Genomic DNA, 72,089 nt, shown 5'->3' on the forward strand with positions numbered 1-72,089 from the left:
TGTTCAAAGGCAAAAAAGACCCTTCGAAGGTGGTCATTCCAGACCTTCGTACAATTGCTTGATCCCTACAACTTTCCAATTGGATAACCGTTCGGATTTATACTTTGGAACTATTGTAGTTCCTGGTATGCCCGCAACTCACCTATCTTTCTATACTTAGAAAGGACCACGGTTTTCATGAGCCGAACACATACATTGGCCTTTTGTCTTTTACTGTTATAACCGCATTGATGGCTGGGTTTTTATGATTATCAATAGAATGCTAGATATTGTTAATCCTACACATCCCTGAATGTCATGATAGTTGATTCAATGCATGCACTCATATGCAACCATGCTTGGTGTAGGATTTGTCAGTGTCAGTTGACAGATTAGTTGGTCACTTGGTTAGTTATTGTTACATATATGTTTTAAGGACATGTTCGGAATGATTTATAATAAAACTTCTCAATTCTTAACTAAAATATTGGCTAGGTCTGTCGTGCATAGAAAGTTGTCATTTATGAGGAAGAAAAAGAAGCCTATGAAATTATGGAATACCTTGAGTTCCTATTGGAGATTATTCGTGTTCTTTGTGAACAAGCTTGTACGTATTTTAACATTAAAAGAAGAATTTTTGTTTAAAATGTGTAGTTGTTTACATGTTTGTCATTGCTTGGTCCACCTACAAAATCTAAAAGAAGACGAAGCGTATGATAGGTTAGAATGTTAAAAGCCAATTTATAACACATCAACTAGCACAAAATTCAGTTCTTTTAGAACTCATTGCATCTCAACCCAAGCCATAGTTTTAGGAGTTTTTCGGATTGATCAGATTTTTTAGAAATTTAATAACCTATTATTAATTAGAAAGTTATAAAAAAGAAAATGTTAAAATATATATGCATTAAATTTTCGGATTGATCAGATTTTTCAGAAATTTAATAACCTATTATTAAAAAAGAAAATGTTAAAATATATGTGCATTAAATATTGAAATAATATTACTCAAATTTGTAGTATTCAATAATATTTGTTTGCACCAGAATTTGGAAATGATTTGATGTAAAATTTAATTAATTCGTGTTAAGCATTAATCACAAATAAACATGAATTCCAAATCTTAGAACTTCATGATTTTCACATTATCTATAATGTATAAATAAATAGTTAGATATACATACCTCGATCCGTAATTGTAAAACTCGTAGAGATCAAGGCAAGCATCGAGATTCTTTCTGCGGAACAAACAACACACTAAACTGCAATAGCCAAAGCGTGGAAACCGATTTCTCTCTATTGGCCTTTTGTACACATAAATATTATACGTGTTATTTTCATTAGTGTACATAACTGATGGAAATATGCACTTTTATAAAGGTAGAGAGATGACCAGTTTTCCTTTTAGTAACTTTAATTCCACTTTCCATCAAAGTAAGGGATAAATTAGAAAATACTTCTCCAATAATTAATTACCAAAAAGGTAATTTATAAATTAACCAACAAATATAGTATTAATCTGATATCTATTTTATTTAACACCAAATAATAGAAGTAAATCACGTGTCCAAATCATGTGGGCCACAAATATAAGAAAATATCTTACAGTCTCCCACTTAGCCCATATGATAACTTCTGTAGTGGTTTAGTAAAATAGTCATTAGTGTGTACCATAAATCAGATTGACTCATTAAGTTAGTCATCATAAATACCATGGTAAATAAACTACTAATGCAAGTCATGGCGGTTATATGTCCCTAAATGACATAGTTCCTTCCATGTACCACAACACTAGTAACCTATTCAACATAGTCTATAAATGAGAAGTATCAATAATGATCTAACAATAATGTCTTTTTCAAGACTATTCCTATTACCATTTATTAAAGCAATACGTACATATACATTAATTAATAGAAAATATCATAAACACATTTAATGAGCGCAAAATGTCAAATATATATAAGCACTGTTAAACAATCCACAATTAAAAAATAATCAACATTGACTACATTCAAGACCCATTCTTTCCACATGTTCAATAAATGTCTTGGGTGGTAGACCATTTGTTAATAGATTGCAATCATAAGTTATGTGCTTATATGTTCGATAGACATTCGTTCTTTCTAAATATCTTCTTTAATGATAAAGTATTTCAACTTTATAATACATATCATTTTAATACAAGAAGATCAACAATTGCAGCATAATTTTTCAGTAATCTGAAAAAATGGTACCCATGACTTCATATCCTAAAATAAATTCTGCAACCATAAATTGTAACCTTAAAGCAAGTTACAAATTAAAAATTCATAATAGACAAAGTAATAATAAATTACTTTACACTTTTTCATAATATTGTTCCTCTAGCTAAAAGGAACAAATAATCAATTGTGAATTAATAATTATCCATATATTCATAAAAATATCTTCCTAATTGTGAGCATATAATCTTTTATACATCTTTTATATATGCATAAGGAATATTTTTCGTTTCTTTACCTTCTAGCTAACTCATTCTTTAGGATTACATTAGGCTGAATTTATCCCCTTTTATGTATGGAACAATACTAGTTGAACAATGTTCCATACCAAATATTTCTAAAACTCTTTCAATATATACATTCTGAGACAATCCTAAAAATTCACATGATCTATCATGGAATATTTCTATTCCTATCACGTAGGATGCCTCATCCATGTCTTTCATTTCAAACTTCTTAGAGATAGCTTTTAATTTGATATAATAAACTAAGATCACTACTAACAAATAAAATATCATCAATATATATAGAATCAAAAATATAAACTTACTCCCACTAACCTTATAGTATATACACTGATCAACAGTATTTTTCTTAAAACCAAAAGAAATAATGGTATCATTGAACTTAAAACACCTTATCTGAAAGCTTGTTTAAGTTCATATATCTTAATTTTATAGACCATATATTCTTTACCCTCTAATGTGAAGCCTTCAGGTTATTCCATATGGACTTCCTCTTATAAACTCACACTCATAAAAGTTGTATTCACATTTATTTAATGTAACTCTAAATCTTAATAAGCAACTAATGACATGATATTTTAAAAGATTCCTTCTTAGATACTGGAGAGAAGGTTTCTTTGTAATCTCTTCATTCATGGCACTAATACATTTAGTAAAATCATTACTGTTAATGGCTTGTGAATATGTAACCGGATCTTTATATATCTCAATATCAAAATCAGATTCTTGCAGATATACCATAGTCATCCTGAATAACAAATCTTTTTTTTGAGATCGTCTTAATGTTATTCCTTGTGGTTCTTTTACAATCTATTCATCGAGTTGTTGATCATTCAACTATTCTTCGTTGTTATACAGTTCAACAACTGAAGGAATAATTATTTCCTTAGAAGTTATGGGTAAAGAAATTTGTACCATAACTTCTTGAATGATCACATATTTATTTTTATCACTCCCACTGATTTCACTATTCTCTATGAATCTAACATTTTCGGTTTCAACAATTCTCGTACTATGTTTAGGACAGTAAAACATGTACCCTTTAGATTATGGATAACATGAAATTACTTAACATACTCTTAACCATATCCATAAGAGTACGATTACGTTTTTTAGCTACACGTTTCTGTTGTGTCATGACTGGCATAATGTATTGAGCACAAATGTTATGCATTTCAAGGAGTTTAGCAAACGGTTAGAATATTAACTCGTTTCATCATACTTTCCATAATATTCACCACCTCTATATGACCTTATGATTTTCACTTTTCTATCTAGTTGTTTTTCAACCTCATTTATGTACCCATTGCTTGAGATTTTTCATACAACAAATGGATATATCCATAACGTGAAAAAATCAACTATAAAGGCGATAAAATACTTTTCTCCACCAAAAGATGGAACATCAGAAGGTCTACAAATGTCTGTATGAATAATTTCAAAAAACTCTGTATTTCTTGTGACTCATTTATTTATGTGTTTATTTTGTTTACCCTTAATATAATCTACACAAACACCAAAATCAGTAAAATTTAGATACAGAAGAATCACATCCTTTACTAATTTTCTTAACCTTTCACTGAATATTATCCAGTCTTTTATGCCATAAGATAAATGAATTTTCATTAATTGAGTTACGCTTAATTCTAACATTATGATGCAAGGTCAAAAGAGTTTAATAAATAAACAATCAAGTTTGAATATACTAAAATCATCAACAATAATACTACAACTCACAAATTAGAATTTATTGGATAAACATTATTATCAAACTTAAAGGAAAAATCATTAACACAAAGTTTTGAAATAAAATCAAATTAAGAGAAATTGAAGAAATATAAAGAGTTTAAAACAATTTAAATAAAATCCATTGTCTAAGACTAACCAAAATGTCTCAATGGTTTCAACAAATTTTTTTCCCAATTCTCATAAATTAGAAATTCTCATTTGAATTTGTGGTTTAAGCCATAAAAAATCCTTGCATCTATCAAAAACATAAATATTAGTACTTAAGTCAACCTATCATGTATTAGAAAGAATTTCAATAAGTAATTCGAAATATACAAAAGCCAAAAGCTTACCATTCTTTTTTAAATCATTCTTTATATTTCATATAAACTTTCTAAAAGTGTTCAATACATTAATGACACTTTTTCATTATTACATTCCTTTCTTTTAGTAGATTGACCTAAATTTTTTAATTTTGGGTGTTGCTTATTTAATGCTTTTTCAGGCTTATTCCTAAAATTTATTTATAGCTTCTTGAGTAATCAGATGACCATAATGATTACCTTGCTACTTAAGCATTGTCTCCTCCTAAATTAACATAATGGTCAATTCTTTCACTTTTCACTTGTCTTAATAGTATTAATTCGAAATGACCCATACTGAGTAGACAAAAAATTAAAAATAAATTGAATTAGAAAATTCTTATCCACAATCACCCCTAAGGTTCTTAATTTTGTAACAGCATTAGTCATCTCAAAATTATGTTCATACATGGTACGAGTACCAACAAAAATGCGTAGTAGTGATATCAATTAATAATTTTTGTTTTAGATATTTATCTACAATACAAAAATATTCTAATAGTCAAATATTCCTTAGCACTATCACTATGAGGAACAATTATTCACAAAACCATAATACTTAATCTGTTCAATCTCTCCCAAGCTTTATGGAGAATCCTTTCTTCTTCACTGTCTTTAATAGTAATAACAGTAGGTTTCTCAATTTAAAATGTTAAATCAAGATTTAGCACCTCTAAATTTTGAACTTAACTTACTCATTCAATTATGAGAAGTTAGTCCTATTGTGATACCCCCCGGATCTCCGGATGCGGGTTGGCCAGGCCCACGCCCGATTACCCGAGGATATCAAACCAATTAGCAGTAAACAAACACAGAATACAATTAAGAAAACAGGAATAAATAAATTACGGAAAAGAAACTATAATGATAATCCAAAAACTGAAACCTCAGAATAAAATTTTATTGATAAATAAAACTATTCTGTTACAACTGATCCTTCACGAATACAGATCGTTCTCAAAATTATACAACTCGGGAATCCATCTAGTGGACCCCTAAAATATCCCACAGAACTCAAATGATTGGAAAAAAAAAAAAAAACCAAAGTCTAAAACATGAAACAAAATCTTACAGCATCGGTGGAGTGAATGCCTGTATCTGCTCAGCACGATCCAGCTCTAAGACTGGAACTAACGAACACCTGTAAAAATAAGAGTGGGTCAGGCCCACATGCAAATTCTTCTCTAACTGCAATCCAAACAGTGACCCGATACTCAGATACACCCTAAATATCTCAACAATAGCTATCTAGTCCATACATATATATATATATCCACACTAAGGGACATTCACTGAACTACAGTAGGAAGCTCAACCTGAATAGAAGGTAACATGCGAAAACGCACCCAAAGGTGGATATGAGTACCTAGACCTAACAGGGTACACCTCAACATACTATAGCCAGTTACGCATCCACTGCATATACGCACCTTAACCAACGAGTCTGAGACTCAAGCTCATCTCATGGTACCATAACCATATATTTAAAATCCATTCATATCCATCCATAAGAAATCTAATAAGTCGTTTAGCTTATTCAGCCGCACAGACTTATATAAGAGATCCAGTAAGTCGTTCAGCTTATTCAACTACACAGACTTAAATATAAGGAGAATTATGTTTTTATAATTCGTACCTTTATTCCAAAATAGGTAGGACTGAGTATTTTGAATCAGTCTGTCCCTAGTATGACACCGTCCCATACCGGTGCATACAATCTACAAAATCCATATAATTGATAAAACAGATAAAACTGTTCACCAATTAAAATCCATAAGGTAGGAATTAGCGTTTTGAGCTAAACCATACCTAGTATGCCACCGTCCCATACCAGTGCATACAATCCTCCATATCCATATAAATTACAACATATAAAAACTAAGCACGTAATTTATAGTCCAAAACCAAATATCCATATCCTTGCAGAAAAGTGTTTTAAGTTTTAGCAATTTAAAATCCAAAACCATGTAAATTACAACATATAAATACATGTTAGTAATTTACAATCCGAAATCATTCCAAACAATTGCAGAAGAATATTTATTATTTCAGCAATTTAAATCCAAAAGTTAAACCATGTATTATTTAATGGTTCATCAACAAGCATCCAAAGCATGAATAAATTAGTTTTAATAAATCAACTATTCTATCATGCATTCAAATAAGATTTAAAATCATAATATTATCCAAGAATTTGCTAAAAATTAATTCTAGCAATTCAGTTCCTTTTATCCATCAATAGCAAGCTAGGTTGCATACTTGTATATTGTTTTGTTGTTTAAGCACCCAGCCACAAACTATGCTACGAGTCCAATTTATTAATTAAAAGACTCCCTCATGCATCTAAAATTTAATTTAAAACATATATAACACCTTAAATAGTCAAATTAAAATTAAACAATTTATTTCCTTCCAGCCGTTAACCGTACGCAAAATTGTTAATTAGCGCACTGTTAATTCCATTATTACAATGAGGGTAGTTTATGCAATTTAAGATCTTAATTACATGTTAAATTAATTATTTAAACCCCTATTAAAGTTCTAGAATTTTTCAAGAACCCCAAGTGCCTAAACAGTAGCAAAAAGTTCGTAAAAACATTAACTGAATGTGCAAAATGAAGGGAGCCTGCTCTAATCCTCTTTTAAAGGTAGAGCCTGCTCTACTTCCTCTAGAGCAGGCTCTACTCATGGGGGAGGCGGCTCCTCCCTCCATGGAGCCGTCTCTTTTCCCCTATGAGCCTCAGTTCAGTTACTTCTCCGTTTCCGACCGTTCTGCTTCTTCTCCGGCCTTTTTCCACCATTCAATTGATTTCAAAAACTGATCCTAAAGGTCTTATTAATACCAAAGATCATCCCAATGATTTGAAAACAACAATTAAAATCAACTACAGAAATTAAATTCGCTAGCGAATTAACATGTGTTAAGAACAAAACTAAAACTATTTTTCAACAACAATTCTACTGAACTTAGGAGCCTTATCAAATTTAATTAATTCAAGGTCTTAATAACACCCCAAATCAACCTTCTAATCCTTCTGTGAAACCCCAGAATCAACAGAAACATTCCCATGCTCCAAAGTAACAAACAGTTCGTAGAAAAGTTTACAGAACATTCACTATTGAAGAGAGCCTGCTCTAAGTTTTAAAGAGAATGCTCTTTTGAGCCTAGAGCCGGCTCTATAGGTCTTAGAGCCGGCTCTTTAAGTATGGGAGCCGGCTCCCACATCCATGGAGCCGGCTCCCACATCCATGGAGCCGGCTCTCACCTCCTTTGAGAGCCTCCGTCCCCGTTTTGCTCCGTTTCAGCCTATCTGCTCTACCTCCGGTCATTCCAGTTCCTCTGTTTCTCTTAAATACTGAACTTACTAGTCTTATAAATACCTAGTATCATTCCAACGGCCTATCTACAGTAGTTGGAAACAATTACAGAGGCTAAAATTGCAACTAACTTAACATACTTTAAGAACAGAATGCTGAACCGAAAACATGCATAAATTTTGTTTTACAGAATTGATATCAACACCTACAGATCATTGATATAACATGTACTAAACATATAATTTCCAATTAACGTTCAATTAAACCCTAGAGACTATCTAGGTGCACAGAACACCAACCAAAGGGAAGGAGAAAGAGAAGAACTTGCCTGCAGTTTTGGTCTCAAAACTTTGTCGTCGTCTTCCTAATTTTCCTGCAAACACTGACCACCTTCAAGCCTCCCATGGTTTTGTTTTAATCCACCATAACTCTCCCTTGGTCCTCTCTAATTTCCTCCTTGACAATCCTTACAATGCTCTGTTCTTCTACCCTCTGTTTTGACAGAACAACTTGACATGTATGCTATGTGATATATCGTAAACCCTAAGCTTAAAACATAATGGTATATTTATAAGCTTAATACCAAAACCTTAATCCTTGTCATAATAGAGACAGAACCCTAAACTTAATCATAGTCGGCTCATAATAAAGCCTACGATTAAATTCTATGTCGGCTACACCAGATGACGTTCCAAAACTTGTAAGTAAAAATAACTTAATATATTTAAAAACTCACGTAGTTTAATTCACATAAGAATTCCAATAAGACAATAAATGCAAACAAACAATTTCAATTAAATCACTATAATGCAATTAATGCAAATAATTCAAATAAATCAAATAATAAACACAAATAAATAATTTGACACATAAACACTTAGCCACAAAATAAATAAATAAAATAAAAAAAAGATGCACATAAAATAACATTTAAATTCCAATTTTTATCCCTTTTAAATTAGGGGTATTACACCTATTGACAATCAACACAGATGTAGAATGCGAATCAAGAGATGCAATAAAACAAACATAATAAGATAAATGCTCACAACAATAATATTTTGAGTTAACAACACGTATATATAGATAACTTAAAATATAAATGCAATGTATTACTATAGTACCCTTTTGGGTGGCAGCTATAAAATACTAATAATGATACTTACATGTATTTATATGTATACCTTCATTGGTGATGCATTATTTAATTAAATAGATAAGTTACCTTTGGATATCCTATATTTACCCAATTAAAAAATACGTACAATCCCTTAATGTTCATTTAATCACTTGAAAATCAATTCCCTTTAAGGAATTATTTATCATAATTAAATAAACTCAATATTCATGAATATCATAAGAAATTAGAAGCATCATAATTCATGAAATATTGCAATTATGTCTACTACTAAAATTAATATCCATCAATCGTTATGGTTGGGCAATTTGGTAGCTACCAACCTTTTCATAATATGAATATTAAATTAGATAGTAACAAATTTATGATTAATTATGTCTACTACAAAAATTAATATTCATCAATCATTATGATTGGGCCACTTTGGTAGCTTCACATAATATGAATATTAAATTAGGCAGTGATTAAGTCATCATTAAATTATTCATTTAACATTATACACACATGCTCATACTGATCGATCTAAGTTTAGATAGGTTTGATCCCAGAAACTTAATAGTCCGAAAATTCAATAAAAATATCCTTTTACTTTAGATATATTATAAAACATATTATTTTTATTTTCGGACTCGGATGCTATAATTGAATCAATTTAAAATTGATTTTCTATAATGTATGTATGTATGGGTACAAAATAGTTATTTATTATATCTAACAAAAAATTAAATTAAATTTCTAAACTCACGTATCATTCCAGAAATTGAAATTTGTAACAAAATAAATCAATATACTTATTTTTTTTATTTTTTATTTTTGTACCAGTAACTCCATTGATTTTCGGATAATAAAAATAAAAATAATAAAATATATAATCTTTAAATCAAAAGCCATTATATAAACATGTTGCCAAAAATCAATAATAAAGGTCAATATTCATTAACATGTATTTTGCAAATCATTGATTTCAGATCTATATACTATTTTGTGCATTATTAAAATCAATGATTAGCACTGCCATTGAAACCTTTTACAATTTCATATATCTATCCAAATCATGCACGAAGATCAAGAAAGAAGCTTTTGCATCTTTTTTATATTTTTTTAAAGCATGAAATCTGTGGCAGCAGCTATAACACCCATTAATTCCCAAACAATCCCATAGACCAGTCAAAACACATGCTCTGTAAATATGTTGATTCCAAAAGGAAATTAAATTATGCAAATATTTAATTTTACTTTATTTACACATTATTTATATATAAGAAAATAATGAGTTCCTAAACCATAAGCTCTGATACCACATGTAAACTTTAATTAATTCCTGTTAAGCATTAATCACAAATAAACATGAATCCCAAATCTTAGAACTTCATGATTTTCACATTATCTATACTGTATAAATAAATAGTTAGATATACATACCCCGATCCGTAATTGTAAAACTCGTAGAAATCAAGGCAAACGTCGAGATCCTTTCTACGGAACGAACGACATGCTAAACTGCAATAGCCAAAGTGTGAAAACCGATTTTTCTCTCTTGGCCTTTTGCACACATAAATATTATACGTGAAGTTTTTATTAGCGTACATAACTGATGGGAATATGCACTTTTATAAAGGCAGAGAGATGACCAATTTTCCTTTTAGTAACTTTAATTCCACTTTCCATCAAAGTAAGGAATAAATAGGAAAACATTTCTCTAATAATTAATTATCAAAAAGGTAATTTATAAGTTGACCAACTAATATAATATTAATATGATATCTATTTTATTTAACCACCAAATAATAGAAGTAAATCACGTGTCCAAATCATGTGGGCCATAAATATAAGAAAATATCTTACATTCCAAACTTTATATTGTTTAGAAATTTAATTTAATATCATTTATTATAAATTTACTTTAAACTTTTAAGCAACTGTATCACAATTTAAGTTCATAAATATCAATAATATTATGCCACCAAAGATTAAATCATAAAAACTTAACCTTGTTTTAAATAAATAACCGTTAGCCTTACAAATATAAATTTATATGTGTGTGTGTGTGTGTGTGTGTGTGTGTTACCCCCTTAATTTCGGAACACAGGTTGATCAAATCCGCACAAATAATCAAAAAATATCAAAACAATAAAAGTATTTCAAACAAGCACAGATTACAAAATGAAATAAAGAATAAATAATAATTAACAAACAATTCACACAAGCATAAATACGCATAAATGAAATAAACAATTCAATCAAAGTATTCGACAAAGTAAAATGCCATATCAATTCAATAAATATAATCACAAAATATAATCTAATTAAAATAAGAGAATTAATCTAAGCACCCAATTAAATAAAAACAAATCATTTAAAAATACAATAAAAGCAATTAAACCCAATTAAATCAAAAAAATCATTTAAAAATAAAATAAAACTAATTAATCCCAATTAAATTATTTAAAAATAAAATAAAAGTAATTAATCCCAATTAATAAATCCTTTAAAATATCGGGGTATTACATTCTTCCCCCTAACAAAAGGAATTCCATCCTCGGAATCCACGAATTCATGAAATGAAAACTTTGATTATTTAATTTCAAATTTCAATATTCCCATTATCCGTGTGGAAATTAACCCATCCACACATACTCATGATTAGCATGTATATCTCGTAATTTATTAAGAATATATTGAGCTAATCTATGCTCGTTACATTTATTTACAACCTAACCTCGCCAACTGTGATACCCCCTTAATTTCGGAACACGGGTTGATCAAATCCACACACAAAACTAGGGAATATCAAAACAATTAAACTATTTCAAACAAACACAGATTAAAAAATGAAATAAACAATAAATAATACACTGAAGAAAACTAATAAATAATAATTAACAAACAATTCACAGAAACATAAATACACACAAATCAAATAAACAACTCAATCAAAGTATTCGACAAAGCAAAACACCATATCAATTTAACAAATATAATCACAAAATATAATCTAATTAAAATAAGACAATTAATCTAAGCACTTAATTAAATAAAAACAAATCATTTAAAAATACAATTAAAGCTATTAAACCCAATTAAATCAAATAAATCATTTAAAAAGAAAATAAAACTAATTAATCCCAATTTAATCATTTAAAAATAAAATAAAAGTAATTAATCCCAATTAATAAATCTTTTAAAATATCGGGGTATTACAATATATATATATATATATATATATATATATATATATATATATATATATATATATATATACCCTATAAAAGTGTATTCAATTTATAATATTTATATACATTTTAAAACACTTAATTTAATATAAAAAATATTATGACGTGACTTTTCAACTTTGCAATTTACGTTATACACTTTTTAATTCCTACAAGTTGCACTGTATAGGATTTCAACCTTTTTTATATTATTTACCAATGCATTCTTACACATACAGATTAAACTAAAAATATTAAGCATAACATAGGTTTTGTTTTTGGAGATAATTGCATTTTGTTTAAGTTATTGATATAAAGAAAAATAAAGTAAAATAAGGGTTACCAAAAAATCCTCTTTCGATTTTAACTCACCCAATCAAAAAGTCTATACATTTTAAAACACTTAACTAATTAGTTAAAAAATATTATTACGTGACTTTTCAAGTTTTCAATTTACATTGTTTTTTACAGGTTTCTAATTTTCGCTATTATACAACTTTTGATTCTTAAACGTTGTACCTTTTAGGATTTTAACGCTTTTTGATATTTCACGCCAATACACTTTAACACCTTTAGCTAGATTTTTAATATGATTTGTTTTTTTGGAAAGTTACCTACTTAACTACTAGCACATCTTTGCAAAGCAAAAAATAAAAATAAAATACACACACTCTCTAGATAATATTCTATATTATATATTTTGATTATCAAGTTGTCTTCTTTTTTTCTTTTAAATTCACACACTTATTCATATTAAACACCTTTTTTTTCATGATCAAAGAGTTTCTGTGCGGTTAAAAAATATCACCTCTCTATTTATTTTTTTTAATAAAGAATAATAATTCATGCCAATACACTTTTACACCTTTAGATAGATTTTTAATATGAAAAATAATTTTTTTGAAAAGTTACCTTAACTACTGGCACCTGTTTGTAAAGCGGAAAAAAAACACACACACTCTCTATCTCCATACACCTGTTCTATTTTATATATTTTGCCTATCAGGTTGTTTTCTTTTAGAAAAGAATTTCTTTTAAATTCACACATTTATTCCTATTAAACAACTTTTTTTTCATAAAGATTTTCTGTCCAATTAAAATATATCACCTCTCTATTTATAATTTTTTTTAATTTTTATTAAAAAAATACGTGAAATATTTCAATTACCTAATTTACTCTTTGTATACTGAAATATGAATGGTTATTTAGGAAAAAATAAATATGAATGGTTATGAAGAAAGTTAATAGTAAAAAACTTTTTATAGTTGAACAGACCTATCATTTCATGAATAGGTGTGTTGTAGCCTATAAATAAAATAGTAGTCCAATAAAAACAATATATGTTTTACACGTTCCTCTTTGTTTCTTTTCTAATCTTTCTTCTTTTGTCCATCCAATATACTATATCATGATATATATATATATATATATATATCTTGAATTTATGATCAACATGTAAATGAAAGAGTTGATAAATGTTATTCAACGTCACAATTGTCCTCAGTCTCCTGACTCTCCAAGAGGCCAGAAATAAGTTTCTTACTGTCTCATTCTAATATCCTTTTATTAATTGATATTTTACTGGATTATTATTATTTTATAATGTTTTATTTATACTATTTATATTATGTTATAACAAAGTGTTTTGGCCTCTTTATATCTTATTTGTGTATATAATGTGTTTATTTTTTCATGTTGATTTTCTGTCTATTTCTGTATTCCTTTCTTGTTTAATTCTCTAGGAAATGTTGTTCTTTCATATACGTTCTCTATTTTGCGTAATTCTTTCCAAAGTATTTATGATTCTGTTATATAATGTCTTTATATTTGGAAGAGATTTTTGGAAGTATGTTTGTTGGAGATTTAGGATAAGAATGCTGAGGCATTTAGAAAAACTTATTAAAAGTGTTTATTTAGAGTGTTGGGAAAAGATATTGGATAAAAAGAAAAGTGTTTTAAAAGTGAAACATGGAGTTTTATTTTTCATTATACTAATTGAAATAAATAAGTGCATCTTATACCTTTTATGAATTTAGAATCACTTTTAATAGCAAACACTTTTAGAGAAACGAGATGGTTGATAGTTATAGATTCTATGTATGAATAAATCGTAATACTTACTCTATATAATGTCTTTCATTTATTTTTAACCTTTCATTTATCTTTCATATATATATATATTTTTTTTTTTTTACATAAATCTACTACCCTCTTACATACGTACTCTCGATGAATTTTAATGGTTTGAAAAATAAATTTCAATTTTGTTTGAACAACTTTATAGGTCTCTATATACATAATATGTTATCATGTATATTGTATTCTATTCAGTCATATATTAAAAAAACAAAATACATATACGACATATAGGTATAATTATTAAATTTTTATTGCAAGTAATGTTTGGTCATGATGTAGTGTTTATAAACGTTATTGTTATATTCTAATACATCATATGATTTTATATAATAAATTTCTTGTAGAGTTGCTTCAATAATTTTTTTCATTGATTTGCGAAATAAAATTATATTCTTTGATTGTTCGATAATAAATACCGCAAGAATATTGGGGTTTCCATAAAATTTTGCATAAAGAGATTTTGAAGATGATGAAAAGTATGAAGAGGATTGAATTAGTGAGTTTTAAATCCTTATTTATCTTTGAGATTAATAGTTAAATAGTACTCGAACGAATGATTGAATGATAACTTAAAATTTTGAATAAACCAAATTAATATACTACTTTTATTCAATTATTTTAATTCCATTATAGATTTTTCTACTATTTTATTATATCTCAAAATATGATTAAGTTATAATCACGTGCATCGCAAAACATTCAGATTATGATTTTTCTACTTTTATTCATATATATATATATACACATTCAGATTACTTAGGTTGTTCAGGTTAGCAAAACATTTATCCGAATCCTGTGTCAAATGAATCCGAACTCTAAAATTTAAACCAAATTCCAATTCCATGATCTCAAATATCTTATATATGCTCCTAAATTTGTTGAAGGAGTTATTAGGGTTAGGCCCACCAAAATTCCACCCCTAGGGTACAACACCAATATAAACCTGTCTTCAACATCTAGGAGGGTAGCGTTTACAAATTGTTTAAAAGACAAAAAAGTAATTACATTAAATAAGAGAATTTTTTTGTTGTTATTATTAACTTGTAATTAATTTCCTTGATAGTTGTTTTATTTATTTATTTTTTTTGGGGGGGGGGGGGGGGGGGGGGTGGGATTATTCTAAGCGTTTATCCTTTGGGAACTAACTTTTAATTATTTTTAGTGGCACAAAATAATACTTTTGATGATAAAAATGTTGGCAATCCAATTTTTATTTTTATTTTTTTGGAAACAAATATTAGTTATGAAAAATAATTTTTTTATGAAATAGCATTGTAAATATTATATCTCCAAACATGCCATATTTCAACATTCATCATGTTTTTCTCCACAAGATACATTTCATTATAACTTAAAAACACTGTACATTCAACGCCCCGCTACCCATCTCATTGTCCCCCCCTCCCCCTCCCCATAGGGCCTCCTCAACCTTAACATCGATGTTGCCTATTCAAACTACACCCACTCAGCTAGTGGTGGTCTTATTCTTCAATGTTGCCTTCTCAAACTGCACCCACTTTGCTAGTGGTGGTCTTATTCTTCATTCTATAGGAAGGGCCATTAAAGCAACTTTAATCTTCTCAGAGTTTATTTTCAACTCTGAAGTTGCAGAAGCATTTGCCCTTGGAAAAGCTCTCTCCCTTCTCATTCGTTAAAATGTTTTCAAGTGCACTCCCTCTAACTGTTTGTCCAAAGTACTCAAGGCATTGACTCTATTATTAACAACCATCCAGGCTTCTCACTATCTTGGGTTCCTAGAGGTTGTAACTCCATAGCCCATGAAATTGGCAAATGGGCTTTGCTTTCCAGATGAGGTGACTTTCAATGGTCTATATGGCCTAGCTAGCTTGTCTTAGACCTTGATGCTGAATCCCCTCCCATCTTTTTCTTAGTCTCTATTATCTATTGCCACAAAATGTAACGAAAAAGCTTAAAGAAATATTATTCAAACTACAACTATTGGCATGTTAAACTAAAGCCTAAATTACACTTACGTCCCTGTCTAATTAGGATTTATCACACTTACTACCTTTGTGTTTTAAATAATTGCAGTTATCTCCCTTCTAGTTACATGTATGCAACAAACTTACTCTTGTTGTCAGTTTCACTAACGGGCAGAGATGGTTAACGTTGATGTGACAAGTTTTTTGTCTTTATATTTCAAGTATGCCTTTCAAATTGTTTTAAAAATACTTTTATCCAATGCTTGTTATGTAACTCCTAACTAAAGAAAATTAGATTAACATAAATATTATGTTGTGAGTTTGGGGGGTATAATTGTCTTCTCACACAAGTATTAGACAAAAATGACTTCATAGTAATTTTAAGGACATATTTGTCATATGAAGATACAAAAAACTTGCCACATCAGCATTTATCATCTCTAGCCATTAGTGAAATTGACGGCTCGATTTGTTACATAGAGGATATATGTAACTAGAATGGATGCAACTATAATTATTCAAAACATAAGGGAGGTAAGTGTAATAAATCCTAACTAGAGGGAATGTAAGTATAACAAATCCTAAATTATAATTGTTGGTCCTAACTTTAATTTAATTCATGGTTTGCCTTTACAATACAAAATTTTACTCACAGGTTCATTCTTGATATGTATTACATGTTTTGGTGTGCTTAAGTCAATTCTGGCATCTTTAAGGGCAGTATGGTAATTTATAGTGTGTGTGAACTCATTTAAATTTCATTAAGGAAGGTACATTGTATTATAGATCATTGTTACAAGTTCATCATTTCACTTTTATGGTTTACAATGACATCTGTCCATTAGGGGCAATTCTATCATTTTGTATATGAGTAGTGCACATGCTTGACACGTATGAAGTGGTCCTTGTGAGAGAATTCCATAACAGTTGCACAATTCTTTGGCAACAAGTTTCATTCTATATCACAGACCCTATATATATATGTATTCTATTATACATTGCACTATAAGACAAAAAAGACTGAGTTGTCAAGGGTAAAGTGGTCATTTCACTCGAGACTCAAAGAAGAATGACAAAAAGGCAATGATTGGTGAATTGTAGCACAATTCTATCATCTTTTAGGACTACACCAGCACACATTGTCCTACTATATATATACTATTATAGTAGATTGTGTGTGAGTGCATCTTGTAAGTTTTTGAGAGCTACATTGTGTGAAACACTAAGGACTCAAAGAAGAATGAGCATTTCTGAGTTTTAAATCCATTGAGTGAGCTTCAATTCATCTCAGAAATCAGTATTGTGAGTGTGTTTGTATGTAGATCATGTATAAGACCTTGTAAAGGTGGTTTTCTGGAGCAAGATGGTGGTTCAGAGGGTCAATTCTAATTTGAGACATCTCCAGGGCTCCTAAAAAGCTGAGACAAGTTTGGTTTGACATTATACATTTGCAGAAATTGGGTTTTTATTCATACATTCACTGCAGTAGCATTTGATATCTCATAACTCAGTATTTGTATGTTTTCTGGTGCATAACTTCTAATATAAGTACTATATGCTGATATCTTGTTGTGACTACTATGATTATCATTTGAGCAACTTTATTTTGTTGATTTGAGGCTGAGTTTTGAACTATGCTATGGTCATTTATGGATTTGGACTTTCAAACCTAGTCAGTTTATGTTTTCAGCAGAAACCAAGCCTTGTTGTGTATTGAAATTGTTATACCTTGATATACTCATTATGTTTTATCATTTGAGCAAATGTATTTTGGTTAAATAAGGTTGTGGGAATCAAGTTTGGGTCTGTATTGAAGCTGCATTCTATTTTGAGTACCCATACCTCAAATTCTGCAGAATTACTTAAGTACTTTTATACTGGTTTTATCTTATAGCTGTGTATAGATTTGTCAATGGATTAGATTCTGATCTGAATCCAATCTGATTAACCGGATATGGATTGAACAAAAAATTCGATAACCCGATAATGATCAAAATCCTTTAATTTAACACATCGGATATGGGTTAGGTTGATCCGATCTGATTAAAATAACATATAATTATATTTATATTATATTATATTATATATATATATATATATATATATATATATATATATATAATATACTAACGTCCAAGATGTAAATCGTGTAATGAAGAAAAAAAAAATTAATGATAATGACATATGTAGAATAACAAGGTGATCTCCTCCACATAGTATTATTCCCCTTATGTCTATTAAAGACACAAGAAGAAAATTCTAGAAGCATATATCACCGTAGTTCTGTATCATTCCATACTTAAGAGGAACAAAGGTGAATGAGGAGTCATCGATTGACGGCATGTAGGGGAAAAAAGAAGCAATGATCGACTGTGTAACGACCCGAACCCGGGGGTCTGAATCGTCACACGGGTCCTTGCTCGGACCCAAGGTTCACTAGGGGCAAAATCATCATTCTACATTATTTGATGCCTTGGAAGCCATTTTAGTGCCATATTGATTTGTTATGATGACATTTGAATAAATGAGACCCATTACCATACTTAAAATTCAACTCGGAAGTCTAAAGGTCACAAGGGTAAAATGGTCAAATAACATGACTGTGGCAAAACTGACCTAAGTGAAGTACCTAATTGGTTTACACAGGTCATACAAAACATAAGGTAACCTCCCATGGAGTTCTATTCCCAAAAAGGAATGGTTTAGAAACAAATCGACACTTCCTAACATATAAAAAACATGACTAATCTTCACTAAAATGAACATAACTCTTTTTATGTTTAGAATCTTGGGGTGAAACTTGCACCATTGGAAAGATCGTTTTGACGTGGTCATTTTAGACACACGAATGACCCAATTCAGAGTTAAAACGAATAAGATATCACTGTTTGAAGTCAGAGTAAGAATGCTGAGGCTGAGTCAGGCACTGCGAGCACTAGAGAATAGGGCTGCGAGCGCTCGGTATTAGCCCCAAGCACACTGCCCGAAATATGGAGCGCTCGGCCCCTGTCCTTGGAGCACTCTGAAGGTGCCAGAATGCCCTAAAAACCCTGTTTAGGGTGCTTAAGACCTTGTGGACCACCTCGGCATCAACTATGGCCACAAACTAAGTCTAAAACTCATCCCAAACACCCTATGGACATGATTAAAAGGGTGAACATGATAACTCTCATTAATGTGTGTAAAAATAAGATGAAAGCAACACATACCTTTAAATAGAGGTGGTCTTTTGGCCTCAATACATTATATTACATTGCCTTGAAATCACTTATACATACATGATACACAAGTAGCTCGTTTGATTATAACTACCAAGGAAATGAAGTGCAATATAGGAATTGAAGTCCCTAAAACATACATTAAATTCTATAAACAACAAAAGTACATCTAAGTCCACAATGAGTTAAGGTGAGTCTCCAACTCAAAAAGCCTTCCCAAGCTACTCATGTCCTAAAAAATAGTTATATAAGAGGGGTGAACACAACCACTCAGTAGAGTATACCTAAGGTATGGTTCTTAAAGCCCCGTGAATAAACAAATACAAAAAAGGGAGGCAAGGGAAGAGGACATGTATTAAGGGGGAATTAAAGAAATCAACAATACATGGCATTAGCAACAACATTTAAGTATCAGCGTGTAATACCCCTAATTTTAAAAGGATAGTCTCGGCATTTTATTTATTATTTTATTGTATTTTTGGGTGATTATTTGGTTTAATTGTTTTTATTTATTATTTGATTTAATTGTTTAACTATGTGACATATGTTTAAATTGAATTAAGTAAGTTATTTTTATTATTTAATTGGAATTAATTATTTAAGTGTTTTTAATTGTTTAATTGGGTTATTTAATTGGAATTAATCGGTTAAGTGTATTTAATTATTTAAATGGATTTTAATTATGTTTTTTTTTAAGTAATTGGATTTTAAATTATTTAATTGATTTAATTATTGACTATTCTTAAGTTACAGTTAACTTTGGTTTGCAATTCACGTACAGGTAATCTGCAGTATGGTAACATAGATAGTTTCATGGGCCGACTAGGATTAGAATTAGGGCTCTGTCTCTAATTAAACAAGGATTAGGGTTTAGGGTTTTTTTTACGCCTATATATACATAGTTATAATCTGTATTAAGGGTTGGAAAAACCCTACTCACGTAACATTGATGCAGAGAGTTACAGAGTGAGGCTTTGAGAGAGCAGTGCAGGTTTGTGAGGTTTCCAACCGAGTCTTCAAGATTAGGCTTTGGAGAAGGGAGGAACAGAAGTTATAGGAAGCTAGACAATATTGCAGTGGTCGTCGGAAAGCTTAGAACAACGACGACAAGGTTTTGTTTACAAAACTGTACAGGCAAGTTTTTTTCTTCCTCCTTCCCTCTGGCTTGTGTTCTGTGCACCTAGACAGCCTCTAGAAGATTAATTGGCCATTAACTGAACCATGCAGGATTTGTATATGTCTATTTGATCGTCTTTTAACTGTGAAAACTTATCTGCAAAACCCTTCTGTGATGTATGTTGTGTTAGTTTTTGTTTTGGCTTAAAACGTCTCACTGTTTTAATTTTGTTTTGAATCCTACTGAAACCAACCAAAGTTTGAATGGATAATAGATGTAACTTAAGACCTATAAGTATAAATTAGAGGAAGAACAGTAGGGTTCGAATGGCCGAGGACAGAGCAAATAGGCTAAAACAGAGTGAACGGAGGCTGAAAGATCACAGGGGGAGAGAGAGCCGGCTCTGGAATGCCAAGAGCCGGCTCCCACCTGTTAGATCCGGCTCCAAGGTGGTGTTAGAGCCCGCTCTATGCCACTTGAGCCTGCTCCATTTTTCTAGAGCAGGCTCTTTCTTTGTTTTGTGCGTATAGTGACTTTTCAGTGACTGTTTGGGCATTTTGGGTTATTGAACAATTTTAGAAATTTAATGGGTTTTTAAATAATTAGTTTAATATATAACTAAGGTCTTGAATTGCATAAATTTACCCCTTAGTTTTAATAAAATTAATAGTACGCTATTTGACAACTTTGCGTGTAGTTAACGGCTGGAAGGAGATTTACTGACTAATTTTAATCTGACGGTTTAGGGTGCTATAAAATGATTCTAAATTTATTTTAAATGCACGGTGAAGTCTTTTAAATTGATAAATTGGACTTGTGGCATAGTGTGTGGCTCTGTGCCAAAAGATACAACAGAATATAAGTATATGACTTAGTACACTGTTACCAGATGGAAGGAACTAAATCGCTTAGATTAATTTAGTGATTTATTGGACTATAATATTATTATAGAACTTATTTTAAATACATGATAGGGTCATTGTTTTATTAAATTTGAACTATGCATGTTTTGAATGTTAATTGTTAGAATATTTAATTCTTCGATGCAATTACATGGATTAATACTGGATTTTAATTGCTAGTTTGTTAATCTTCTTTCTACAATTATTTGGATATTAGTTTTGGATTGTAAATTACTGAACTGTTATATATATGATGTAATTTACAAGGATATGGAGGATTGTATGCTCCGGTATAGGACGGTGACATACTGGGGACGGTTTAGCTCAAAACGCCTAAACCTAACCTAACCGATTAAAGGAATAGATTTATAAATATTGAATCCTAATGTTGGTTTAAGGCATATCAACTGTAACTAAGTTGAGTGGCTTCCGGGATTAATGGATGGTAGTTAAGTCATATCAACTGAATAAGTTGAGTGACTAACTAGTTGGTTTATTGTACGTCAGTTTAATAAATAGTTAAACTACATACCCTGGTTTTGGACGAACTTTATATATATGTTTATGGTACCACGAGTTGAGCTTGAGTCTCAGACTCGTTGGTTAGGGTGCGTATATTTAGTGGATACGTAACTGGTTATAATAGGTTGAGGTGTACCCTGTTAGGTCTAGGTACTCATGCCCACCTTTGGGTGCGTATTCGCATGTTGCCTTCTATTCAGGTTGAGATCCCTATTATAGACCAGTGAATGTCCCTTAGTGTGGATATATTTATATGTATGGACTAGATAGATATTGTGAGGTGTCTACGGTGTATCTGCGTATCGGGTCACTGTATGGATTGCAGTTAGATTAGAACTTGCTCGTGGGTCTGACCCACTCCTTTATTATTCTTTTCAGGTACAGGACGGTTCCAGCCTTAGAGCTTGATCGTGCTTGTCGAGGACAGTCTCACATTCATCTGATTACGTAGGACTTCTCTCGATGTTTCTAGCATTATCTATTTTCAGTTTCAGTTTCCCTTGAACTTTTGGTAGGGGTCCACTAGTGGATTCCCAAGTTGTAACCTTGAAGTTTTGGAGGATTGGAGTTTTATTATTCAGTTATACATGGAGGGTTTTATAATTAATATTTCTTTCAGCTTTATTCTATCTTTATTATTTTATTTTGTCATCTGTGTTCGCTTTAAAATACTTAAATTGTTTGATATTCCCTCAGGTTTAGGCCTGGGCCTGATCAACCCATGTCTCAGATCCGAGGGGTATCACAGTTGGTATCAGAGCACTCCAGGTTCAAGTGTCTCTGGGACGTTTGGTATTAAGACTTCCGCGTAGCATTTTCTTTTGAATAGAGCTTATGTTTAGGATTCGTTGAATTCTTTTACGGTTCATTTAAACTCGTTCTGATATCTGTCTTTCTATGTTAACAACATGGTTAACACTGGAAGATGACAGAACATGAACAGTGGACAGAGGAGAGCGACACGTAGACAGCAGGAACATCTACAACGTCGGCAAATGGAGCAAGAGTAGTAAATACCAAGGTTTCAGGAGGAGCAGGAGGAAGTTCAACAGGCTCTCAATGACCTTGTTGCTAGGGCCATAGAGGCTGGGGTAACAACTGCACTCCGGAACCAACCACAGGTTCAGCAGACACATGTACCAGCATCAATGGTTCAGACGGATTCTTGGGGAAAGGCTAGGAGCTCTTTCACAAAAGGGAGTCCATCTGTGTTCTCAGGCTCCACCGATGCGACAGCAACTCACCAGTGGAAACAGGACATTGAGCGTCATATTCGTTTGGTTCAGTGCACGGAGGTGCAGAAGCAGATGCTTGCTACCTTCAAGCTGGTTGGGGATACACTACAGTGGTGGGAGTCAGTTACCACCCCATAAGAGAGGATAACATTGACTTATAATGAGCTCAGTACTCGCTTTGACGAGAAATATTTTCCCTATGCAGTCAGGGCAGCTATGAAGACCGAGTTTCTAAATCTGCAGCAGGGGAACATGACAGTGGCGGAGTATGAGTGGCAGTTCACGCGCTTATCACTTTTTGCTCCGGAGGAGGTGGATATAGAGGAAAAGAAGCGAAATAGTTTTGTCAAAGGACTGATGTGGTCTATTAAGCGAGCTATTATAAGGAGTCCAGCTTATACTACATAAGCTCAGGTGGTAGACGCCGCTCTATAGCAGTATCAGTTGACCGTGGACATCAGACAGGCTAGAGGTGAGAAGCAGGGTGACAAAGACTCTGCTAATCAGTCAAGGGAAAAAGGGAATGGCAATGGATACCGGCAGAATGACAAGGGCAAGTTCCAGGGACAACAGCCCTGGAAGAAGCACAAGGGTGGTTCAGATGCTCACAGGAATGGGGCACCTATTTAGGGGCAGCCGAATGGGGGACCACAGGCAGGACAGGGTCAACCATGGGTTAATCGACGGAGGAGGCCATTTGGTACTTTCTAGGGTAGTTGCTACACTTGTGGGGAGTATGGTCATACCTCGAGGCAGTGCCCTAATGCAGGACAGGGATAGGGACAGGGACAGTATGTGCAGCAGGGACAGAGGGTGCCAATACCTTTACCAGCTCCACAGGTTCCACGGATTCAGGGACAGACATATCTGGCTTTACCGGCATCGCCGCAGACTCAGGGACAGGTACCACAGTAGTTGCACTATAGCAGGGTGTATAACCCCATACCACAGGATGTTCAGGCACCTCAGACTGTTGAGGGTAAGTTTCGTATTCATGGTTTACATGGATGTGTTTTATTTGATACGGGTGTTAAACACTCATTTGTAACTAGGACTTTTGTTGCTTTATCGGGGATGAGGACGAGGGTATGTACATGACCTCAGGGTATTTCTACACCATTGGGCGATACAGCCATTATACATGAGAGTGATGGGCCTGTGACACTAGATATTGGTAGACTCAGATTTCTAGCCAATCTACTGGTCCTCGACATGCACACTTATGATGTGATACTTAGGATGGATTGGTTATCTCACTACCATGCCCAAGTTAATTACTTCGACAGGTCTATTGTGTTCACTATACCTGGTCAGGATATGTATGTTGTAGCTATGCCACGTTCTAATAGGGGCAGTAGCACTTATTTGTTCCATGTGGAGAAGGAACCGGAGAAGGAGATTAATGTGTCATTGGATCGCATACCGATTGTACAGGACTTTCTGGATGTATTTCAGGAGATTCCAGAGTTACCACCTAGTCGCGAGATCGAATTTGTGATAGACTTAGCTCCAGGAACTGCGCCTATTGCTAGGGCACCTTATAGGATGGCACCAGTGGAGATGTACGAGCTGAGGGATCAGATTCAACAGCTACTCAGCCAGGGTTTCATTCGCAAGAGTATTTCACCCTGGGGAGCACCAATGTTATTTGTGAATAAGAAAGATGGTTCGCTCCGCTTGTGTATAGATTACAGGGAGTTGAAAAAGGTTACGATTCGTAACAAGTATCCTTTGCCCAGGATTGATGACTTGTTTGATCAGTTAGAGGGAGCCACATACTTCTCCAAGATTAATCAGTATTCTGGGTATCATCAGCTGAGGGTTAGAGAGCAAGATGTTCCTAAGACAGCATTTCTCACTAGATATGGTTCTTATGAGTTTTGTGTCATGCCGTTTGGGACGACTAACGCACTAACAGTGTTCATGGACTTAATGAACAGAGTCTTCCGGGCTTATTTGGATCAGTTTGTTATTGTCTTTATTAATGACATCTTAATTTATTCTCGGTAGGAGGACGATCATGCTAGGCATCTACGGATAGTGTTGCAGATGCTTCGTGAGCACCAGTTGCATGCCAAGTTTGAGAAGTGTGAATTTTGGCAGCGAGAAGTGAAGTTTCTGGGTCACGTGGTGTCAGAAGGGGGGATAGCGGTTGATCCAGCCAAGGTTTCAACTGTGGTAGAGTGGGGACAACCTACTTCACCTACCGAGATTCAGAGTTTTCTCGGTTTGGCAGGATATTATCGTCGGTTCATCCAGGGGTTCTCCAAGATAGCAGGACCACTCACTCATCTGACCAAGAAGGGTGTACAGTTCGTGTGGGATGAGCACTGTCAGCGAGCTTTTGATGAGCTGAAAAGGAAATTGACTTCTGCACCGGTTCTAGCTACTCCACAGAGCGGGATAGAGTATCTTGTTTACACGGATGCTTCGTTGTAGGGTCTTGGATGTGTTTTGATACAGGAGGAGCGACCGATTTCTTATGGATCTCGGAAGTTTAAGCCTCATGAGCTTAATTATCCAACGCATGATTTGGAGTTGGCAGCTGTGGTCTTTGCTTTACGTATTTGGAGGCACTATCTGTTGGGTGAGTCCTTCAGGTTATTTAGTGATTACAAAAGTCTGCAGTACTTGTTCAATCAGCGGGAGCTGAATATGAGACAGCACAGGTAGTTGGAGTTTGTGTAAGACTATCATTTTTCTATACAGTACCATTCAGGGAAAGCGAATATGGTGGCAGATGCACTCAGTCGCCGACCTGTTGGTAGTCTTTCTGCTCTATTCACTACTAACTGGAATGCGTTGAAGAAGGTAGATGAATTTTCTGATGCGTTCATGGCTTGTATGGTAGTTACACCTTCTATCATTCACAAAGTTTTGAAGGCATAACTTGCGGATCAGCAGTGCATTGACAAAGTTGCAGAGATGACCTCCGGAGAGGTTCCATTTTACTATGTTGAGGCTGATGGAGGTTTGAGGTACAAGTGACGATTAGTGGTACCTTCTGCGGATGATTTGAGAAAGGATGTGATGACTGAGACTCATCACTCTGAGTTCTCTGTTCATCCATGAGGCGATAAGATGTATCAGGACATGAAGTAGGAGTTTTGGTGGGCAGGTATGAAGAGGGACAATGCTCTTTTTGTTTCTCAGTGTAGTACTTGTCAGATGGTTAAGATTGATCATCAGAGGCCACCAGGGGCTCTACATCCACTACCGATTCCGGAGTGGAAATGGGAGAGCATATCTATGGATTTTGTGGAGGGATTGCCGAATTATTTCAAGGGTCATAACTCCATTTGGGTTATTGTGGATAGGTTGACCAAATCAGCGTATTTCTTACCTATTTGTACTGACTATACCTCGGAGCAGTTGGTAAGGCTTTACATTTCTAAGATTGTGAAGCTGCATGGCATTCCATTGTCTATTATATCAGATAGGGATTCGAGCTTTGTGTGTGGCTTTTGGAAGAGTTTTCAGTAGGCTTTGGGTACGGAATTGCACCTTAGCACTGCCTATCATCCTCAGACTGATGGACAGACTGAGAGGGTTAATCAGATCATGGAAGACATGCTACGATCGTGTGTTCTTGACTTCAAGGGACACTGGAAGGATTATTTGCCACTTGTGGAGTTTACTTATAACAATAGTTTCCAAAAGACTATTGGGATGGCACCTTTTGAGGCGTTACACGGCCTACCGTGTCGATCGCCCGTTTGTTGGATAAAGGTTGGCGAGATCAAATTCTTGGGTCCTGAGTTCATCAAGGATACTTCTGAGAAGATAGCTCTTATTCGAGATCGCATGCGTACTGCCCAAAGTAGGCAGAAGAGCTATGCTGATCGTCGCAGTCGGGCATTGGAGTTTCAGGTTGGGGATCAGGTTCTACTCAAAGTGTCTCCTATAAAGGGAGTTATGCACTTTGGGAAGAAAGGGAAGTTGGCACCATGGTTTGTGGGTCCATTTATGATTACGGACCGAGTTGGCGATGTCACTTATCGGTTGGCATTTCTGGATAATTTGGATCGCGTGCACAACGTGTTTCATATTTCCATGTTGCGGAAATTTTTGCGAGATGAAGATCGGTATCAGCATATCGATGTTGGGGAGATTGAGTTGCAGCCGGATGCAACTTATTTGGGGCCACCATGTCGTATTGTCGACCGTCGGGATCAAATCCTTCGCAATAAGGTTATCCCTTTAGTTCGTGTGCAGTAGAGTCATCACAATGAGGCTGAGTCCACTTGGGAACGGGAGGATGTCATTCGCACGCAGTTTCCTAAAATATTGGAAGAAAGTAAGAGCGAATTCCGAGGACGGAATTCCTTTTGTTATGGGGGAAGAATGTAATACCCCTAATTTTAAAAGGATAGTCTCGGCATTTTATTTATTATTTTATTGTATTTTTGGGTGATTATTTGGTTTAATTGTTTTTATTTATTATTTGATTTAATTGTTTAACTATGTGACATATGTTTAAATTGAATTAGGTAAGTTATTTTTATTATTTAATTGGAATTAATTGTTTAAGTGTTTTTAATTGTTTAATTGGGTTATTTAATTAGAATTAATCGGTTAAGTGTATTTAATTGGATTTTAATTATGTTTTTTTAAGTAATTGGATTTTAAATTATTTAATTGATTTAATTATTGACTATTCTTAAGTTACAGTTAACTTTGGTTTGCAATTCACGTACAGGTAATCCGCAGTATGGTAACATAGATAGTTTCATGGGCCGACTAGGATTAGAATTAGGGCTCTGTCTCTAATTAAACAAGGATTAGGGTTTAGGGTTTTTTTTACGCCTATATATACATAGTTATAATCTGTATTAAGGGTTGGAAAAACCCTACTCACGTAACATAGATGCAGAGAGTTACAGAGTGAGTCTTTGAGAGAGCAGAGCAAGTTTGTGAGGTTTCCAACCGAGGCTTCAAGATTAGGCTTAGGAGAAGGGAGGAACAGAAGTTATAGAAGGCTAGACAATATTGCAGTGGTCGTCGGAAAGCTTAGAACAACGGCGACAAGGTTTTGTTTACAAAACTGTACATGCAAGTTCTTTTCTTCCTCCTTCCCTCTGGCTTGTGTTCTGTGCACCTAGACAGCCTCTAGGAGATTAATTGGCCATTAACTAAACCATGCAGGATTTGTATATGTCTATTTGATCGTCTTTTAACTGTGAAAACTTATCTGCAAAACCCTTCTGTGATGTATGTTGTGTTAGTTTTTGTTTTGGCTTAAAACGTCTCACTGTTTTAATTTTGTTTTGAATCCTACTAAAACCAACCAAGGTTTGAATGGATAATAGATGTAACTTAAGACCTGTAAGTATAAATTAGAGGAAGAACAGTAGGGTTCGAATGGCTGAGGACAGAGCAGATAGGTTGAAACGGAGTGAACGGAGGCTGAAAGCTCACAGGGGCAGAGAGAGCCGGCTCTGGAATGCCAAGAGCCGGCTCTGCGATACCCCTCGGATCCGAGACACGGGTTGATTAGGCCCAGGCCCAAACCCGAGGGAAATATCAAACAATTAATATATAACCGAACACAGAATACAAGATGAAATAAATAATAACAATAAGCTGGAAGAATACTAATTGAAATCCTCAAAATATAATATTAATGAAATCTGTTAAATCCAAACTCTGAAACTCCACAAGTTACAACTCAGGAATCTATCTAGTGGACCCCTTATTATTAAAAATCCTAATTGAAACTAAAATAACTGAAATAGAAACTTAAAGTAAGCATAAAAAAAATTCCTACGTAGTCGGAGGAATGAATGTCTGTATCTGATCTGCACGTCCAAGCTCTAACCCTGGAAATGACGAACACCTGAAAAATAAGAGAGTGGGTCAGGCCCACATGCAAGTCCTATTCTACTACGATCCAAACAGTAATCCGATACGCAGATACATCCTAGGAAGACTCAACAATATCTAGAGTAGTCCATATGTATATATATAGTACACACTATAGGACACTCACTAGTCCAATAGGTCTGTCTCAGCCTGAGTAGAGATACCATGCAAATCGCACAATAATGTGGTCATGTGTACCTAGACCTACCAGGGAACAACACCTATGTCCAGTTATCCATCCTAGGCGATATACGCGCCCTAACCATGGTCCTGAGATTCAAACTCATATCATGGCACCATATAATAAATATATAAAGTCCGTACTCCTCCTAATACAAAATACCATCCATCTGTGTAGTGGCCTAGTATATGTATAATCATCCGTCCTGAAACCATATTAAGTCATCCAACTACTTTGTTGACCTGACACAAGTAGGTAATGGACCTAACCTATATGGTTAATCCATTCCTTAATCTAAAGTAGGTAGGACGTAGTGTTTGAACTAGTCCGTACCTAGTATGTCACCGTCCCATACCGGTACATACAATCCTCCAGTTAATCATGTTGATAAAAACGGTAATAGCTACTTATCAACCCTACTCCAGAATTAGCATAATTATATTCTAACAAGTATATGACAAAATTATGCATATAACATTTAGAATTCTTATTCCAGTCTTTGATATAACTGAAATAATATTCACACATTTAACGCCTCGACAACAGTATCGTATTTGATGAAATCAAACAGTAGAAATAAATATCAATTACGTCGATCTAAGCATATTTTTTTTTTCCAGATAAATAACTATATGCTTATAACACAACTGAGACATGATTAACCATATTAATTTATGCAAAGAAACCAAACTCGTTTAGAAAACAGTAAGAAGTTTCAAGTTATTATCCAACCTTCCACATACAGGTATTATTGTTTAACCCTTTAACTTTTCATATTTCAACATACCAGTGATTAACATGCTTCTTAGAAATATTTATATGTCTATAACAGGTATATACACCATTCACAATAACTGAAAACCCTTAAACCAATCCCTACTGGCCCGAAATCAACCTAGAACACGAAAAATCACAAAACAAGGGGAGGAGCCGGCTCCACAACAAGTGGAGCCGCCTCTCCCCTTGGTGGAGCCGGCTCCACCCTTTATTGGAGCCGGCTCTACCCTTGTGGAGCCGGCTCCACCCCTTTGTGGAGCCGCCTCTCCTCCGTTGAGAGACGTATCCCCTATTCTATGCATTTTTTCGCCTTCGACGAAGTGTAGAAACTCTGTACAGTTTTTATAGCTTATTTAGGAGTTCAATTGCAAACCTAGAATCCATTAAGATCATGCATTCAATCCCAAATACATAAAGTTAAACAAAATTAAAACTCAAGCAAACAGTTTATTATTAAGCAGAGCAACGTCCTACTCATAACAGAATTATGCAACGACTTAACAGTCGATTCAACGTGCTTCCAAGATTAATATTACTTCAACTTAATCTGTTTTAGTGCTTAATTAATCCCTGGAGTCCACTAGGCATGCACAGAACACGAATTAAAGGGAAGGAGAATAAAATAGTGACTTGCCTTTGAGTTTCAGATTTGAAACTCTAAACTGCCGTATCCTGAATTTTCCGACGAGGTCTCCGACTGTTGTTCCACCTTCGTCACTCTAGGTTTAGTCTTAGTTGAAACCCACAACCCCAACTTCCTTCCTCTCTGTAACTCTCTCAAGTTCTCCTCTCTGCTTCTCCCAAATCCACAACTATTACTCTCTATATGTTCTCTTTGTTTCACAGTGACTATGAGAACTAGGTTTGTGTTTCTAACCCTAAACCAACGTAGAATATGCATATATATAGACTTTTAAATACTAAACCCTAATCCTTATACAACTCGGCCCATTGAACAACCTAGGTTTAAACAGTACTGGCTACATGAACTTACGTAAATTTATACCCACAAGAAATATAATAACAATGACTTAAATAAAGAAATAAAAAAAAAAACATTTAACAACCAATTAATTAACAACCAATTAAATAATTAAAATAATTAAATAATTAATAATTAATCAAATAATTAAAATTTAATCAAATAATTACAATTAATTAAAATACATGCAAGTTAATCAACACAATAATAAAACAATTAATCCAATAAAAAGACCATGAAATCAAAAATAAAAATACCAAAAATATCCTTTTAAAATTAGGGGTATTACAGGCTCCCACTTGTTAGAGCCGGCTCCAAGGTGGTGTTAAAGCCAGCTCTATGCCACTTGAGCTTGCTCCATTTTTCTAGAGCAGGCTCTTTATTTGTTTTGTGCGTACAGTGACTGTTTGGGCATTTTGGGTTATTGAACAGTTTTAGAAATTTAATGGGTTTTTAAATAATTAGTTTAACATGTAACTAAGGTCTTGAATTGCATAAATTTACCCCTTAGTTTTAATAAAATTAATAGTACGTTATTTGACAACTTTGCGTGCAGTTAACGTCTGGAAGGAGATTTACTGACTAATTTTAATCTGACGGTTTAGGGTGCTATAAAATGATTCTAAATTTATTTAAAATGCACGGTGAAGTCTTTTAAATTGATAAATTAGACTTGTGGCATAGTGTGTGGCTCTGTGCCAAAAGATACAACAGAATATAAGTATATGACTTAGTACACTGTTACCGGATGGAAGGAACTAAATCGCTTAGTTTAGCGATTTATTGGACTATAATATTATTATAGAACTTATTTTAAATACATGATAGGGTCATTGTTTTATTAAATTTGAACTATGCATGTTTTGAATGTTAATTGTTAGAATATTTAATTCTTCGATGCAATTACATGGATTAATACTGGATTTTAATTGCCAGTTTGTTAATCTTCTTTCTACAATTATTTGGATATTAGTTTTGGATTGTAAATTACTGAACTGTTATATATATGATGTAATTTACAAGGATATAGAGGATTGTATGCTCCGGTATGGGACGGTGACATACTGGGAACGGTTTAGCTCAAAACGCCTAAACCTAACCTAACCGATTAAAGGAATGGATTTATAAATATTAAATCCTAATGTTGGTTTAAGGCATATCAACTGTAACTAAGTTGAGTGGCTTCCGGGATTAATGGATGGTAGTTAAGTCATATCAACTGAATAAGTTGAGTAACTAACTAGTTGGTTTATTGTACGTCAGTTTAATAAATAGTTGAACTACATACCCTGGTTTTGGACGGACTTTATATATATGTTTATGGTACCACGAGTTGAGCTTGAGTCTTAGACTCGTTGGTTAGGGTGCGTATATGTAGTGGATGCGTAGCTGGTTATAATTGGTTGAGGTGTACCCTGTTAGGTCTAGGTACTCATGCCCACCTTTGGGTGCGTATTCGCATGTTGCCTTCTATTCAGGTTGAGATCCCTATTATAGACCAGTGAATGTCCCTTAGTGTGGATATATTTATATGTATGGACTAGATAGATATTGTGAGGTGTCTACGGTGTATCTGCGTATCGGGTCACTGTATGGATTGCAGTTAGATTAGAACTTGCTCGTGGGTCTGACCCACTCCTTTATTATTCTTTTTAGGTACAGGACGATTCCAGCCTTAGAGCTTGATCGTGCTTGTCGAGGACAGTCTCACATTCATTTGATTACGTAGGACTTCTCTCGATGTTTCTAGCATTATCTATTTTCAGTTTCAGTTTCAGTTGAGCTTTTGGTAGGGGTCCACTAGTGGATTCCCAAGTTGTAACCTTGAAGTTTTGGAGGATTGGAGTTTTATTATTCAGTTATACATGGAGGGTTTTATAATTAATATTTCTTTCAGCTTTATTCTATTTTTATTATTTCATTTTGTCATCTGTATTCGCTTTAAAATACTTAAATTGTTTGATTTCCCATCGGGTTTGGGCCTGGGCCTGATCAACCCGTGTCTCAGATCCGAGGGGTATCACACAGCGTAACCACATATACACACACAAGTCCATAACAAAACTAATAATACAATCAATGTTTATGCTATGAATCTACTCCAAACCAATCCCATGATCTCATCCTACACACAATAGGACTACACAAATCCACACTAGCGACCTCTAACTCTAAATGACACAAGTCTACCGTTTGTCCACCATTTGGAACACTAACTAGCTATCCCTGGCGTAAGACCACCGCTCATCCAACCATTTGGGGCCTAACTACCGAAATCTCGGAAGTAATACCACTGCTTGTTTTCCGTCCATCACAACTTCACTTACTTGAAATCTCATCATTCTCACATTTCATCCTATATAACACATTATCTACCTAATACATGCATAATGAATGCTAGCATGTATGCTCTATTTGTTAACTTAACAATGAACAATGTTTTAGCTAACATCATGAATTTAGGATATAATCAAATACTCACATAACCATATTATATATACATGCATTTATAACACAATTTTAACATTTGGCTTCACATAGTCATTTTGCCAACGCTAAGCATAATTATAAGTAATAGTGCAATTATCATAAGTAAGCATGCTAGCAAGTTATCCAAATAATCACTTTAGCGTATAAATTGGTACAAATTCATCATGCTAAGCATTCTAACAAATCTCTCCACATAGATGACATGTAATAAACATTATTAAGCACCACATAAAGCATGGAGATAACATGAATTTTCATATATTCAATCAAATTTCTACAACAAGAATATATAGCATGCTATATCATGAAATCAATACATAAATACTCACAAAAACTCCAAGACTCTATGAATTAGACACCCCTATCTCTTGAATGCACAAATCCTAACTTTGACTCCTTGTGAAACTCCTCCAAAATGCAAGTTATGGCTACTAAAATAAAGAGGAGGAGAAAGAGACCAGCTTTTCCTCTTGAAGCAACCCCAAAAGCCTCTACCCTTGCCTTGGTCGAAATCTCAAAGTGCTCCAATAGCCCCCAAAATCATCTCATCTTGTAGATCAAGAGATGTTCTATAACTTTTCTAACAACCCCTCTTCCGAATCCAACCTCTAGGAATTCGTAAAATCCCAAGGTGGTCAACTCTCTAATTTCTTTCTATGAGTGTGTAAAGGAAAAGGAAAGGAACAACTTTTCCTTCATGGGTACACTCAAAATTATGGGTTAAGGGCCTCAAATCTAAGCCTTTTCAACCTTATACACAGAGGTTGATAAATGGTTAGATATATAGAGAGAAAGTGTACGTGAGAAAAAGATGATGAATAGTCCCAAAGTTTGCCAAACATTTCATATATATAGTCCCACACAACTTTCTTCTACTTACGCCACTTAACCCCAAATTTCTATAGCAATTACTCCCTTTCTCCAAGAAACTTTTATGGAATTACACTAAGGTAACAACCCACCGGAAATAAAACAATAATGCCCTCTAACGGCCTTTCATTTAACCCCTGGCCATTTCTGCGTAATCGGGTGATCCCAAACCCACATGGGACCTCCCAATCCAAAAATCTAAAAATGACCACAATGAACTCAAACTAAACCCGAAGAAACACCCCACACAACTTCCGAAAACATCGTGGCATGCATCCCTGTGCACGACTAAAATAAAAAGAAAAATGGTTGAAAAATACCGAAAAATTCAGGACGTCACAGACTGCTAAACCCTTGTGGAGTAGTTTCTTGATACTTATGCTCTTTCCTTTTTCTTCTATTTTCCCTTTTTTTTTTTCTTTTTTTTTTCTTCTTTATCACAAGCCCTAATTTTTCATCTTTTAAAGTAAAAATATTTCAGATTTTTCAAATTTTCTTCTTCCTCTTTCTCTTTTTCTCGATAATGGAGATTTTAGTTATGTAACAAGTCCTTTGTTATAGAACTCATTTCAAGCTCTCTCTCTCTCTTTAACCCTAAATTTGATCCCGTTTGTTTTACCTTTACATGTAAGATATTAAACATATTTTCAGTAGGAGAAACCCTATCATGCTGAGGTTTTGTGTTTAATTTGTCTTAGTACTAATAGTGAGAGAATTATTTGGATCAATTTGCTTGATTTGTGGTTATGTAAATTGCAAGGGTACCGCTTCTAATCAGATTGGACATCCGATAAGGTGATTATCAGATATGGATTGCCTAGGTAAAAATCCGTCGGATTATTGGATTGGACTGCTCATTGTGCTTATCAGATTCGGATCGGGTCGACCATGATCCGGTCCGAATCCGATCCGTTGACAGGTCTAGCAGTATATACTCTTTAATATCTTGTAATAGTTATTAGAAGATATGTATCCATATTTTATCATGTATTTGAAGAGTTGTGAGAGCTATATTGGTCCAAGCAAGGGTGCTTAGGATAGGGGAAGTGCTATGTGCACAAAGGTGAGTTAGAGTGTGTGCAGAGTGTGAAACAACTGTATGTGTATCAACTTGCATACAACGAGTGGATGATTTTGGGTAAAGCTCACAAGTTTTTTTTTTAATCTCAATTGAGGGGTATTTTTCTTGTAAAAACTTGGAGTCTTTGTGGTTGTGAATTTCATCAAACACTTATCACAGATTAAGGTTTCATGAAATGGTTTAATCTGTGAATGGTTTAAGATTGCTATGGTCTTTATATCATATTATGAAAAGTGTCTAAGCATTCAAAAAGAGGAAGAACCAAGTCTTGGTTCATCAATAATAACTTTGCAGGAAAAGATGATAAGTGGAATGGACTGTCTTGGGCCGACTTAATTAATGGGCTGCCCAAACACACCTAACAATTGAAATCCGAATATAATCCGCTCAAACAATCCCTAATAATGGTATCTCTGGTGTAACAAATTGTGATCGGGTAGAGACGCCATGTAACGTTTAATAACAAAAAAATTTAAAAATTGAATGAAAATTAGAAAAAAAATAAAAAAATTTTTACCAAATTTGATTAATTTATTTATATTTGAAAAAAGAAAAAAAAATCACAAAATATAATCTCCAATGAAATCCATGGCTGGGATTTTGATGAATCGGATCCTTTCAAATTTATCCGAGCTCCACATGGAAGGCCACCCCAGTAAGGACTTAAGAGGGAGCAAGGGTTCAAGGCCCACAGAGAGAGAGCCCCAATCAATCGCTTTAAAACACTAAGGCCGATAAGGAAGTGTTATTTGGTGTTTTGAGCCCACACATCACATGTTCTTTCCTTCCAAAAAAAACGCCAAATTGTTTCTTTGCTTTTTTTTTTTAAGTAGATGATGATGTGTTTTTATTTTTATTTTTTTTGGTTAAAAGTAGATGATGATGTTGTTGTTGTTGCTGTTGGTATGCTATTGGGTTGAGATTTTTACGGTCAACAACAAAATCCAGAGATAATGAACCCCTCCGTAATCCCTATACGGTATACCTATCTATTTAAGTGGGTAAAGTAAAGCTGAAGCCTAAAATTAAAGCCAAGCAGAGTGTTTACTAGTTACCACCTCTAAACGAGCCCTCTCTAAAAAAGAAAAAAAAAAAAAAAAAAAAACCATTTCATTTCTTTTCAATCTTATTTCAGCAATTGAGGTTTGTTTCTCTTTCCTAGCAACTATCTGCAGCACAGGTATTTGATTTTTCCTCCCTCTCTCTCTCTCTTTCTAAAAGTTGCCATTTTCTCTCTCTTGTTTTACTTGGGTTCAGTTCTTCATGTTCTAGGGTTGATATTCTTCTGTATCTTTGCTCCACCTGTCTGTGGCTCATCGTAGAGGACTCTAATTGTCTATTTTATTGCCTTTGCTTTCTCGATTTTATTTTTCTTTGTCAGACACTTTTTGTTCCTGTGTGTGTTATTTCGGCTTCCGTCAATTGATCTTTTGCAAGAAATAAATAAATAAAAATTGATCTTTTACACTTCAACTTTATGCAACCCACATTTGTTAGATTCTTAATTTCTGTGGCTAATTTGCGTAATTATACTGCGTCGAAGTTTATCTGTCTCAAGTTAATCATTTGTAAATTGATTTAAGTGCAACTTACCTTGATTATTTATTTCTTTTATTTAATTATTTCTGAGTATTTTCCTATTTCTCTGATAAACAGGTATTGGAACAATAATTTTAAATACAATTTGGTATATAGTAAATTGGGTGCCTCAATCTGTTAACGGTAATCCGTTTGCCTTTGTTTTCTATTTGGATTTGCTCTGATGGCGACCTGTATGTCGCCTTCTTATACATTGTCTGATACTCGGACCCCAATGGCGGTACTAACTGTTCTTGGAGGGAGAGTGTCAATGGAAAGTCACTTGGGGAGAGTATGCTCCCTCAAAGTGTTGGACGAGAAGAATGGATTTTGGGGTTCTGGCCAAAAGATTGCTTCAAATTTGCTTCACGTTAGATGTTCGGCAAACTCTCACAGTGTCAACCAATATCACAGTAAAGACCCATTTCTGAATCTACACCCTGAAATTTCCATGCTTAGAGGTGAGGGAAACACCACATTGACTAATCCAAGAAAGGATACTTCAAGTGGGATTGCTACTGAGGACTTGAGAGATTCCTCAAGATCAAGCAACTACAATGAAGCGAAAATCAAAGTCATTGGTGTTGGAGGTGGCGGGTCAAATGCAGTTAATCGAATGATAGAGAGTTCAATGAAGGGTGTGGAGTTCTGGATTGTTAACACTGATGTTCAAGCCATGAGAATGTCGCCTGTTATTACCGATCACAGGTTGCAAATTGGTCAAGAACTAACCAGAGGACTGGGTGCTGGGGGGAACCCAGATATTGGCATGAATGCTGCCAAGGAAAGCAGAGAGGCGATAGAAGAGGCAGTTTATGGTGCAGACATGGTCTTTGTGACTGTAAGTTTAGCTTCTGTTCATCCAATGAAATTTCCAGCATAAATTGGTTTGTATAGTAATATTATAAATTTTGTAAAGAATGTGTGGATCTGAAACTGTCTTCTTTATGTTAGGCTGGTTTCTGGTCCTTTTCTTGTGAAAGTTTTAACTTAGCATTAACAATAAAAGAAACTGCTTACAACAGGAAATGATCTCAGCTATATGCCCTGCCCCCCCTCCCCACATATATATATAGCAGATAAATGTTACAGTCATCAAATGACTTACCTTCTCTTGGTGACCACTGATAAAACTGAATCTACTTCCATATTCAAAGTTCATACTATGCAGATGAGTAATGGGTTTGATTAGATTGATGGACCTATGTTTATTATGTGTACTCTTTAGCTGTTTACCATATTAGCTTGCTGGAGTAATTCATGTGTTTCCTCCTCTACAATTTGGTCTATAATTGTTGATTAGTTTGTTAATCTGCAGTCTTCTTTATATCGTTCTTCACTCTCAATGGCTACAAGTAGTGGATTACTACAGTTGCTATAAACTTGAAGAATCTGGATCCTCTGACATTCAATGTGATCATTATAATTGTTCTGTTTACTACGGTCTTGTTTATTCTTTTGTTGGCGGTGCTTCCATAATGTCATAGCATATTGGGTCGAGGCTTCTTCCTTCCATAATCAATTCTGGAATTTCTAGTTATGCTGGTGTTTGGTTGATTCTAATGACAGTCAGCTTCGTGAATTCATGATTTTTCATCATTTTAAAAAGTATTTGAAACTTAAATTTAGTGAATTATGGGTAGGTTCAATTCAAATTCCGTGTGGTAATTATGCATTTCTAGTTGATTAGGTGAAGGTGCTGGCAGCTGAAATTTACAGAATCTACTAGCTGCAAGTTCCTGACTTTAGATGGTAATCAGTGCTGTTGCTGATGTGCAGGATAAGTTACCAGATTTTCTTTTGTACTTGCAGTGAAACTATTATTATTATTTTTTCACGAGACACTTGTTTATTATTTTAAATTAGTATTCTGATATTGTTCATAAGTATCAAGATAAACAGTCCGCGTTCATTCATTGACATGGTATGGAGTTTCTGCTAAGAAGGGATAATCTAGTGCTTGGCCTGTCGATATTTTAGAATTTGCATGTGTCTAGTATGTTAGGACCCACTGCTCCACATGCCACACACTTGATGCTCAAAATAAAAAACAACAATACTGGATTTATATCTTGTTCATGAGCTTGCAAATAAACAATGAACTTTCACTGGGTAAAATCTAATAGATCTACAAATTTATGTGGTATGAAATCAGCAAACCGCCTGATGGTTTTGTTTAAATGGTAACTTTGTAGTACAAAGCATGGCAAGCTTTCATCTTTCTATTGCATCTCTAGTTTTTGTTCCATACTTTTAACTGGTACTTTAAAAGATGATGTGCAGGCTGGAATGGGTGGAGGAACTGGCACTGGTGGTGCCCCTGTAATTGCAGGGGTTGCGAAATCAATGGGTATCTTGACTGTTGGTATTGTCACAACTCCTTTCTCTTTCGAAGGACGTAGGAGGGCAGTCCAAGCCCAGGAAGGAATTGCAGCTTTGAGAGACAACGTTGACACACTTATTGTCATTCCAAATGACAAACTATTGACTGCAGTTTCTCCTTCTACCCCAGTAACAGAAGCATTCAACCTAGCTGATGATATTCTTCGACAAGGCGTTCGCGGGATCTCTGATATAATTACAGTACGGAATGCCTAGTAACTTGTCATTAGAACTATCATTATTATCTCTGACATCATGTTAATTGAAAGTAAAGGAACCTCAAACTTGTGAAGTGTTTGTAATTTTCATTTCTTTTAGGTTTTTCCTAGGTAGGCTGTAGGTAGTAGGTGCATAAAGCATACCTATGTTGTATCACTTTTTATCCTCCTGTAGATAAGGTAATTATTTACTTATACTTTATAGATAATTATAACGAGAGGGTTAACATCTATACCTTTAGTTTACGGTTAGAGTCCTTCTGGACCCAAAGGGTTGATCAGTTATACTAAAAGCTATTGCTCCATGTAAAACAGGGAAGAAAAACTCATCATTTAACCCCACTATATGGGTGGTTTAGAACCTTGAACCTTGATTGTCGATGCTACAGCATATCTGTGAATACCTCTACAATTTTGAAAATGGCTGTGTGTATCTAAAGTAAATTTTGTTTGCATATGCAATCATCAGATTCATCCATTTTTTTTGGGTATGCGAATTCACTGAATTTCCTTTCTTCAAAAAGGTGTGATCTTTATGAGTAACTTTTTTTTTCATTTATCTAATATGAGTTGACTGCAGATTCCTGGACTGGTGAATGTCGATTTTGCTGATGTGCGAGCTATTATGGCAAATGCTGGGTCTTCATTAATGGGGATAGGAACTGCAACTGGTAATTTTAAGAAGCTATCTTGGTTGAAAAATACTGTGTATGTCTGAATGTGTGAAGTCTAGTTGACAATAGCTGATGTGCTGGATGGTTCTCTTTTCTTTTCCTATGTGTCTTAGTGTCTAGCTGGAGTAGCATCTTTATAAACTGAAAGATAATTATTCTTTCTCAATCTGCTTTCTGGTGGGTTTCTACAAGAAAATGTCAGCTTTATGTGGAACTTTTCATGGGGTGTAGTTTCTCAACAGCCTTGTTTTCTATAATCATCTGTCATCACTAATTTGTTGCCACCAGTTGGCCCTAAAATAATTTGATGGAGCAATAGCCAGATGGCTTGGTTATTGCAATAGTTTACGACAAGTGGATGTAGAAGAGGTAACCCATTTAATGTACAGTGTCCTTCCATGAATATATCCTCTGTGGACTTGTACTTTTCTGACCTCAATTTGACTTGATTTGTCATGTGGCATTACTATATATGCCAGAAACCAAAAAAAAAAAAAAAAAACTTGGATTTTTATTTATTTTTTAATATTTGATGAATCCTATATATCATGGCAGATCTAGAAGGAATCAATTTAATTACACCCCTGGCATATTATGGTTTGTGATGATCTCCCATAGTGTCATTTCCTGAAGGCATCCTCTTCATTAAGCTAATTGGCTAGCTACTAATCATTGCAATCTGATCAAGTGCTGATGCTTCCAATATGAGTTATATAATGCACTTCTTGCTGTGTAGGGAAAACCAGGGCAAGAGATGCTGCACTGAATGCAATTCAATCACCTTTATTAGATATTGGCATTGAGAGGGCTACTGGAATTGTGTGGAACATAACTGGTGGTAGTGATTTAACTTTGTTCGAGGTAGCACTCTCTGTCTCTGTGATGTGTGTTTTACATATTATTTTCCTATTTACCTCATCTTCACTTGGGCATTTGCTAAATGTAACCTATGTGTTTTAAATTATGAGGCAATTAAGAGGCAACTGCTAAGATATTCCAAAGAACCTTGCAGTCTACAGCCTGCTCAGCCATAATTTTTGTGGAAAATCTTTACCAACAAAGAAAGCTTGCATCTTAAAAAAGTTCCATCCACCTTGTTACCTTGAGGATTTTTCAGTATTAGTGCCGTTTCTCACATTAATAAAAGAAAAGGATAAATTCCTTATATCCTCTTCTCTTGCCATGTTTGCTTATCAAGACAGCAGTGATGACAATTTTTTTTCCCGATGAATGGGTGATGACATTTATTTTGCATCCACAAGCATGTTTCTGTATCTTTTTTCATTTTCCTCCCTATGCTTATTCGTACTTCTTTTTCACCTATAATCAGTATTATTTTGAAGGCTGTTACGAGGCATGTATGGGCCCCATCATCAATATTGCTTCACCATAACCTGCTATTGTGAGGTCCAATTTGCAGGTTGTATCTTAATGCAGTCAGTCACTTAAAAGTAATGTGACAAACAATTATTTATTTGGATTAAACTATCTTATCAGCTTCTTGTGCTGTGAAGCCTGTGATGGAATACCAAAATTGCCTTACTAGATACTTTTTTTTCTTTTTGAGAAATACTTATTGGATATCTAATAATACTCATTTATAGGCGGATTATGATCATGTTATTTTGTAGTCAAGTCTATCGTGTGGTCACTCTCACTGTGTGCTCATTGAATTGAGAAATGCTTCCTCATAACCTCTCGATCCAATGGCTGAGGATGCAAGATCGCATGAGAGTGTCCTTAAGATCACATGAGGATGCTTCCTCATAACCTCTCGATCCAATATCTGCTCCTTGATGTCTCTTCTCAATCTACTTTGTTTTTGTATGGGATTTTTACAGGTAAATGCTGCGGCAGAGGTTATCTATGACCTCGTAGATCCTAGTGCCAATTTAATATTTGGAGCAGTCATAGATCCAACGCTCAGCGGTCAGGTAAGTTACTACTGATTCAAACATGAACTTTATCTGTAATAATTACTGCAATAAATCAAGCGTTAGATTGAGTGGGATATCCACCACCTCCAAAAGGAATGCGGCTGATCTAAACAAGAAGGTATTAGGAGAGAATTGTTTTAGTGAAATGGTATTTCATTGATACTGAGAATGATGCACACGTACACTAATTATAGGCTATACAAGGCATTAAAAAAGGAACAGAATAACTATACAACTAATATTCCTTATTTACAGAGTTGACTAGGCATATATTTAAACATTACAACTAATTTTCCTTATTTACAGAGTTGACTAGGCCTATATTTAAACATAAAATACAGCTAGGCAATCCCTAGAGATCAGCAATAAATCTCAGCCAAATATTCTCCTTTCCAACACTCCCCCTCAAGCTAGTTTGAAGATATCTTCCATAGCCAGCTTGCCTGTCAATTTCTCAAATAGTTTCTTGGACAAACACTTGGTAAGAACATCGGCAATCTGTTCATCAGTTGGTATATAGGTCATACAAATCTGTCCGTTCTCTATTTTATCCTTGATGAAGTGTTTGTCTACCTTAACATGCTTGGTTCTATCATGAAGAGCAGGATTATGTGCTATTGAGATTGCTGCTTTGTTATCACAGTATGCCTTTATCGGAGAGGGACTTGAGACCTTCAGTTCGTCTAAGATTCTCTTAACCCACAACACCTCACAAATTCCGTGGGCAACTGATCTAAATTCGGCTTCAGCACTGCTTTTTGCCACCACATTTTGCTTTTTACTACACAAAGTAGCAAGGATTCCTCCAACAAAAGTGCAGTAGCCATACTCCCAGCCCAGTCTGCATCTGTATATACTTCAATTTGTAGGTGACCGTGCTTTTCAAACAGTAGGCCCTTCCTTGGTGATCCCTTTAAGTACCTTAGGATTCTGTACACAGCCTCGAAGTGTTCAGGACCTGGTGAGTGCATAAATTGACTTACCATGCTCACTGCAAAAGCTATATTTGGGCGAGTATGCGATAGATAAATTAGTCTACCAACCAGCCTCTGAAATTGTTCCCTGTTCTTCACATCTTCGGGTTTAACAAATTGGAGCTTCAAATTAGGTTCAGTTGGTGTCTCTGCCTTGCAACCGAGTAGTCCTGTCTCTCTAAGAAGATCCAACACATATTTTCGTTGAGACACGGAGATTCCCTTTTAGACTTGGCAAATAGGGCTGCAATCGAGCCGAGCTGTTCGCGAACTATTCGGGCTCGGCTCGTGAATTACTCGGCTTGATTCATAAACGAGCCGAGCCTGAACATCAATAGGCTCAATTCGTTTGTTCATGAACCGTTTACGAATTGAGCTCGATAATGCGTTCGCGAACATACTCGATTATAATATATATATATATATATATATATATATATATATATATATTAATATATATATATACATACCCAATTATAATATATACAAAAGTTGGGGTCAGATTGTAATTGTATGTAACACATTTATATGTAGATATATATTTATGTTGGGGTCATATTGTAATTGTATATAAAGTTTGTGGTTATTATGTAAATACACCTTTCTTGTCTTTGTATATAAACCCTTTTATGTAATGTTTAGGGTTAATAGAATATCTATCCGCCTCCATCTCAATCTGTTCTCTCTCTCTCATCATTGACCACAGTGACTAGGCGCCTCCATCTCAGCCTCCATCTCAATCTGTTCTCTCTCTCTCTCATCATTGACAAGTGACCACCCACAAGGCAACAATATCTCTGCCTCCATCTTAATCTGTTCTCTCTCTCTCATCATTAACCAGTGACCACCAACGAGGCAACGATCCCCAACCATCAACGAAGAACGGTCGTCGGGATCTCACTCCCTCATCTACCCTCTCTTTTACCTCCGGCATCCCTTCCGTCTACCACTAGTGGCTTCACTGCCTTCGTCCATCACCACTCAACCCTCCTCTCTCCTCTTCTTTCTCTCTTTATATATATATATATATATATATATATATACCAACCTCCACTGGTGCTAACATCGGCCTTCTCTTTTCCGGCCGTTCTATCTCTCGCCGTCTCTGTCTTTTTCGGTGACCAAGGCGATTCATTGTCGGTCATCATCGTTGTGCTGATCCGATTTCTGGCACTGAGAGTTGTCGCCCACGAGCTATCGAGCTCCGGCTTGAAACTCGTCAAACATAGCCCGAGCCGAGCTCGAACTAAATTTTCTAGGCTTGACTCGAGCTTGAGCCGAGCTCGAGCGCACCATTAATCGGCTCGACTCGGCTCGTTTACAGCCCTACTGGCAAACTCCATTCCAAGAAAATACTCTAAGGCTCCCAAGTCGTTAATCTCAAAGTCATCAGCAAGAACTCTCTTGAGTCTTTTGAGTTCAACATGATCATCACCTGTTAATATTATATCTTCAACATAAACAATCAAAATAGCAATCTTTCGTTCTTTTGAGTGCTTATAGAACATAGTGTGATCTGCCTGACTTTGTGTATATCCGTTGCCCTTTACAGTTTTCCAAATCGCTCAAACCATGCTCTGGGAGATTGTTTGAGGCCATACAGGGATTTTCTTAGTCTACACACTTTCCTTTCACCAAGACGTTCTTCAAACCTCGGTGGTAGGCTCATAAAGACTTCCTCTTCCAAATCCCCGTTTAAGAATGCGTTTTTTACATCTAGCTGTTGTAATGGCCAATCAAAACTAACTGTTAAGGATAGTAAGACACGGATTGAATTAATCTTTACGACCGGAGCAAAAGTCTACTGGTAATGAATACCGTGTGTCTGTGTAAATCCTTTTGCCACTAAACGTGCCTTGTACCTTTTATTACTTCCATCAGCTCTACACTTAACTGTAAACACCCATTTGCATCCTACCGTTTTCTTCTCCCTGGGTAAGTTAACTATCTCCCAATTCTTATTCTTTTTCAGAGCATTCATCTCTTCCAAAACTGCCAATTTCCAATCCGGATTATCTAAAGCTTCCTGAATGGTTCTCAGGATAAATAGGTGGGAGATTTTTGAGGTAAAAGCTTTATGAGACTTAGAAAGCTTACGGTAAGACACATATTTAGCAATAGGATGTTCTGTACAGGTTCGGACTCCCTTTCTAAGTGCTATAGGTACATCAAGATCAAAAGCAGTAGGAGTGGAATTTGACAAAGAAGGATTACAGTTACCTGGAGTAGTAGATGGACTATCGCTCGGAGACAGTGGTTGGTCTTGTGCTAGAGTTGTAGGCAAGTCTTTATTTTTTTAATGAGTACTCCTAGTGTAAACACGGAGCATTGAGTCTTGATTATTAGAGGTGGAAGGATCAAGAACAGGTACGGGAAAGAAGGTATTAGGCAGAGGAACAGCTAAGGTATTAGGTAGAGGAACAACTGTTTCCCAAAACTGAGCTTCATTATTCACTATCTCCCCTTGAAGATAGTTTTGTCCAAAGTAAGGCTGACTTTACACAAATGATACATCCAGACTCAAAAATGTTTTTTGTTTTAGGATTATGACACTTGTATCCCCTTTTATTTGGCGCATAACCGATAAACACACATTTTTCTGCCCTTGATCCAGTTTGGATCGAAGCCTACCAGGTATGTGAACAAACACAGTGCACCCAAAAATTTTCAAGGGTAAGTCGGAGAAAAGTCAACATTCAAGGAAGAAGTTTTTGAAACACTCTAAAAGTGTAATATATTTTAAAATACAAGTAGGCATTCTATTTATCAAATATGATGCTGTCAAAATAGCATCTCCCCATATATATTTTGGTACTTGCATTGAGAACATAATGGCATGTACAACTTCAAGTAAATGTCTGTTTTTTCTCTCGGCAATACCATTTTGTTGAGGAGTATCACTACAAGTAGATTGATGTTGAATCCCCTTTTCCTTCAAAAAATTTTCCAAAAATTGATTGAAATACTTAGTTTCATTATCAGAATGAAGTATTCTTATTTTTGTTTGAAATTGGTTTTCAACCATATTATAAAAAAAATTTAACAAATTTTCAACTTCAGATTTATCATTCATCAAATATACCCAACATAGCCTAGTGTGATCATCTATGAAAGTTACAAACCATTTTTTTCCAGAAGATGTGGTAATTTTCAAAGGACACCAAACGTCACTACGAATTAAGTAAAATGGTTTTGAGGCACAATATGGTTTTGAATTGTACATAGTACGATGGCTCTTTGATAAATGACAACTTGACATTGAAAAGATGAACAATCCACGCTTTTAAATAAATCAGGAAATAGATACTTCAAATAAGAAAAACTAGGATGTCCTAGTCTAAGATGCCAAATCATTATTTGTTCACAGACACAGAGAGAACTAATACTAGTACCAAAACCTTGAGCTTGTTTATTACGGAGGAAGTTGTCATCAAAATAGTAAAGACTGTCCACCATTCTAGCACTGCCAATCATCATCCTCGTGCTTTGGTCCTGAAAATCACAGTAAGAGTCAAAAAAGGTAACACGACAATTAGAATCTTTAGAGAGTACTCACAGATAAGAGATTACAGGCAAGATTAGGGACATGAAGGACAGATTTTAGGGTGATTTTTTCAAAAATTTTGATAGAGCCTTTTCCTGCAATAGATGAAAATTTTCCATCTGCAATTCTAACATTTTTATTACCAGAACAAAGCGAATAAGAACGAAATACAAGAGAGATTTGTCATGTGATTAGAAGCACCCGAATCAATGATCCAAGGTGTAGGACTAGAATGACAAGAGAAAGCACTAGAGTTGCTACCTGTTTGAGCCAGAGAAATATAAGGAATACCAGACTCTGGATCGGATTTCAGCAGCTTCAGAAGATGATCCATCTGCTCTTTACTGAAGGGACCAGGATCAGCCTCATTTGCACGATCAGATTGGTCAACAGGCTTGCTGCTCTTCCAGTGGGCGGGTTTGCCATGAATCTTCCAGCATGTCTCACCTGTATGATGGGGTTTGTTGCAGAAATCACACCATATCCAAGGCTTGTTCTCGGCTCTGCGCTGGTTATTGGAAGTTCTGCTCGCATTTGCATCAGCTGCGATTAGGGCAGAGTGTTCAATCGATGCCCTAGCCCCCTTTTTTCCGAGCATAACACTACGGCGGCTTTCCTCCCTCCGAACTTCAGCAAATACCTCTCCAAGTGAAGGAAGAGGGCCACAACCAATGATCCTTCCCCTTACTTCATCAAATTCTACGTTCAGGCCAACGAGAAATTTGTAGATGCGATCGTTTTCCACTGTCTTCTTGTGGTGATCGCAATCATTTGGAGATTTCCATTCATAATCATTGAAAATATCCAAATCCTGCCACACCCTTTTCAACATATTGAAGTATTTGGTGACGTTATCTCCCTTTTGTCGAATTTCTCCGAGTTGTAGTTGCAGTTGCAGTTCGTACACTTGGGATTGATTGCCAAGGTCAGAATACATTTGGTGAATATTATCCCAGAGTTCCTTGGCAGTTGGATAGCACATATAGTTAGAGGCGATGTCTTCATCCATGGAATTAACAAGCCAGGCCATAACCATGGAATTTTCTGCATCCCAAGTGGCACAAGTCGTATCCTTCAAATCAGGTACCTTTGTATCACCAGTCAGGTACCCAATCTTTCCTCTCCCTCGAATATACATACGCACTGATTGAGACCAGCGCAAAAAATTGTCTCCATTAAGACGTATAGTGGTTACCTGAACAGAGTGCGAATCAAAATTGGGACCACGGTTTTCAGTAGGCTTTGAAGAGACTTCAAACATCATGAGAAGCTAGGGTTTCGATTTGAGGAAAAAGAAAAAAAATGTGGAGTTTACCAAGGAATAAGTCCTGGTAATTTTTTTTTTTAATCGAAATGCAGAAAAGAGTTAGAAATAAAGTTCTTGCTCTGATACCATCTAAACAACAAGGAATTAGGAGAGAATTGTTTTAGTGAAATGGTATTTCATTGATACTGAAAATGATATACACGTACACTAATTATAGGCTATACAAGGCATTAAAAAAGGAACATAATAACTATACAACTAATATTCCTTATTTACAGAGTTGACTAGGCCTATATTTAAACATAAAATACAGCTAGGCAATCCCTAGAGATTAGCAATAAATCTCAGCCGAATATTCTCCTTTCCAACAGGATTCTAGTCCTAGTTGTTTAAAAGTGTGTTTGTATGTATGTGTTTTCTATCCACAAAAAGAAATAAATAAATAATAAAATTGTTATACTATGAAGCATTGACATGGATCACATATACAAATATGACACGGCATGTACATTCTGAAACAACAAATTCTACAAAACTAGATACCATACGGCAAGGACACAAGTGTTTACATATTTCATGTATATATATAATAAAAATAATTATTTGTCATAAGACACACACACACACATATATAGTAGAAATATAAAAAAGAAGAGAAAGGAGAGAATCGTGTAAAGGCTTGAAAGAGATAATCACTCATTCACAACTCTAGTATTTATAGATAAAAAAGAACACATGCTCATATTACAAAAAAGAAAATAAAATCAAATCTAAATTAAAGAAAGGAAATAAAATCAAATCTAAATCAAAAATATTCTATGGCATATTCTATAGCATAATCAAATCTCTGCTAATATGGTAAATCATTCCATAAATTGTGGTTATCATGTTTGCTAACACTCCCCCTCAAGTTGGTGCGTGGATATTTGAAACGCCCAACAATGCATTCTCAAACATAATCTTGCTGACGCTCTTTGTAAGAATGTCTGCAAGCTGCTGAGAGGTTGTGACAAATGGAGTGCAAATTTGACCAGAGATGATCTTCTCTCGAATAAAGTGACGGTCCACCTCTATATACTTAGTCTTGTCATGCTGAATGGGATTTGCTACCATGCTAATGGCAGTGTCGCAGTAGAGTGAGAATGGAAGTGACACTAGAAGGCACAAGTCTATCATCAAGCTTTTCAGCCATAACGACTCACATACCCCAAGAGCCATAGTCCTATACTCTGCCTCTGCATTAGATCAAGAGACAACATCCTGCTTCTTACTGTGCCAAGTAATCAAGTTACTACCAATAGTGGTACAATAGCCCGAAGTTAACCTCCTATCTAAAACTGATCATGCATAATCAGCATCTGTCCAAGCCTCAACACGTAAGTGACCATGATTGGCAAACAAAATACCACGGCCCGGACACCCTTTCAAGTAACAAAGGATCCGAATAGTTGCATCAAGGTGAGGGGTACGAGGAGAGTGCATGAATTGACTCACAACACTTGCAGCATAAGCAAAGTTAGTTCAAGTCATGGATAAATATATGAACTTCCCCACAAGTCGTTGATACTGACCAATAACTCCCCCTCAGAATCAACCAACCAATGATTCTGCTCAATCGGAGTATTAGCAGGACGAGCGCCAAGCTGACCAGAAGTAGAAAGCAAGTCAAGAACATACTTGCGTTGAGAGATGAAAATGCCAGCCTTGAAGCGAGCCACCTCAATGCCCCAAAAGTACCAAAGGGGACCAAGATCCTTAATTTCAAACTGACGACCAAGATAGCTCTTACCCTCTGCAATTCCGGTAGTATCATCTCCCGTAAAAACAATATCATCAACATACATAATGAGAGCAACTATCTTACCTCCTGAATGACGTAAGAACAAGGTATGATCTGCTGCACTTTGATGGAAACCAAACTTGAGCATGGCAGTGCCAAAGCGATCAGACCATGCTCGAGGAGACTACTTGTGGCCATACTGGGAACGACGAAGACGAAGACGACAGACCATACCAGAATGAGCAGGAGAATGAAAGCCCGGAGGGAGAACCATGTAAACCTCCTCCTGCAAATCACCATTGAGAAAGGCATTCTTGACATCTAATTGAAATAGAGGCTAAGATCGAATTGCAGCAACGGAAAATAATACACGGATGGTATTTATCTTGGCAACAGGGGCAAAAGTCTCCTGATAATCTATGCCATAAGTCTGAGAATAACCCTTGGCAACCAACTGGGCCTTGTAACGAGCAACTAACCCATCTGGATTATTCTTAACTGTAAACACCCAATGACAATCCACAGCCTTTCGTCCAATAGGAAGTGGAACCATGTCCCAAGTTTGATTTTTTTCAAGTGCTTGTAGTTCTTTTGTCATAGCATCATGCCATTGAGGTTGTGCTAGTGCATCTGCAACACTAGAATGAAGAGGAACCGAGACAATAGAAACAAGAAACTCCGATAGGAGGGTGAGAGAGCACATCAGAAACAAAATTAGCAATAGGGTATGCACAAGAATGTTTACCCTTTCGAAAAGCAAAGCAAAATAATAGCTTGAGAAGGCGGAGCTGGTGCGGAAGGAATAGGGCAGTCGATCGTGGGAGTAGAAGCTTGTACCTATTGTCTCCGACTATAAACCCGTGGAAAAGGAACAATTGCCCTTGCTGCTGGAGGCGTATTACGAGGAGAAATCATAGAAGACGAAACAGGTAAAGGTAGAGGTGTTGAAGACGGAAGGTGATCATCAATTATATTCAATGGGAATTATTCACTTTGAGAACCAATTGAACCACTATAGTATGATAAATGCTCAAAGAAAGAAACATCCATGGATATAAACCGCCGACGATTGAGAGGATGGTAACACCTATAACCTTTTTGAGAGTGCAAATAGCCAAAAAAACACACGCTTTAAAGCCTTGGGGTCAAGCTTTGTACGACTCTGGCCCAACTGCTAAACAAAGCGCACACACCCGAAGACTAGCAGAGGAATAAAAAAAAAAAATGAATTGGGATGTAAAATTGAGAGTTGGGTTGCAAAGTTAAGAACCCTAGAAGGAGTCCTATTAATGATGTAAACAGCTGTAAGAACTGCATCTACCTAAAATGACTGGGGAACATTCATGCCAATGCAGATTGCTCAGTGTACTCCGTGCCCTGGTCAGATTTGAATTTTTTAATGGTACGACCATATTGAGAAATTTTTAATAATGGTGTACACACTCATTTTTTATTTTCATAAGATAAACCCATGTAACACGACTATGATTATCAGTGAACAACACGAAATATCGAAATCCAAGACTAGAAGTAACTGGGCAAGGACCCCACACATTTGAATGAACAAGATCAAAAGGTGTTAAAGCAGATTTATTACTACTAGCAGGATAATTGGAACAAACATGTTTAGCCAGGTGACACGCCTCACAGGATAAATCTAAGACTACCATGTTACAAAATAAGGAAGGAAATAAATGTTTTAAATAATCGAAAGAAATATGTCCTAAATACATGTGTTAACGCATAAGCTGGGCTTTATTAGATGAAACAAAATTAGAAAATGAAACTGAATGTGCTTAAGGTGATAAAGGAGCATCCTAAAGGTATAGACCGTCCACTTCACGCCCACTCACTTCAATCGTCTGTTTCGACACTAGATCCTGAAAAATACAATGAGAGGGAAAGAACGTTACGCTACAATTTAATTATTTAGTAACACTACTAACAGAAATAAGATTTGTAGTCAACTGTGGAACATAAAGTGTATCTGACAAAGTTAATGAAAGAGTAACATATATGTGACCCTTCCCAGTAATGGAAAATGGAGAGCCATCCGCAAGGCGTACCTTACGATGGTCAGAGCAGATACTATAAGATTGGAAGAATGAGGACATACCAATCATATTGTCTAAAGCATCAGAATCAATAATCCATGGTGTCGAAGATGTAGATACGCTATATGCAGATGCAATAGTACCTGAGTGGGCATAAATGGAGGTTGGTTGAGATGATGCCTCCATTTGGTTGAAGAATTGTTTGAACTTGTCCAAATCAGCTTGAGTGAAGGTAACTGTGTCAGAAGATATAGAGGTAGAGTTGTCAGGAGTTGACAACGAGACTGGTTGTGTAATAGAATATGCAGAGGATCGAGGCTGTTCTTTCTGTTGCGGTGAGCGTCCATGTAGACCATAACAACGAGATTTAATGTGACTAATTTTTCCGCAATGGTCACACCACCCATGTTGTCGTCCCAGAGGAGGACCGATGGTAGAACTCTGAACTGACTAAGATGGTGCAGTTCTTGAAAGGTTGGGAACCCGAATTGCCATAGCAGAACGATCAACACAAGCAACACCTAATGGATGAGTTCGACGGCTCTCATTTGAAAACACATAGGAGTATGCATCCTCAAGAGTAAAGAATAAAGATAATCCCAATAAACGAACACGAGCATACTTAAACTCGTTGTTCAACCCGGTAAGAAACTGAAACACTCGATTCTTCTCCACAATCTCTGGATATAAAACTACATCATCTGGATCCTTCCAAGAGTGGAAGGAATTATAATATGACATCTCCTCCCAAATAGCACGAAGTTTGGCGATGTAACCTGAAACTGTTAAGTCATCCTGAGAATTTGTGGTGATATCTCACCCCAACTAGAAAATTCATGCTTTATTCTGCCTCTGAGAATAAGTGCGTTAAACTGAATCCCAAATCTGCTTAGCAGTTTTCATAAACATATAGCCAACGACTATGTTTGGTTGCATCGAATTGACTAGCCAAGACATAACCATAGCGTTATCTGCAAACCACTGTGGATATGCCTTCTTTGACTTAGCTGGCTCTTTCTCAGAACCAGTAATATAGCCAATCTTGCCTTTGCCACCAATGAACATCTTGGCAGGCTGTGCCCAAGTCAAATAGTTATAGCCATCCAACTTCACTGTGGTAATTTGAAGTCCTGGATTTTCTGATAAGTTGGTGGGAAAAATGGCACCACCACTCACAAAATTTGAACGAAGAGAATTAACAGTCGATGACCCTGAATCTGTCATAATTTGTCACACGACAATAAAAAAAAAAAAGGCCAAAAATACCACAAATTCTGTTAATAAATCAAAGGGTTAATTACAACGACGTCCCCTAAGATTTGCCATAATGACTGCCATATACAAGTTAGGATTTTTTTGAACAATAACTTCCCCTGTACGAATTTTGAACCAAACAGATCCTTAAAAGGTTGGAAAAAATAAAAATAAAAGAATATTATGACAACTTTGTCCACACTAAATAGGATTTTTAAGCCCAACCATCCACCCCTCCTCTTCCCCCTTTCTCTGCACCCACAATCATGGATTACTTCACCTCGTACCACCACTACTCATCACAACCACCACCACAATCTAACGCCACCACAATAGCTAAGAAAAAAAATTCTTCTATCATTACCACATGCTTGATTGGCGTTTGCTGTGGATTTGTCTTCATCGAACCGAGATGTGTTCTAAAGCTCTCATCGGAGCTGTGTGGACAATCGCTGTAGTTATTGGGTTTATTTGGAGCCCACGTTGAGGTCACTATAACTCTGTGCTCTCATTGAATTAAATGGATCTTTAATCCGGCAACAATGGATACTTCAGCTCCGGTCAATTCTCAGTCCGATCAGGCTTCTTTCCAGCAACAATTGAGACTACAACTACTCTAATTGATCTTCTATAATAGCTTCGGCTGACTTAGGTTCTCTATATGGGTCTGTTGTTGTCAAAGAAAATCAAGATGAAAGGCTTGTGTTGTATCTCTGGACTTATCAACATAAACAACTCAAATTGCTCTGAACTTGCCCAACCTCTTACCACCACGCACAACCACGACCACCACTACTCATTATCACCACCATCGTAGAGTATCTATTTCGACCTTGAAGATGATTATGGGAGGTTTGAGCTGTGTATTTATTTTGGTGGGTTGTGTTTTTAATGGTGGGTGGTGGTTGTGGTGGTAAAGAAAGATGGCGGCGAATATGGGTAATGCGGCGGCGCGGATGAGGCAGTGATGCAAGTAGGAAGGTTTAGGATAATTTGACCTATTTAAAAGGGTAGTTTGGTCCAAGAAAAATGAATTTTAAAGATTAAAAAAATAATTTCATATTTCAAATAGGTCAAGGGTAGCAATGTCAATTCACCATGTGTGGTGACTATTAAGGGTGTCTTTGTTAACTTTATTAAACCTGAGGGGGTGTTATTGTCCAAAAATTGATCAATTTGTATTTGGCTGTCAATAGGGTAAACCACAAGGGGTGTCACTGTAATTAACCCTAAATCAAAGAGTCTCCTCAGACTATAAACAATAACAATGTCTCCTCAGACCATTTTCGAAAAATCCAAATACATACTTTTTTTTTTTTTTAAGAAGCGCTGCCTGCTTACATATAGCCAGACAACCTCCTCCTTAATATCCGGAACCTCTCTGTAGACTCAAATTTTTTTTAACCGGAGCCCTTTTAGGTGTTGGAGACCAACTATCCTAATTTACCCAACCCTAGAAGAGTAAAAAAAAATTCTAAAACTTAAAAATACCTATTTTCAATCACAAAACAGTAGCACAGAAAAACATGTGTAGGCAACGTCACACGATGTCACAAACAGCCTAAGGTAGCTGTTGCACAAGTAGCAAGGCTGCTGAAAGGTGTGGAAAGGTGTTGGCTCTGATACCAAGTAGAAATATAAAAAGAAGAGAAATGAGATAATTATGTAAAGGCTTGAATGAGATAAACACTCATTCACAACTCTAATATTTATAGATAAAAAATAGCACATGCTCATATTACAAGAAATCAAATCAAATCAAATCAAAATCAAAAAAAGGAAATCAAATCAAATCTAAATCAAATCACAAAATATTATATAGCATATTCTATGGCATATTCTATAGCATAATCAAATAACTGCTAATACAGTAAGTCATTACATAAATCGTGGCTATCATATTTGCTAACATATATATATTAGCTCATTTTTCATGAATCCATCAAATATTCCAAGTTTTTATCTTATAAATTAAAATTCACATAAGAAAATTGGCTTGTTTTTGCATGAAGATGGACTTGGGATTAAATTCATCCTCATTATATCTCAACTAATCTACTCAAAATAGATGGTCCAAAGACATTGTTTAATTTTTCCTAAATCTACTATAATGCTGTACTAGAAAATGGCACATTGCGTGTCATGAGAAGTATAAAATGACATACTTTCTATTTTAAAGTATTCAGTTACTATTTATAAATACATTTCGGAAGGTATGTGACACAAATTTACGAGTATCTCAGGAGTACAAGTATCTCATTATTCTCATAAGGATATGATATGGTAAAGTTCTCTTTTAGAAGTATCCCGCTCCACAGTATCATGGATATGTAATATTATTGTCATGAAGATACCATTCCAAAATTACTTTAATAATTTGTATCTTACGTTGTCATTTTACAAATATGGGCTATTTAAAATTTGTTTACTTTTTCATTAAGGTTTGCCATTTTGGTTCAGAAAAGTGGCTTCTATTAATTTCAGGAAACTACGGTTATGTGATACCATATAAAGGATTGTAATCAATTTTTCTGGTAAAGAAGAAACAAATTTTTTTAGGAGGTTAATCACTCTTGAAATGATTTTTTGGAGCGTCACCCATCCAAGTAATCAAATCTCTTTCCTGTTCTTATTTATTTTTTTTTTTTGATTACGATGCGTTAGGATTGTATCAGGCAGTGTTACATCTATCTGGTCATGGCTACACCACTTGAGATATATGCTCAATGAGAAGAGTACGTCAGTGCTTGGTGAAGCAATTGCAGAAAACCCACACATTTGTGAAGGCTTCAGTGAGATCAGCAAAATACTTAAGGAGACATTGATGAGGACATGATTATAAATTGCCAAGTCCTTATCGTATCATCATATCATGTTCTTAAACTTTCCTATCAGCATGTCTTTGTCCATATCTTATCATCTTAATATTGTGAGAAGTTGCCTAATGATAGTTGGGACCTCATCCTCCAGTTTCCTTTCTAGTATTCAAAGGAAATATGGAAGTTCTTGAACTACCAGCGACTGTTGTATCTTTTAAGAAAAGAGTCCGAAATCAACCTTACATTTTAGATAGCCAAGTAACTTTAGAAGAGGAAGTTTCGACAATAAATCAACAAATCTTGGTATTGTGGACCACTTGCTTTGAATTTTTTACCTCATAATGTAAGAACTCTTCTTGTGGAAAATAAAATGAGAGCAAAAGTTCTGACTGCCAGATAATCTGAACTTGCAAAAGACATCACTTCTACCATCTGTTGGAAAATTATCTTGTAAAGATATCTAGCAACAATCCATGATATACGAAACTGTGTTTTTCCTATTTATTCACTACACATAGGGGTCATTGTTTAGCTATCAGACCCTTTGTCTGATATGGGAAATCTGTTAAATAAACAGCATTAATATTTTAATTTCATTTATAGCCCTATTCATGTTTCAAAACGTTATATATGTGGATCCTGGTGTTCTTTCTTGTGCCATCTCAATTCCCATCAATTGGATGATAGAGTCATGATCACTATCCTGTGGTAAGTCTGATGTAAGAATCAAGTTGTTCAAGACCCAAAGCCCTCTCATCTATGGGAACTGATGTATATTTGGGAAGAACAGTGGAATTGAAGTGGATATTTGGAAACATATTTTTACTTGAACACCCAACTGCATAAGAAAATGATTCTTTCTAGGTTAACCAGTTTGTAACGAAAAATATCGGGTGATGCCTTTATGCATTCAAATTTTATAGACAGATGTGAATAAGTATAATGCGATAGTCACAAAGAGGACCTGTTACTACAATTTTTTCTTCCTTTAATTTTTTTTTTTTCTTTTCAAACTTCTTCAACTATATATTTGTGGCAGAAACAACAAGAAATGCAACTTTAGAAATACAATGTATGTAGTAATTTGATGATTATGGTTAGAGGACTGGTAGAGATATTGGAGCTTTGTTGATTGTTGAAAAACCAATCACATATCCAAGGATGCTTAGTGCATCAGAAGAATATTATGTTATTATGTGAATCAATTGATGAGTTAAATCTAGCATTTCATATGATTTTCATTTTGTATTCCTTTGTAATATTTTTTACCCGTACAAGTAGGCCTGCTTTGTTTTTATTGGTTTTACCAAGAGCTGAATATGGACTACATTTCCACCTTTGAAAGTGTCAGTATTCCCCAAGTTTAGCATTTCAAATGAAAATCCTCTTAAAGCGACATTTGCTTGGACTTTTCTGTGCACCTTGAACTAACATGTTTATACTGCCTTTCAGATAAGCATAACCCTAATTGCTACTGGATTCAAACGCCAAGAAGAAAGTGACGGGAGATTCCTCCAGGTATCAGTCGTAACCACTTGCCACCGCTCCCATGCACACACCTGTCCACCCTGCTACATGTAACCCAAAATTAACTTTTAAATCCCAAGTTTGATAGCTTCTGGTAAAAATGCAGGCAGGTCAGCTAGCACAGGGAGATATCACCCTTGGAATCAACCGGCGACCTTCCTCTTTCACTGAAGGTGGTTCAGTGGAGATCCCCGAGTTCCTGAGAAAGAAAGGGCGCTCACGCTATCCAAGAGCTTGAATTATTTATTCTACGTTTTCCCACTGTAATATACCTTTTCCAAGCCCATCCAATTCCCATCAAACCTGACTTTGCTTTTTAGGAAACTAAAGCATGCGTTTGTACAGGATTTTATTATGTCATCAAATGTTCACTCTGAGATAACACAGTGCATGCCTTTCCTAATAAATAGTTGTAGTGGTGTTTTTTTGCCTTTAATTGCTGAAGACAATAGCATAACTTTATTATTTTCCATCCTGACCGACCAGTAATTTGAGATTCCTAGAGTTTGGTTATAAACAAGCATATTGGACTTGCTTTGATTGGTTTATACCGAGTGAATTCCCTAGTGTTTGTTCATGTTTAATGACTGACGGAACTATATATTTTCATCTATCAATATGTAGGTGTGTGTGTGCGTGTGTATATATATATATATATTTACTGAGTTTCTGTGGGGGATATTAAATGCTCCAGGTCATGTTTGGCAACAAAATAAAAGTTATTTATCGATCACAATGGCAATGACTGGTAGAATGCTAGACTTGAGAATTGTTTTGCAGGGTCTTTCTTTTGAACTGAGACAGTATTCATATGAAGCACAAGGCTCAAAAGCTTGGGAACGCGATCAACCATACCATGAACATGCTTATACGTAAGCCTAAGCCTAGTATAGTAGTGGTGTTATTATCTCTGTATCTCCCTCCTTAAACTAATTAATCAAATGTCAATAACTTATACTAGCTGGTATATTATAAAGGACACCTCCTGGTTGGCCTGACACCGGACTAAGGATTAAGTGTGACTCTGATATCAACTATACTGCCAGTGGTTGCCTGTTAATCGAAAAGCTTAAGTTATTGGGTAGTGTTATATACCCACCAATATATGCTCAACACTCCTCATCTGAATTCGATGTGGGATAAGAATTGTGACGTCCCACATAGCATGGGGAGAGAAGTTGTTGAGACTTGTATGTGTTGATACCCTCCTAATTGTGTAGGCATTTTTTTAGCAAAGCTATGAGCACCGAGAGGAGAGTGCAAAACGGGCAATTTACACGGTTTGGGTGGGTCATCACAAATGATATTAGATTTGAGTAAAACCATGAATACCGAGAGTGTGCAAAGCGGACAATATCTACACGGGTTGGACGAGTCATTACGAGAACCTCCAACAACTAACAAAATGCCTTTTTTTTTTTTGAATAATTTGTCCAAGTGTCTGGCAATCGGCTAATGGTGCCACTTGCCACTACATTGATAATAATTTTGTGTAAGTGTTTGGCGATCAGTTAGTAGTGCTGCTTGCCACTATAGTGACAATAAATATGTCTAAGTGTTTGGCAATCAGCTAGTGGTGTCACTTGCCACTACACTGACAATGTATTTGTCAAATCGTTTGGCAATCGGCTAGTGGTGCCACTTGCCACTACACTGACAATGAATTCGTTCAAGTGTTTGGCGATCGGCTAGTGGTGCCGCTTGCCACTATATTGACAATAAATCTGTCTAAGTATTTGGTGATCGGCTAGTGGTGTCACTTGTCACTACACTAACAATGAATTTGTCTAAGTGTTTGGCGATCGGCTAGTGGTGCCGCTTGCAACTACACTGAATTTGTCTAAGTGTTTTGGCGATCAGCTAGTGTTACCACGTGCCACTATACTGATAGTGAATCATTATATATATATATATATATAGGCGCAAACATGTCATCAAAGGTATTCTCCTGATAGTGGAGCTTTCATTAATTAAATAGTGCATTATTTCATTTCATAATATATTAATACATGAAAAAGTAGAAGATTAAAAACTTGTTGGTGCCTTAATGGTAATACCTTTTTAGGTATACTGCATTCCATAGCTTTCCGACCTGCCTGCCAATAAGCGTCTCAAGACTATACGCCCATTTTCCTACTACCTCTGTGATTCTATAGAGACCCTCCCATGGGGATTTCATCTTAGGGACTATGCCAACCACTCTCTTTAGTATCAACTCTCTCTGTCCGAACTCCCTATACTTCACCTTCTTATTGTGGGTGTTCATTAGGGTCTGCTGATATGATGTCAATCTGATTGCTGCCGATTCTCTTTTCTCATCAAGCAGGTCGAGGTTGTACTCGAGCATTTTGTCATTTTCTTTTTCACTCCACGCCAGACTTCGTGCAGTTGGAACTGCTTGCTCTATTGGTATCACGGCTTCTGTGTCTTATGCCATTGCGAAGGGACTCTCTCATGTGGGTCTTCTTGGGGTCCAGTATGCTTGAAGAACTTTTGGGAGCTCGTCGAGCCACTTGCCCTTCTTGTCCTTCAGTTTTTTCTTTATACAATCAAAGATTGTTCTGTTCGTAATCTCAGCTTTTCTGTTCCCTTGCGGGTGGCTTACTGCAGCAAGCTTCTGATTGATTCCATGTTCATCAAGAAGCTTTCTAACGTGCCGATTGTCCAAGTTCTTCCCGTTGTCCATGACAATTGACCTGGGGATGCTAAAGCGACAAATTATGTTGTTCTAAATGAAGCTCTTCACCCGAGTATGGGTTATGCTGGGATAGGACTTTGCCTCCGCCCACTTAGTGAAGTAATCAATAGCTAGCAGGACGTACATGTTCTAAGATCTTGCGTTTAGTAGTGGTCCTACTATATCCATCCCCCGCTGTGCGAATGGTCATGGATTGGCCATTACGTATAGTTCCTCAGGAGGCTAGTGGATCAATGGTCTGAACCTTTGACACTTGCCACACCTTCTTGAGTACTCTTCTGCGTCTCGTGACATGTGGGGCCAAAAGTAGCCTTGGGTCATGACCTTGTGACCTAGCGATCTGCCCCCCATATGGTTGCCACATACTCCCTCATGAATCACACGCGGGATTTCTCTAGCCTCAAAGGGGGTGAAACACTTTAAATAGGGATCGGAGAAGGACCTATGATACAACCGTCCATGGAGTATGGCATTTTTTGTTGCATTTGCCCACAACTTTTTGACCTCGTCTCTCTGCTCAGGCAAGACCCCATCCCTGATATACAACATTATCGGGTCGATCCAGCTAGGTTCGTATGGAATCACGCAAACACTATCAGGTTTCTGGTTGGATGGCACTATGTATGAATGGTTTATTTATTATATCCACTAGTACTACCCTTGTTAATGTGTTCCTGAGCCGGATGTTTGACTGGCAAGTTAATCGGCCCCGTAATTTTCTTCTCTGGGAATTTATGTGAATCTGATCTGATTGAATCTTTTGGTCTCCAGTTCGACGGCAGATCGGTAAGCTTCCATTGTGCTGTCTTTGGTGTTGTATTATCCCAGTACTTGTTTCACTACCAGTTGAAAATCACTGAAAATGCACAACCTTCTTACTCTGAGCTCTTTTGCTAACCCGAGGCCGGCTAGCAATGTTTCATACTCGGCCTCGTCGTTCATGGCTTCGAATTCCAACCTGATCGCTTATTGCAGACTTATGCCTTTAGGAGTTCGGATCTGAATTCCGCCCCCCCCCCCCCCCCCCCCCATCTGGTTGGTGGCTCCATCGACATATAGGCTCTAGTTAGGTTCTTCTAACTCTTCCTCAATGTCCTCTACCTCGCATTCCAGCAGAAGGTCTGTGACTACTTGTCCCTTGATTGTTATTCAAGGCTCGTAAGAAATTTCGAATAAGCTTAATTTTATTGCCCATGTCATTCCCTTACCGGAGAGGTTAGGTTTGCACAATATTGCTCTGATTGGATACGATGTTGGGACAACGATAGGGTATGATTCAAAATAATGCATTAGTTTTCGCTTATAGCATAAATCAGTGCTGGGATGATTTTTTCAACCTTATAATATCTTTTCTCGAGGTCAGACATTGTCTTGCTTGTGTAGAACACGGGATACTAATTTTTTCCGTCTTCCCTGACCAGGGCAGCACTACTCGTCGACAATGACACCGCTAAATAGAGGAGGAGACGTTCTGCGTGTCTCGGTGCTGAGAGGATTGGGGGTTGTTGCATGTATTCCTTTAACCTGGAGAGTGTTTGTTGTCGCTCGGTCCCCCAAGTCTGTTTTCCCCCATTTCTTATTGCATCAAAGAACAGATTGCATTTGTCTTACAACCTTGCAACAAACCGAGTGTTGTTATCTTGCCTGTAAGGGTTTGGACTTCCTTTAGAGTTCTGGGTTCTGCGCTGTGCATCAATGTTTGAACTTGAGCAGGGTTGGCCTAAATTCCTCTGTTGTTGACAATGTGTCCTAGGAACTGCCCTGAGGACACTCCAAATAAACATTTGGTTGGATTCAATCTCACACTATGCTTCCGTAGTGTGTCAAACATCTCTTGAAGATGATGGAGGTGGTCCTCTTTCTTTCGACTCTTCACTACCATATCATCAATGTAAGCCTTTACCGTGAGTCCTAATTGGTCCCTGAACACTGTGACGACCCTGGTTTTACAAACCCAGTGCGTCTGTGATGACCCGAAAGTTGACCCGATAATGGATCCCAAATGCGGAAGCGAAAGATAAAACTAAGGTCTCTAAGGATAGACGTCATCCCTAAGACGCCAAAGTGACTTTCCAAGAAGCCACAAGACTTAAAAGAATAATAGCGGAAGCTAGGTTTTGAAAATCGGACAAAGTGAACCCCAAGGGTAAAACAGTCTTTTTACACAGAAATGGGTACTACCGTGCACACCATTGGATAGACAACGAAAAATTAATAAATTTAGACTCAAGAATCACTTGATTCAGAGTCCGAATGACAAAGTTATAATCAAATCAAGAAAAAATGGTCAAAAGAAGTAACTCAGGACCATCTAATCGATTAGATGCCAAAACAAAAAGTAAGAAAAATCTGTGGGAGACCATCTAATCGATTAGATGAGGCCATCTAATCAATCAGATGGAGAATGTGGTTTTCTCTATACATACCTAGTTTGACTGGATTAGATATCAACCCGACCAAAATAAGGCTTGAGCCTGATGTCGAGTTCAACCCGAGCTTGGGCAGCATTGCTTGTAGCACGAGTTGGGTTAGGGTAGACCCTTCAACCCGCTGGAGTTGCACCTCTACCATTAAGTGTCAAAGAATTGACTACAGCCAGAACCTCCCATTTTTAGTATCCCACCCCTCTAACACAGTCTAAATAAAAAGATGGTTTTCAAAAAGTGGATGAGGACATAATTTAATACAAATGAAAATAGAATTTTCAAGAAATTATTAGATGGTTCTAGAACGTAAGCAACTTGTTGGTTCAATCCAATTAAAACTCATATTAAGGTTTTTTTTGTAATATCTTATTAAACTCTTATGAGTCCACTTTTCTTAATTGAATTTTTTTTATGACACTGTCTGGGACAATTTAATAATTTCTTGAGATTTTCATATCATTTATTAACGAGGGAAACCAGGTGTTTTGGAAATACTAGTAAAATATGATTTCACAAATTTGAATGTGGCGGCTGATGGTTTTTATTGAACCTAACCAAAGGAGAGGAAGGGTAATTTCAAAAACATCAGGAATTTATTGTGATTGTCAGAAACATCAACGAAAATCAGCATAATTTACCCAAAATTCTTACTTTAAACAATGAGAAAGCAATAATGGAGAACTACTCTAAAATACGTATGTTTTGAATTTGTTAATTATGATTCTTAAGCGTTTTTCCCTTCAAAGAAGTCGGTCTATTTACGAGGGAAGTAGATTTTCAAGAGAGAAAGAACGCTCACATCAATAGTTATCCTGCAACAAGGGTCAGAAGTGTTGATCTATCCAAGTCATTTACAACAAACCCAATCTACTTTTGTTCAAATTTTGATGTTATGCTTTTTAGTTTTACATCTGCCATCAAACTTGGTAGTGGATTTTTTCTCACCCCTGAAAAGAGTAGAGGAGGAAAAAAGATGAGAGAGAAAAAAAACAATTATGTCAAAATTATAATCCACTCCAAATATAAATTCAGTTGTCATGCTATCGTCTTCTCTAACAAATTGTCAATGAACAACCAACTAATTTTCTTCAAGTAGAACTCTTGATATATACTGTTGAAAGATTAAATCTCGTGTCTTTAATTTTTCTTTAAATGGTGATGTCAATGTGCTTTGGACTGTTTCATAGCTACAGTAAAAGTATTAAATTCCAACGATCTTTTAAAGGTACATGTTAAATAAAATTAAATACAAATGGACTTTAGATGCAATAAAAGATCAATAGCAAGGAGCACCAGCATAATTCATATAACCTGAATGGAAGAACTGAATTACCAGTAATCCCCACAAGAACAAGCACCTTCCTTGAAGTGATGAAATCGATTTGCATCACGGACAATAATCACCCTGTGTGTAATTGCAGACACAAATTTACTAAACGTGTGACAGTCGCCACAAACCCTAAGATTCTTAGTAATCCTGATAGGAGTCCCAGGGGGTGTGGTGATAAGGCCAAATGCAATTGCCAATTTCTCACTATGTGCGTATAAGAATCCTAACTTAAGTTCCTCATCCACATCATGTAACACAAAATTTGTATCAGGAATATAACCAGCCAACTCAACCTTCGTACTCAAACTTTTCAACATCTCATAAATTTCTCTAGACCGAGGATGAGTACTGTCTCCAACACTAAATCGATGGATCATGTTATCCACCTCAATCCAAGTCCAACCAGGAATTTTCTTCAATTTCCTATGGATCATTAGTTCCCTAGTCTTAGCCACATCCTCCCATCTACCTGCCTTGGCATAGATATTTGAAAGCAATACATAGTGGCCAGCGTTTCGAGGCTGTAATTCAACTAGGCATTTCGCTGCCTTTTCTGCAAGCTCTATATGACAATGAATCCTACATGCCCCAAGCAATGCACCCCAGAGCCCCGCATCTTTCTCCACAGTTTTCATATCCTCAATCAAATCCAAGGCCTCATCGAGTCTACCGGCACGACCCAACAGATCAACCATACAAGTATAGTGTTTCACATTGGGGCTTACAGAGTAATCTTCCCACATGGAATTGAAAAACTGAAGACCCTCTTTAACCAAGCCTGCATGACTACAAGCATTTAACAAAGAAACAAAAGTGATCCTATTTGGTAAGACACCACTTCTTAACATCATAGGGAACAAATCAAGAGCTTCACGGCCTTGTCCATGGTACCCGTAAGCTGCAATCATTGCACTCCACGAGATAACATTCCTTTCTTTCATTCTGTCGAAGATCTCCCTTGCAGAATCAACGCTACCACACTTGGCATACATGTCAATCATTGCCGTCCCCAGTATCACATCCAAGGAAAACTTGTTCCTCCATATATAATCATGTACAAGTCTGGCATTATGCATAGTACCTAATTTTGCACAAGCATTCACAACAGTAACCATCGCAACCTTATCCAGTGCAACACCTTCCTGTCTCATGCGATCAAAAATAACGAATGACTCACTAGCATTCCCACACTCAGCACAAGCCCCGATCATGACCGTCCAACTTACAAGGTCCCTCTTTTGCATTTTATCGAACAATTGCCTCGCGTCCTCAATAACACGGCATCTAGCATACATGTCCACCAGTGCGGCCGACACAAATCTATCCAAATGCAACCCAAATTTGTAAACAATTTGATGAATCAGTCTGCCCATTTGGAGGTCCGTTGTGTCCCTACAAGCCCTTATAACAAAAGGCAATGTATAATTATCGGGCTGCTTCCCGGATCGAATATACCCCCTAAATGTCCCAAAACAATTCATATAATCACCGATCTTGGCAAACCCACCAACCATTACACTCCAAGATACTGAGTCTCTCTCTTCCATCCTACAAAACAAGGAATAAGCATCATCTAAATATTTATACCGAGTATATACGTAAAGAAGCTTGTTTGCAACGATAAGGTCTTGAAGCATGTCGTTTACAGCCACTTGGGCATGAACTTGTCTGATTTGGCCAAGACTTTTACAGCTGAGTAGTGTAGAAATGTAGTATTTTGAGGTCAGGGAGTGTGAAAATTGAGAGTTTGGTGTTTCTCTTGTGTGGGTATTGTGATTTGAGGAAGTTTGTTGACAATTTTGATGTTGGGTTATGGAATCCACCACGGATGTAGCAGAAGGAACTGAGAAGAAACGAAGCCTATCATTGTTCGAAACAAAGAAGCTTCTGTGTTTGAATTTGAACATGAGATTAACCTGTTGTGTTTTAGAAAACTAGAGAGAGAAAGAAATAGAGGTGAGAAGGAAAAAGCCAAAAAAAAAAAAAAAAAAAAAACAACCTAAATAAATAAATATAAGGTTGCGTCTTCTGTTTTTGCGAAGAAACAAAAATATGATTTTATATTTTTTTGAGTGAAAGTAGAATGCCAAATAGTATTAACACTGTGATGACAATTATTAAGGCACCAAACAATAGGAGTGTTTAATAATATTTTTAAAATACAAAATTATATTTTTGTTTCTTTGTAAAAATATTGTTGACAAATATTATTACAAGATCAAGATGCACACAAAATTTCTAAATTTATTTTTAGTTAGTATAGAGAGCCTTAACAAAATATGTATGCAATTCAATTATTTCACACAATATTAACAATATCAGATGTTGATAATAAAATACAAATCCTAATAATACCTTGATAAAAAGCTCCTACCAATTATGTGTGTCTAAGGTCTACATGTGGTTAAAGATATAGAAAAGCTATTTAGTTAAACTAGGGTTGTGGATTACTCATTCTTATCATTTGAAAGCGCAAAAGGTTAAGGGGCCGTGAGCCCTTGTTTTAGTGCCTTCCCTCAAGCACGGGTTTGTGACGTATGCTTTGGCGATATAACTAGAGTATTAGATCAATTCAAATGTTACTCATTTATAATCCAAAAAAAAAAAAAAAGACAAATTCTTTTTTTGAAAGAAATAGTTTTTCAAGCATTTTAACAAACAAATGAAGTTCATTACAAAGTAATCTAATTTTGAGACGTGAACTAATGACAATGTCTAAAGTAATATAATCACTTTCAAAAATCGAAGTGCAATTGCGTGATACGAAGTGTTCCAAAGCCCAAGCAATCTCAATAACAATTCATATGATAACTTCATATTTTGCAAATCATAGATATGCATACTTTTGAAACACCCCTTAACAGTTGGCAAAATTCTAAAATTAATCAACAATGGTCATTATTTCTTAAACTATAGCTCAGTAGTATTAAAAAATACCTAAAAATTACAATCTTATATCTTAATAAATATCTCTCAAACAAATTAACTTGTAAAGTATAATAACTATACTTTGAAAATAATGAATAAGAATAAAATTTACAATTTTTTCGTCTTGCCTCTTAGAACCTTGAAGAAAACGATGCAGAACATCCGTCATCAGTTTTCTCCCATCTTAGACTTCTCTTTAGAGACCCGATAATATATCGTCTATTTGTTAGTTAATTTAAGTAAGTGTTTATTTAGTTTAATGTAGAGGGTAAATTTGTATACTTACATACTAATGTAATATATTATAAGAAGGTCATTTAAGTAATAAATCATCAAATGGTCACTTATTAGTAATTAAGTTTTAAGTTTGGTGACTATTCACCTTTTCTTGATTTTAAGATCACTTTACACCAATTATATTTAATTTTGGTCACCAAAATATAATTTCCCCGTCCATTAATCATTTTTTTCTCTATTTTAAAAAACTTATCTATTATTTGCTTAACAATAAATATTATCGAGGTGTAATGACAAAATTAGATATTCATTAAAGAAAAGAAAATAAAGAATTTGGCAACTCCTAAAGAAAAAAAAAAAAAAAAGAATTTGGCTACTCTTTTTGGTCGTTGCTCCTCCTTCCCCATCAGTTGAATTCCAGCGATTTACTTTCGTTAAAAATTAAAAATTCACAGTCAAAGGGATTGGTAGCGATTTACAGACAAAATGGCATCTAAAAGTTTAATGGTTCTGTTCATCTCTACCAAAGATCAAAAGGCCGACATCTTTACAAAGCCATTGGTCTCGAATCGCTTCGCTATGCTATGTGACAAATTGACAATCTCAGCATCATGGAACTTCCGCTTCGCTTGAGGGGGCCTATTAAGGCAGTAAATAATATTCCAGATAGCAGCAAGGTTTAGTCTTCTCAAGATAACAAGAGCAACGATATTCCAAAGCTCAAATGTAATGCAAAGGATAAAGATAAAGCTGAAACAGTTATATAGATTCAAGTATTGAAACTCTTGTAATCTGTAATATTTCAAACTCTTGTAATCTGTAATATTTCAAACTCTAGTAATCTGTATAGATGTTCTATAAATATAGAATACAATCTCTCTGCACAATCATTTTAGTGAGAGAGTTCAAACATAAAACAATTTGTTCTTTTAGGGGGCACTCTAGCATTGTATATTTTCAATTAAAATGAACTGTTGTCACTCCAAATCATGGACTATTTGTCACGTTCCAATGTGGCAAAGAAATAAAATGAAAACTTAATTCAGGCTTTATAACATGCATGTATAAAACCCAGCAGTTGAGCAGTTTGTTAGGCGTTGAATGTTATACATTTTAGCCCCTTTACTTACATTGTTTTATTGTTTTTATTTATTTCAGGACTTTAATTATAAAATCAGTCAAAACCATTGATTATGAGCGTTAGTCCAAAAGAAGCCCCAAGTTGATGAGAATGGAAAGAAGAAGAAAAGGAAAAATCCTTCTCTAAAAAGGAAACTTTCGCCAAAGTTGGTAACTTAAATCTGTTTTGATAATCTGGCCGTATCTCTCTTCTCGAGTGTCAAAACAGCTAAATTCCCTTGTGGTTAAAAGGAAATTCGAAGAGTTACAATTTTGTATTTCACGAGGATTCCCTAAAACAACTATTTACTTTGTCAAAATTGGGCTGAAAGTCTGTATGAATTATAAAATCAGTCAAAACCATTGATTATGAGCGTTAGTCCAAAAGAAGCCACAAGTTGATGAGAATGGAAAGAAGAAGAAAAGGAAAAATCCTTCTCTAAAAAGGAAACTTTCGCCAAAGTTGGTAACTTAAATCTGTTTTGATAATCTGGCCGTATCTCTCTTCTCGAGTGTCAAAACAGCTAAATTCCCTTGTGGTTAAAAGGAAATTCGAAGAGTTACAATTTTGTATTTCACGAGGATTCCCTAAAACAACTGTTTACTTTGTCAAAATTGGGCTGAAAGTCTGTATGAATTTTGGAGTCCTGTTTGACAAAATTTCTATATATATCTTCAATAAATTAATGCAATTAACTGGTGGTAAGTCATACCCCTAATCCTCTCTCTCTATTTTTTACATCCTATTTAATCATTGTTCTTTAGTTTATTTTCTTTTTCTACTTAGTTAATTTAAAATTAATCATCTCAATTATTCTTCAAGTTAATTTGGAATTTAAGAAATCTGTTGACGACACTCTTACAAATAAATCCTATCTACAAAGATTCGTGCACTTGCCAGTGGTACATATAAATCTCACAACACAGTTTAATGGTGTTAATTGCTATACAGTCCCAACTCCCAGTCGCAGCAAAAATACTTGAAGGAACTGCCCTCGATTGATCCTTAATTTCAGATCAACAAGTCTGCTAACTGCTGACAAAATACTCCGTAATATGCATACATAAGAGAGAGACAGACAGAACCTGCATGCATTATACTTAATCTTAATGAGATGTTAGGCTATCCCATAGGGAAACAGTTACTGGCATGGCAGACTTTCATAAAAAGGCTAACAGTCACCCGACTCACCCTCCACACAAGTACTGACATCAACTAGAACCCTTTTCATCTTATCAACCAGCTCTTGCATCTGTTTCCTCGAATGCAATGGCGATGGGTACACACAGACACAGTCTAGTTCTCCATCCCGTATCGTGTCGAAGATGGCGATAGACGGGCCCACTCCGTGAACCGAAGCGCACCCAAGGTAGTCCTCCAGTCCGATCTCTCGCAGTGACTTGCTAGAATGGTCGATCACAGGGTCCTCAAACACAGAGATGAAGGAAGTCCTCAGGGATGATGATGGAGTCAAACCAGGGTTGTCAATGGCCTTGCACATGAGAAAATTGAGGTCTGCCATGTCTGAGAAATGCTTGTTGTTGTTCTTAGCATTCGCAAAGCCTGTGTAGGTTCTCTTTGCCAGCTCCCAGAAATTTTCACCTCCTCTTATGTCATGTGTGTTTAGGATGGCAGAATGGTAAAACCCTGAATTTGTTTTAGGGTCACCATGTTCAGTGCACCAAGTATACATGCTGAATAATATCACATACAAAATAAAGTGTCTGTTTGGATTTAGTGATTTAATCAGCTTTTGATTTAAAATTCGATTTGATCAGATGATATAAAATGATTATTGCCTTAAGTAATAAATCAATTTAATCATAATCAGCTCTTAAAATTGATTGCTTTTTTCAAATAGGATCAATTACTTTTTATAACTTACCAAATATCATTTACAACAAGATTATTTAAGTCTTAATCAATTGTTTGTGTAACAATTAAAGCCATTTTATATAACTCTAACTAAATTGTTACGTCAGTGAACCCGAGCAACAATCAAGAAACACAATAGAAAAGTAAACACACCACATATAAAGAACACAAAGATTTAGCTTCGACAAAGCATATATCCACCGTGGAGATCAGGCAAAAGTCCTCACTATACTAAAAATAGGAGATTACAAGTTTTAGTCTCTTACTCTCTTTCTATGCGATTTTTAGTGTCGCTCTATCTCTCACTTCAAACCCTAACACCCTTATATATCAGGCTTCAAAGAGAGTACTAATTAGGGTCCATGACTCACAAGCAAAAAAAAAAAGTCAAAAACAAAGCTCATCCAACAGGTCACGTTGGCACCAAATTCGGGCCACAACAACACATAGACATAAATATTTGGCTACAAACCAAGTAGAGAATTGTATGGGCTTGGGCAAAACATGCATAGCATAGGTAGTAAAGAAACTCTTCTAGAGCTCTTGCTCTGCGTATCCTCCAACTTCATTCATTTATGAAAAGGCCTAAGATAACAAAGGATATGTGTTGATAATTCCATTCAATGTACATTTTGATTTGGGTTTATCATTTTGAGGCCTAATGGGCGAACCGGAATGTGTCTCGTTGACACAATTCATTATTTGGTGCAATGATAAAAACTAGAATGAGTTGGGCTTGATGATAACTAAGTAAAGCTACTTCGTGAAATAACAATTGGGTATGTTTCTAAGCTTCCCTCCTAATAGCTTGCGTAAGCAGGGATATATTTTAGATAATGGAAACAGATTGGGATTGAATTTATGCCCATTAAAATATGGTTGGATTAAAGCTTGACATGGTACCATGTCAAGTAACACATGTTATCCTCAAAGTGCCATAGCCAAGTTTAGTTGTGGTAGGAAATATTATAAGCAGCTAATTGACCCCTGCTAGGGAAGTCGCTTGGGGCATAGAAACTAGGGACTTACCAAGATGGTGGCTGCTAAGAACTGGGTCAAGAATCGAACGGCAGTCCATGAGGGTCACAACTGCATACTTCTCCCACTGATCATCAGGAAGGTATTTAGAGGATCGAGCAGCAATTAATCCGGCAGCTGCCAAGGCCCCGCATAGTCTGATCCCTCTTGACTTGCAACCCTGCAAAATTTGTACCATAAACCCTTTTTCTTTTAGTTTTTCAATGTCAGATATAAGAATGGAACCCTTGATAGTAACCATCCATTTTAAACATCACTTTACTTGCAGCACAAAATTTGAAAATGCCTTGACTAAAGTTTTATAAATTCAGAGTTGTATACAATAAGATTATTCATGGCTTTCATCCTTCACTTTCAAAATTGATTGATTGCTTTTGTAATATGATTGTATTTCATGCTACTATTTTGTAATTAAATTTATTGGTTAACAAGAGAGCATCCAATCTAGGAATTGAGTCTGCCTCAAGGGGCAGAAGAGGCTAGGGGCCACCCATGAGGACTTGTATCTTTGTTCTTGTAAAACTATGTTTGGCCCCAAACACAGTATCGTCTAGTCTACTGGGAAAAATTGATAATGAAGTTTTAATCAAAGTTTGTTTGTGTTAATGGAATTTTAGTGCTAAAAAGATTATCTCCATCAAATAAAAATATCAAATATAGATTATCTCCATCAAATAAAAATATCAAATATATATTGTCACTGAACAAAAAAAATAGTATTATTTGAAGGATAACATGATGAAGGCTCCTCCTCTCCATCTTTACTCAGGCTATCATTTATGCCACAACAGTACGTAGCAAGTGGGATCCAAATGCTAGCTAGATTAGTACTGGAGGAGTGTCCAATCTGCAAAGCTTTATTA

At 35.6% G+C, this 72,089-nt stretch overlaps 3 protein-coding genes across 3 annotated transcripts in view; 1 reads left to right on the forward strand and 2 right to left on the reverse strand.

The window, feature by feature from the left end:
• Positions 1-36,487: 36,487 nt before the first annotated feature.
• LOC132313777 (cell division protein FtsZ homolog 2-1, chloroplastic-like) lies at positions 36,488-58,046 on the forward strand. The gene is made up of 8 exons (XM_059812717.1): positions 36,488-36,746; positions 37,223-37,985; positions 39,428-39,727; positions 40,325-40,415; positions 41,155-41,279; positions 42,260-42,352; positions 57,500-57,565; positions 57,681-58,046. The coding sequence occupies exons 2-8, from the start codon at positions 37,329-37,331 to the stop codon at positions 57,810-57,812; spliced, it is 1,464 nt and encodes a 487-aa protein (XP_059668700.1). The 5' UTR covers positions 36,488-36,746; positions 37,223-37,328; the 3' UTR covers positions 57,813-58,046.
• Positions 58,047-63,964: 5,918 nt separating this feature from the next.
• Positions 63,965-66,129, reverse strand: LOC132313778 (pentatricopeptide repeat-containing protein At2g33760-like). Its single transcript, XM_059812718.1, has one exon. The coding sequence runs from the start codon at positions 65,933-65,935 to the stop codon at positions 64,028-64,030; it is 1,908 nt and encodes a 635-aa protein (XP_059668701.1). The 5' UTR covers positions 65,936-66,129; the 3' UTR covers positions 63,965-64,027.
• Positions 66,130-69,216: 3,087 nt separating this feature from the next.
• The window catches only part of LOC132313779 (uncharacterized), a 7,159-nt gene continuing 4,286 nt past the window's right edge, over positions 69,217-72,089 (reverse strand). Inside the window, exons 2-4 of the mRNA XM_059812720.1 lie at positions 71,218-71,386; positions 69,505-69,960; positions 69,217-69,398 (exon numbers count right to left, since the gene is read on the reverse strand). Coding sequence (XP_059668703.1) covers positions 69,325-69,398; positions 69,505-69,960; positions 71,218-71,386 — 699 coding nt within the window. The 3' untranslated portion in view covers positions 69,217-69,324. The remainder of the gene's footprint in view (positions 69,399-69,504; positions 69,961-71,217; positions 71,387-72,089) is intronic.

The sequence above is a fragment of the Cornus florida genome, unplaced genomic scaffold (assembly GCF_030987335.1).
Source record: "Cornus florida cultivar Cherokee Brave unplaced genomic scaffold, ASM3098733v1 CherokeeBrave_3.0.0_Hap2_Chr06, whole genome shotgun sequence".
Taxonomy (NCBI): domain Eukaryota; kingdom Viridiplantae; phylum Streptophyta; class Magnoliopsida; order Cornales; family Cornaceae; genus Cornus; species Cornus florida.

Coding starts and splice junctions, on each gene's coding strand:
- LOC132313777 (XM_059812717.1), top strand. CDS start 37,329: ATGGCGACCTGTATGTCGCCTTCTTATACATTGTCTGATACTCGGACC. Junction 39,728..40,324: donor GGATCTCTGATATAATTACA/GTACGGAATGCC, acceptor AGTTGACTGCAG/ATTCCTGGACTGGTGAATGT. Junction 57,566..57,680: donor GTGACGGGAGATTCCTCCAG/GTATCAGTCGTA, acceptor GTAAAAATGCAG/GCAGGTCAGCTAGCACAGGG.
- LOC132313778 (XM_059812718.1), bottom strand. CDS start 65,935: ATGTTCAAATTCAAACACAGAAGCTTCTTTGTTTCGAACAATGATAGG.